We start from the raw sequence: 72,089 nt of genomic DNA, 5'->3' as shown, positions 1-72,089 counted from the left end.
CAGTTGACAAACACGGCCATTGTGGATGTTGTTAGTTGAGAGTCTATAATGAATGCCTACTCTTTGTTGTGTCTTAACCACGATTTTAAAACAAAATTTATGTGCTTTCTTTCCATTTATATTATAATCATATAATATTGCATTTACAAACTTGTAAGCAATGTCAGTTTCTCATCTTATAGTCAATGGAATTGAGGTTTAGAGAAATTAAATTAATTGAAATAAGATATAAATAGGAGGTCAGAAATCAAACACAGATTATTTTGTGCCCAGGGACCAAGATCATTCTTTTACACTGTACTCTAAAATTTAATGTACAAAAATAAATTTACTAATAATAGGAAAGAACATGGAAAACAAAATGGATGAGAACTGAAATATGCTTAAGCTAAAACTCTGTTTTCTGTTAATCCACACTTTTCCTTCTCTTGATGCTATTTCTGTCTTCAACATGACTAAACAGTCTCAGGTGGATGCCGAGATGCACATGCTTAAAGTTTTACCTTTAAGACTTGAGGGATTGGAATTCTTCCCATAAATTGTAGGCAAATATCAAGACTCTAAAATTGACCCTCTGTATTATCTTTCATAGTCCCTAATTGAATAATATATTCAACAAATGAGAATCAGTGACAAAGTAAACAACAGGCTTACAAGTTCTAAGTACCAAACTCATATGGTTTTGCAGGACAATGGTTATTCTTTTAGACACTTGTGATACTCCGAGATGCAATTTCTAGTATAACCACTGTTGGCTATTTAATTTGGATAGTCTAGAGTTCTGTTATAAAACAAAACACTTCCGGCAATTGTCAAGACATAAAAAGGTTCATGCTATGCTCTCCAGGGTATGGGTTTTCCAGAGTTAATGAGGAAGTGTGAACTTCTTGGTTTGTTGTTCTGACACAGCTGAGGGAAAAATCTTGTCATACAATTGGTGGGCACTCGGCCAGCAGGCCACTTCTGAATAAAAGCACTTAGCATTGTGCCACAACATATGAAAAATAGCTTATAAGACACCAATCTGGGACTTGTTGATCTAAATAAACAGAGGATGTGATATTGTTTGGTTACATTCCAACTTAAAAATAGATGTTTCTGTTTTGGGCAATAGGATAACACCTAAAAATAGTCTTGAGGATGGTGGTCTCTGATTGTATCACTTTTCCTCAGGGACATCAGATAGAACTGCATCACATAAAATAAGGCATTTAAAACATAAGCTCTCACAATAGAGTGTTGTCAGCCTTGAAATACTCTTGCTTATGGGCCTTTGGAAAGGTATTATTTTCAGCCAACTCAAGTACTTACTGAAATGAGAGTAAATAAAAAGAAAACATTCTGGAGGCACCTGACAAAGAAAAGTGTGCAAAATTTGAACATAATTAGGTGCCAACTCTCATTTCTGCTCTGTGCAGAAATATTACAAGTAAGCACAACGTTAGTCAAGAATGATCACTTTCCCACTTAGAAAAGAAGTGGCCTTGTTAATCACCTATGCTCCAGAATAAAATATAAATTTAAAACAAGATATTTAAAGAAATAATTATTTAAACCTTTGGGGGGAAAAAAGAAGTGGCAGTATTTTTTTTTTTTAATTTATTTATTTATTTTTTTCAGTGGGTTTTGTCATACATTGACATGAATCAGCAATAGATTTACACCTATTCCCCATCCCGATCCCCCCTCCCCCCTCCCTCTTCACCTGATCCCTCTGGGTCTTCCCAGTGCACCAGGCCCGAGCACTTGTCTCATGCATCCCACCTGGGCTGGTGACCTGTTTCACCATAGATAATATACATGCTGTTCTTTCACAACATCCCACCCTCACCTTCTCCCACAGAGTTCAAAAGTCTGTTCTGTACTTCTGTGTCTCTTTTTCTGTTTTGCATATAGGGTTGTCGTTACCATCTTTCTAAATTCCATATATATGTGTTAGTATGCTGTAATGTTCTTTATCTTTCTGGCTTACTTCACTCTGTATAATGGGCTCCAGTTTTATCCATCTCATTAGAACTGATTCAAATGAATTCTTTTTAACGGCTGAGTAAAATTCCATGGTGTATATGTACCACAGCTTCCTTATCCATTCATCTGCTGATGGGCATCTAGGTTGCTTCCATGTCCTGGCTATTATAAACAGTGCTGCGATGAACATTGGGGTGCACGTGTCTCTTTCAGATCTGGTTTCCTCAGTGTGTATGCCCAGAAGTGGGATTGCTGGGTCATATGGCAGTTCTATTTCCAGTTTTTTAAGAAATCTCCACACTGTTCTCCATAGCGGCTGTACTAGTTTGCATTCCCACCAAAAGTGTAAGAGGGTTCCCTTTTCTTCACACCCTCTTCAGCATTTATTGCTTGTAGACTTTTGGATAGCAGCCATCCTGACTGGCGTGTAATGGTACCTCATTGTGGTTTTGATTTGCATTTCTCTGATAATGAGTGATGTTGAGCATCTTTTCATGTGTTTGTTAGCCATCTGTATGTCTTCTTTGGAGAAATGTCTGTTTAGTTCTTTGGCCCATTTTTTGATTGGGTCATTTATTTTTCTGGAATTGAGCTTCAAGAGTTGCTTGTATATTTTTGAGATTAATCCTTTGTCTGTTTCTTCATTTGCTATTATTTTCTCCCAATCTGAGGGCTGTCTTTTCACCTTACTTATAGTTTCCTTTGTAGTGCAAAAGCTTTTAAGTTTCATTAGGTCCCATTTGTTTAGTTTTGCTTTTATTTCCAGTATTCTAGGAGGTGGGTCATAGAGGATCTTGCTGTGATTTATGTCGGAGAGTGTTTTGCCTATGTTCTCCTCTAGGAGTTTTATAGTTTCTGGTCTTACATTTAGATCTTTAATCCATTTTGAGTTTATTTTTGTGTATGGTGTTAGAAAGTGTTCTAGTTTCATTCTTTTACAAGTGGTTGACCAGCTTTCCCAGCACCACTTGTTAAAGAGGTTGTCTTTTTTCCATTGTGTATCCTTGCCTCCTTTGTCAAAGATAAGGTGCCCATAGGTTCGTGGATTTATCTCTGGGCTTTCTATTCTGTTCCATTGATCTATATTTCTGTCTTTGTGCCAGTACCATACTGTCTTGATGACTGTGGCTTTGTAGTAGAGTCTGAAGTCAGGCAGGTTGATTCCTCCAGTTCCATTCTTCTTTCTCAAGATTACTTTGGCTATTCGAGGTTTTTTGTATTTCCATACAAATTGTGAAATTCTTTGTTCTAGTTCTGTGAAAAATACCGTTGGTAGCTTGATAGGGATTGCATTGAATCTATAATTGCTTTGGGTAGAATAGCCATTTTGACAATATTGATTCTTCCAATCCATGAGCATGGTATGTTTCTCCATCTGTTTGTGTCCTCTTTGATCTCTTTCATCAGTGTTTTATAGTTTTCTATGTATAGGTCTTTTGTTTCTTTAGGTAGATATATTCCTAAGTATTTTAATCTTTTTGTTGCAACGGTGAATGGTATTGTTTCCTTAATTTCTATTTCTATTTTTTCATTGTTAGTATATAGGAATGCAAGGGATTTTTGTGTGTTAATTTTATATCCTGCAACTTTACTATATTCATTGATTAGCTCTAGTAATTTTCTGGAAGAGTCTTTAGGGTTTTCTATGTAGAGGATCATGTCGTCTGCAAACAGTGAGAGTTTCACTTCTTCTTTTCCTATCTGGATTCCTTTTACTTCTTTTTCTGCTCTGATTGCTGTGGCCAAAACTTCCAACACTATGTTGAATAGTAGTGGTGAGAGTGGGCACCCTTGTCTTGTTCCTGATTTCAGGGGAAATGCTTTCAATTTTTCACCATTGAGGGTGATACTTGCTGTGGGTTTGTCATATATAGCTTTTATTATGTTGAGGAATGTTCCTTCTATTCCTGCTTTCTGGAGAGTTTTAATCATGAATGGGTGTTGAATTTTGTCAAAGGCTTTCTCTGCATCTATTGAGATAATCATATTGTTTTTATCTTTCAATTTGTTAATGTGGTGTATTACATTGATTGATTTGCGGATATTAAAGAATCCTTGCATTCCTGGGATAAAGCCCACTTGGTCGTGGTGTATGATTTTTTTAATATGTTGTTGGATTCTGTTTGCTAGAATTTTGTTAAGGATTTTTGCATCTATGTTCATCAGTGATATTGGCCTGTAGTTTTCTTTTTTTGTGGCATCTTTGTCTGGCTTTGGAATTAGGGTGATGGTGGCCTCATAGAATGAGTTTGGAAGTTTACCTTCCTCTGCAATTTTCTGGAAGAGTTTGAGTAAGATAGGTGTTAGCTCTTCTCTAAATTTTTGGTAGAATTCACCTGTGAAGCCATCTGGTCCTGGGCTTTTGTTTGCTGGTAGATTTTTGATTACAGTTTCGATTTCCTTGTTTGTGATGGGTCTGTTAAGATCTTCTATTTCTTCCTTGTTCAGTTTTGGAAGGTTATACTTTTCTAAGAATTTGTCCATTTTATCCAAGTTGTCCATTTTATTGGCATAGAGCTGCTGGTAGTAGTCTCTTATGATCCTTTGTATTTCAGTGTTGTCTGTTGTGATCTCTCCATTTTCATTTCTAATTTTGTTAATTTGGTTAAGAAGTGGCAGTTTTTAAAAGGGATTTTACACAAGGAATACACTTTTTGGAAATGACAAGGGAACTGTTACTACCAGAATTTTGTTACAAATCACTTAAATCCTATCTAGTAATTTTCCGTAGGAAGTCAAAACAACAAATAGGGTGTGAAAAACAGAAACTTACCAATTAATTAACAAACACTTTTTCTTATACGTAAGAGATACATACAACAGACCAGTTGTTTGAGTGGTCATCCTAGAAATAGTAATGGTTTTGGAAACACATTAGTCCTTTGGGGATGTGGAGGAGGATTTTACAAAGGTGAGAACAGGTAGGTGAACCTTAGTGGGTAAATGGAAATTTTCCAGACAGAAAAGGGAGATGGACACTTCAGTCCAAATCTCTGCAAGAGTTGAGTCTTCAGAATACGAGATCCGGGTCATGCTTTGTGTGACTGTGGTACAAAGTTGTGGATTAGGGATGAAGAAGTATGTTGAAAAGATTAGTTGATAATATACATGTTTCGATGCTGTTCTCTCGAAACATCCCACCCTTGCCTTCTCCCACAGAGTCCAAAATTCTGTTCTGTACATCTGTGTCTCTTTTTCTGTTTTGCATATAGGGTTATCGTTACCATCTTTCTAAATTCCATATATATACATGCATGAGACAAGTGCTCGGGCCTGGTGCACTGGGAAGACCCAGAGGAATCGGGTGGAGAGGGAGGTGGGAGAGGGGATAGGGATGGGGAATACATGTAAATCCATGGCTGATTCATGTCAATGTATGACAAAAACCACTACAATATTGTAAAGTAATTAGCTTCCAACTAATAAAAATAAATGAAAAAAAAATTAGTTGAGGTTTACTTCCCTGTTAAAAGTGAAAGCAAATTCGATCTCAAGAACCTTTAACTGAAAGATAAGAAAATCTAGGGTAGATAAACACTGGCCTATGTGATTGAAAATCTAGTGTTAGATAGCGGGTGCTTCCTGTTTCTCCTTGATTCCTGGCCTTTCTTCATCAGCCAGGGCTGTTTCTCATCTGCTTTGCTCAGCTCTGCTTCTTCTCCACTGGGCCAATGCTTCACTACATGCTCTTCTTATCCTGAGTGGGCTTTCTACCCCATGTCCTTCCTGTTTCAAGTCTGGAAAAAAAGGAGGGCGAAGCTCCCTCTGGCCACTTCTGAGCTTGACTTGAAATTCCTTCTGGCTAGGTTGTTGGTTTGGCCAGTCACCCCTTCCTGACCCCACAGTGCTCAGGACCATGTACAAGAGTTTGGTTCTCCTGCACTCCCACAGTTCGGGGACAAGCGGTGGGGGGTGCTCCACTGGAAGAGCGCAGTGAGTGTGGGTCACGGCAATTATGAAACAACAAAGATGCTCTCTAGTCTGTCCCTTTGGCCACCTAATGTATGAACCCGTCATTCTTAAATTCCTTATTCCTAGTCGCCAAGCCCAAGCTCATACTGCTTGCCTCCCAACAGGAAAACCAATTGAGAGACAGCGTGTGGGGACAAGGGATAGTGATTTTGTTTGGAAAGCCACCAGATGGAGAAGATGGTGAACTGGAGCCGCAAAGAACCATCTTCCCTGGGTTTGGGTGCTAATTTCTTTTGTAAAACAAAGTAGCAGAGGTGAGGAGGTAAAGTAATCAAGGTGATAGTGTGTGTTTTAGTTGTTCATTGTGTCCCATTCTTTGCGAACCCATGGACTGTAGCCCACCAGGCTTCTCTGTCCATGGAATTCTCCAGGCAAGAATACTGGAGTGGGTTTCCATTCCCTTCTCCGGGGGATCATTCTGACTCAGGGATTGAACCTGGATCTCCTGCATTACAGGCAGATGCAAATATTTCCTGGTTCTGGCCAGACTCTAGGAGGGAATGTGTTAATTTCTTCTTTCCTGCAGCCATTCACAGGAGGGCCTGGTCAGGATGTTTCCTGTGAACTTAAAGGTATTCTAGTTTAACACTCAGGCATGCGAAGCAGGGTCCTAGAGATGAAGACAGACCATTGTGCACACTTTCAGCAACTGGCAACATCAGTTTAGTGATTAACTTATAGCAAAAATAATAGAACACAAAGGTTAAAGCAAAAGAAACAAATACGGAGCCCGATTTGTTCTTCCTTGTTACATATCTGGTCTAAGTCTCCACCTCTATTTAACATCAATTCATCCATCAGGTCTAGATGTAGTTCCTCGCAGTCCAGGAAGCCGAAAGAAAGTGTTTAACTTCTTTCAATAGCTCACCATATGCAAGACACAATTATAGAGAATAAAAATATTTGCAATAAAATTTCTATTGGATGGGACACATGGGAAATAAAATACAGTGGCCAAGAGTCCACGCCACATATAATAATTGGCTCAAAAAGTAGCAGCATTTTTTGCCTTGTTTTTTCTGGTGCTAGAAAGAGTTCTTTTGTCAGCAGATCTGAATTCATTGTCCTGGTTTTGTTCCTCTGGACGGTTTCTCTTATTTTTTTGTCCTGAGTGGTTATACTCAGACATGTAGGGTGTATCCCATCCCTTCCTGTTGTGATAGGATTAGGAATTTGGGATATGTTTTAGTGATTGCAGTTGCAACCTATTGTGTTCCAATGTTGATGGGACAACTTTCTTAAAATTCAACTGGGTTTTCAATCGTGTGTTCCGGACGGTTCTGTGGTCTAGATCTAAAAACCAGATGTCTCCTCAAGCCAGCATTTGCATTAGAACAAGACCTCACATTTTTCTCCTGTTGCCCTCTGACCACTGTGCTCTGTCCATCTGCTTTATCCAAGTTATTGAAGTTGAATCCAGCCTCTGTATCCCAATACAGAATTAAATCTCAGAGTTTTGGGTGAAATAGAAAAGGATAGCTTTGTTGCTTTGCCAGGCAAAAGGGGCCACAGTTGGCTAATGTCTTCAAAACTGTGTGTCCCAACCTGGAGGGGGTAGTGAGGAGTTATATAGTAATGCGTCAAAGAGGGAGCAATCAATTCATGGACAATCTTCTGACTGGTTGGTGGTGAGGCAACTGAGATGTAGCATCATCAAACTTTTGCATCTGATCCATCTCAGGTATATGTGTTTGTGCGTAGTATATAGTTAACTGGTCTCACCTGGTGAAGATTTCAGTATCTGCAAAACAGCTCAAAGATATTGTTGTGTGTATCTCTTGAGGGGGAACCAGGACCCTGCCCCGAGGCTTCACTACTGTCTCTTGACTGCTTCTCCTTTTTCTCTGCATCCTCTTCCTTCCCTGAATGCAACTATTTGAATCTCTCCAGGAAAGGCCCTGGAGGCTAAATGAAGTCTATTTCCTGTAATCAAGAAATGAGGGACACAGAAAGGCTTTTGTGTCCAGGAGCCTTACAAGGTCCTGCTCAGTTTTATTTTCTAAACTTTGCTTCTCCTTGGGGCAATTTAACGCATTAATATTGACAGGGGCAGTTAGACAACTTTGACTCTAGTTCCCAGGTACACGAGTGTGGCATCTTTGAGGTCAAGTTATCCTTCTTTACTAAACGTAAAAGTGTTAGTTGTTCAGTCATGTCCAACCTTTGTGACCCATGGACTATAGCCTGCCAGGAGCCTCTGTCCATGGGGATTCTCCAGGCAAGAATACTGGAGTGGGTTGCCATGCATTCCTCTAGGCGATCTTCCCAACCCAGGGATTGAACCCAGGTCTCCCATACTGCAGGCAGATTCTTTACTGTCTGAGCCACCAGGAATCCTCCTAAAATATAGCCACCCCGGATGGGACAAGAACCCACAACCCTTAGCTTAGGAGGCCAATGCCTTATCTGTTAGGCATTATCCATTCTTTTCTAAGTAGTTTAAAATAAGAGCTTCTTTGGAGGAGCCTGATGAAAATGGCTTCCCACAGGTTTTATTTAATATTATTTCCTGCGATTTTTCTCACATCACTGCTTTTCTTGGCAATAGTTTTAGTTTGGAGGAGAGAATTTAGCTTTCTAATCTTTCAGATTTTTCAGTGACCTTGAATGGGTTTCAGGCAAGAAAGGTATTTCTTAGCTAAGCCACAGTCTTTTTCCTGACTGCATGCAGATGAACCAATTCCAACATAAGCCAGTCTTTTTTATTATAAAGCTTACAGAGAACTATAAGAACAAGGATCATGCTCCAAAATCCTACATTTTTCATATCAAGACGAGGAATGCTGTTGTATTATTAAGTATAAGTTCCGAAAACCAAGCTAAAACAGATGCAAATTTATCTATTTCTAACCTTTGTAACCAAATTACAAATATTACTGTGCCCCCAACACATAGGTGTGAGAGCCCTCCTCTCTCTTTAATTATGAACTTGGTGTCTGTCATTTATAATGTTCCTTTCTTAGGGCCAGTTTTTTTTATCTCCCATTGGCAAGTGAGAGAAAACACAATCCAAAGTATTTAACAACAAAAGGAGAGCATTGACTCGCAGCTGAAAAATCCAGGGCCTGTGAAACTGTGTAACCTAGACTGAGACTTGAATCTATGGTCTTTTAACTGAGATCACATACCTGATCTCAATATTGAATGAAACTCAGGTCCTTGATGTCTCAGCTCAGAAAGAATTCAGTGAGATACAAAGTGATAGGTTGTTGTTTTTCAATTGCTTAGTTATGTCCAACTCTTTGTGACCGCATGGACTGCAGCACACCAGGCTTCCCTGTTCTTCCGTGTCTCCCAGAGTTTGCTCAAACTCATGTCCATTGAGTGGATGATGCCATCCAACCGTTTCATCCTCTGTCATCCCCTTCTCCTCCTGCCCTAAATCTTTCCCAGCATCAGGGTCTTTCCCAGTGAGTCAGCTCTTCACATCAGGTGGCCAAAGTATTGGAGCTTCAGCTTCAGCACCAGTCCTCACAATGAATATTCAGGGTTGATTTCCTTTAGGATTGAGTGGTTTGGTCTCCTTGTAGTCCAACGGTCTCTCAACAGTCTTCTCCAACACCACAGTTCAAAACCATCAATTCTTCAGCACTCAGCTTTCTTTGTAGTCCAACTCTCACACCCACACATGACTACTGGAAAAACCATAGCTTTGACTATACAGACCTTTGTCAACAAGGTAATGTCTCTGCCTTTTAATACACTGTCTAGGTTGTTCATAACTTTTCTTCCAAAGAGCAAGAGTCTTCTAATTTCATGGCTGCAGTCACCATCTGCAGTGATTTTGGAGTCCAAGAAAATGAAATGGCACTATTTCCACATTTTCCCCAGCTATTTGCCATAAAGTGGTAAGAGCGGATGCCATGATGTTAGTTTTTTGAATTTTGAATTTTTAGTGAGCTTTTTCAATCTCCTCTTTCACCTTCAAGGGGCTCTTTAGATCCTCTTCACTTCCTGCCATTAAAGTGGTATCATCTGCATATCTGAGGTTGTTGATATTTCTCCCAGCAGTATTGATTCCAGCTTGTGCTTCATCCAGCCTGGCATTTCACATGATATACTCTGAGTATAAGTTAAATAAGCAGGGTGACAATATACAGCCTTGACACACTCCTTTCCCAATTTGGAACCAGTCCATTGTTACTTTTTCACTTCTTCCTGTTGCCTATTGTCCTGCATACAGGTTTCTCAGGAGGCAGGTAATGTGGTCTGGTATTCCCATCTCATTAAGAATATTCCACAATTTGTTATGATCCACACAGTCAAAGTCTTTAGAGTAGTCTATGATACAGAAGTAAATGTTTTTTTTGGAATTACTTTGATTTTTCTATGACCCAGCTTATGTTGGCAATTTGATCTCTGGTTTCTCTGTCTTTTCTAAATCTACCTTGTACATCTGGAAGTTCTAAGTTCGTATACTGCTGAAGCCTAGCTTGAAAGATTTTGAGCATAATCTTGCTGGCATGTGAAATGAGTGCAATTGTATGGTGACTTGAACATTCTTAGTCATTGCTTTTCTTTGGGATTGGAAAGAAAACTGACCTTTTCCAGTCCTGTGGCCACTGCTGAGTTTTCCAAATTTGCTGGCGTATTGAATGCAGCACTTTAACAGTATCACCTTTAAGGATTTGAAATAGCTCAGCTAGAATTCCATCACCTCCACTAGCTTTATTTGTAGTAATGCTTCCTAGGCCCACTTGACTTTACACTTCAGCGTGTCTGACTCTAGGTGAGTGACCACACTATCGTGGTTATTGGCCAGGGTTCTTGGCCTTCCCCAATCAATAGAAGTTGATCAGAGGCCAGACAACAAATTCAGGCAAGGCTCTACTGGGTCCTGTGATGCAGAAGGGGGTAGTGAGAACAAGTAATAGGTGCTCTTGCTCACTCCCTGTGGAGGGATGGGCTGGTTCCTTATATGGGGTGATGGTAGGCATGGATCCAGGGGTCAGTCTGGGGGGGTGGCTTAGGTGGTTTACTCACCCCTGGTGGTGTTGAATGCAGGGGGGCGTGTGCAGATGATTGTCTGATTCTGAGTCACATGCTCCTATTCTTAAAAAGTGGCTGTACTGAGTGAGAAGGGGTTGATTTCCTAAAGAGTCCAGAGTATTGCTACCAGAGAGACAGGAAACACAGAGTTTTCATTGCAGAGTGGGCTATAATCCATGGAGGCCTTGAAAATCTGGACGTATTTTACAGGAATGGAGTCTCACTAGATTTCTAGAAGTAGGCAACTGCTACGAACCAGTGGATCTCTAACTCTTTAGTTCTGAAGACAAATATTTTGTGATTTTATTTTCTTCATTCTAGCATTGTGCCTGCAATGTAGTAGTTAGTTGTTAAAAAAAAATCATCAGGTTGTTGAAAAACATTATCTGTTTTAAAAAGATAGTCATGATCTCAGAGGGAGAGCAGTGAGTGGTCCTAGAGAGAGATCTTAGTTCCCTGCTCAGGAATTAAGCCTGGGTAACCTGGATGAAAACCAAGAGTCCTGGCCACCAGACCACCTGGGGCTAGAGGCTGGAAGCACAATGGCCCTGGCTCTTGCCCCGGTTTGAAAGCAAGAATGTTTCAAGGAGACAAAACCTGTAAAAACAGGCACAAAGTTTATTATTAGAGACATAGAACAGTGTATGGGATAGCACATAGGATAACTTATCCAACTCAGAAGCAGGGTAGAGATACACACACACACAGAAATGCGGGTGTCCTCCTTATCTTCGACAAAGGAGGCAAGAATAAACAGTGGAAAAAAGACAACCTCTTTAACAAGTGGTGCTGGGAAAACTGGTCAACCACTTGTAAAAGAATGAAACTAGAACACCTTCTAACACCATACACAAAAATAAACTCAAAATGGATTAAAGATCTAAATGTAAGGCCAGAAACTATAAAACTCCTAGAGGAGAACATAGGCAAAACACTCTCCGACATAAATCATAGCAGGATCCTCTATGACCCACCTTGCAGAATATTGGAAATAAAAGCAAAAATAAACAAATGGGACCCAATTAAACTTAAAAGCTTTTGCACAACAAAGGAAACTATAAGCAAGGTGAAAAGACAGCCCTCAGATTGGGAGAAAATAATAGCAAACGAAGCAACAAACAAAGGATTGATCTCAAAAATATACAAGCAACTCCTGAAGCTCAATTCCAGAAAAATAAATGACCCAACCAAAAAATGGGCCAAAGAACTAAACAGACATTTCTCCAAAGAAGACGTACAGATGGCTAACAAACACATGAAAAGATGCTCAACATCACTCAGTATCAGAGAAATGCAAATCAAAACCACAATGAGGTACCATTACACGCCAGTCAGGATGGCTGCTATCCAAAAGTCTACAAGCAATAAATGCTGGAGAGGGTGTGAAGAAAAGGGAACCCTCTTACACTGTTGGTGGGAATGCAAACTAGTACAGCCGCTATGGAGAACAGTGTGGAGATTTCTTAAAAAACTGGAAATAGAGCTGCCATATGACCCAGCAATCCCACTTCTGGGCATACACACTGAGGAAACCAGATCTGAAAGAGACACGTACATCCCATTGTTCATCGCAACACTATTTATAATAGCCAGGACATGGAAGCAACTTAGATGCCCATCAGCAGATGAATGGATAAGGAAGCTGTGGTACATATACACCATGGAATATTACTCAGCCATTAAAAAGAACTCATTTGAATCAGTTCTAATGAGATGGATGAAACTGGAGTCCATTATACAGAGTGAAGTAAGCCAGAAAGGTAAAGAACATTACAGCATACTAATACATATATATGGAATTTAGAAAGATGGTAATGATAACCCTATATGCAAAACAGAAAAAGAGACACAGATGTACAGAACAGACTTTTGGACTCTGTGGGAGAAGGCGAGGGTGGGATGTTTCGAGAGAACAGCATCGAAACGTGTATATTGTCTAGGGTGAAACAGATCACCAGCCCAGATTGGATGCATGAGACAAGTGCTCGGGCCTGGTGCACTGGGAAGACCCAGAGGGATCAGGTGGAGAGGGAGGTGGGAGGGGGGATCGGGATGGGGAACACATGTAAATCCATGGCTGATTCATGTCAATGTATGACAAAACCCACTGCAATATTGTAAAGTAATTAGCCTCCAACTAATAAAAATAAATGGAAAAAAAAAAAAAGAAAGAAAGAAATGCGGGTGTTCTGAGTGAGGAGGAGCGCCGTAAAGGGGTGATGTAAATCACTTGTATAGAACAGTCCTTCTAGGTCTTCGTTTACTTTTGGCTAATTATCCTGTTACTTCCTTCACACCTGACTTGTCCATGGATCCTCCCCAAGATGCATGTGCAGCTTTTTTCTAAGATGGATCCCTCTGCAGAGGCCTATGGGTGCATGCCCACACTTATTATGGGGTGGGGCCCCCTCCCTTTTTGACCCCCAAAAAACCTTCCTGTGCAAGTGCAGACAGGGAAGTCTTCCTTGACCTCAGTAGTGGGCACGTTATCTCTTTGTTTCTGCGGAACTCAGCTCTTATCACGAGCTTTGCCCTTGGAGTCTGGGTGAGAACAAAGCTTGAATTTTATTCCACTTGACAAATACCAGGGGTCCAACCCAGAGGCCCACTGCCTCCTCCCTCAGTCAGATACTGTGTAGGTATAGAGAAGTGGGGTGGGTGGGGGCAGGCAGTTGTGCCAGAATGATGGACTTGTTTGGACAGAAAATAGTGATGGAAAGAGGACAAAACGTTTAAGGGCAGAGGAAGAAGTGATGATAAAGGAGATTGACAAACAGCAGTAAAAGTGGATAAGGAGACTGGAGTAAATGTTTGTCTTGTGACTTCGTTAGAGCAGGACATGGACTAGTACTCTCAGGAAAATTGAATGTTTATATGATGAAGTCATTTTTAAATGCACTCTTGGTTGTGCATGACTCTGAACAAATAAATGAGAAATGGAATTTTTTTATAGGAAGGAAATAGGTTTGGATTAGCAATAAAACACAAGAGCACATAATTTTATTTGAAAATAAAAACAACTTTAAAGACAGGAACTGAGTAAAAGTAATCTGTTCTTATTTGGGGGAAAGTTCTATGAAGATTAGACAATTTGTCATCACAGGATGCCCATATGAGTCTAATGTTCAGAACATACTGTAACATGAACATTTGACATTACAAATAACATTTGGGAACACTCTGATTTTGTCATTTACTTTTGTTTCCTAATAAGAAACACATGTATCATAAAGAAATTTGCTATTCTTCTGTTATTTCTGATTTTAGAATTCATCTCTTTGAATTAGATCCTGCATATTGATGTAACCAGGGCCACCACCTAAATAGAGAACCTCAATGAAATTCAGGTTTTGTGGTCTGTCCTGCAGCTTCTCAGGAAGATGGTATGAAGTCATGTCATATGTTTTATGGCCTAATTCTTAGGCATATAGTGAGGTATGTTCTCATGGTTTGACTATAATTACAGACATGCAAGAGCAAATCATGTCATTGTTGGTTCAGGAATTTCAGCCATAAAATTGGCACTTGTTAAGTATCAGTTATAAAATTCAAAGCATTGCACAGATATTAGCAGTATTGTTCTCAGAGCATCAGCATATATACATAACAATTACTACTATATTTTAAATCTTGTTACTAAGATAATGTCTACCTTGGTGATAATATTTTTTCTACCATTTGTTCTTTTTGCCAAGGTATTATAAGTCATCATCTCACAGAACTTTTATTTTTGAGTAAATTTTTAAAAAAGCAAACAGCATATTAAAAAAGCATACCATGATAAAAACACAATTCAAAGAAAAGGAAAACTACTAGAGACCATCCATGAGCAGGGATAATGCTAGTAAGACATTTCAGTGCCAAGACATCAGAATAATTATGATGACTCTCAGGTTTTTCTTCATATAAGATTTCCAAGTCATTCTTATAACACACAGATCAAACTAAAACTCCAATGCAATGAAGACAAAACTCAAAAAGTGAACAGTTCGTAAAGCAAAAGAAATCAACAAAATTTGAACTCTCATCAGCTTGACTTCTGAGATTTAAAAAGTCATTAACATTTATACTCTTTTATAAATCTTTGGAAAAATAATAAAAATGGGAACCCTGCATTAATACAAGTGATATAAATGACTCAAAGTCAAACTCAGATGGGATTCTATGATTAAGCATTAACACTAAAATAAACTAAGCATAGAATAGTCCAGAAAAAACTCATAAAGCCACATCCTCTTGGCCTCTTCCTCCAAAATTGGAGACAGAAAAAAGGGAACAAAGTAAGAAGGGAGGATCTATTATATGTGAATTAGAGGAAACAAGAAAATATAGCAGAACTGCAAAGGAAACATAACAGTTGGGTCTTTGGAAAAAAGTTGGAAAGTTAAATTTCTGCCAACAGTTATCGAGAAACACTAATTTTTCAAGAGAAAGGAATAATACAACAGCATAAGAGAATGAAATTATAAGACATTACTGTGTATTGTTCAATGCTAATGCATTTGAAATTTTCTGTGAAACAAATGATTTTGTGGAAAATAATAAACATCTGAAAGTATAGCAAGAAATAGGAAATGAAAAAATACATATTAAAAAATTATTTCCATGTAAAACTCTAAATAGAAACAGATGACATTACAAATTTACAAGGAACAAATTCAACATTTTCATGCCAAATCTTGTAGTTAGGAGTATAAAAAAAGATGGAAAGTTACCCAATTCAGCCTTCAAAGGTACTAGTGTTCTGAAAGCAGAGGGCAATCATTCTATGATTGTAAAAAGTGAAAATTCAAAATAAAACTCTAGCAGATTGCATGAAACAGACTATTAAAAATATGACACTTTTCAAGTCATTTTATTCCGTGAGAGATATAAATATTAGAAACATGTAGTGTGATACATTTGTATGCCCAGGAAGAAGAAAAGACACCCAGTTCAGAAGAGCTTAAAATATATATTTGATCATATTCAGTGCTTCCTACTGTCAAAGCTCTTGGAAAATTAGAACTAGAAAAATCCTCTGATTCCAGTCTCTTTCTTGTGTCCACATAAAACACCTACTTTTGTGGTTCTGCCCTGTACTCTGTTGTCACTAGTCCGTATTTCAGACATCCCACAGTGCCTTTATATTTTATTTTTCTGGTTCAGTTTCTCTATTACACCCCAGGATGACCATTGTTTGATTAATATAGGCCTTCAATCCATTTCTCCTACTACTATATTATTTTCCACCTTCCCTACCATCACTTACCTTGTGGTCTGAGTGTAGTTTGCAGGTGACTTATCACACTCATTCCCTTGTAAGAGATTCATCTGTTTTATTTCTCCCTTACTCTCTTGTAATAATTGCCTACCCTAACCTCAATTAATCCAACTACCTAGCTACACCGTACTTACAACCCAATAGCTAATTATAGAAAAAGTGTAACTAATTTCACTCTAAGTTAACCATGAGCCCCCAAACACATTCAGCTCCGCCTGATACCGCTACTCAATTTCCCAAACTCACCTGGGACGTTGCTGGCCTAGATCTTCTTTCCTCAAAGTTAACCCACCTCCTCTGGCAAGCTTCACTCTCAAAGGATGGTTTAGCTTTATAATTCATGGATTAATTAGATGCAGGATAGCAAAACCTCTTCTTGACTCATCTAAAAATATAAAAACGTTGCCATGTTGTACTTATGATGCTGCATCCTGCTCACTAAAATGGGAGATTGGAAAAAAATAAATAAAATGGGAGATAGATCCCTCTTCAATGAGGTCAACTCCTCCACCTTTACTTTGCCACTTTAACACACAGTCTAACACTTTTCTTAATTCTACTTGTTAAGATGCCTCTGGTCTAATCACAGATGAACCCTTCTGTTCACCTGAATTCTATCCCTTGGTCCTTCTTAAGGACTCATCCATTAGCCCCCACCATGTATCAAGGTTTCTCCTCTACACTTGCTTTATGCTGACTGGTATACTCAGATTCTCAAAGTGTTTCCTAACCATCTGGGTTCAAAGTGCAAACACAATCGCAACAAAAACAATAAAACTTTGACCCCATGTTAATTGAGTTTCCTGTACTCTTCTTACCAACTCTATGAATCATTATCCTCACTCACTGTCATCATGTTACTACTTCCCCTTCATTTTTTTGTCTTCCCGAAAAAGATTTTTTAATATAATATTTTTTGAGAAGGCAATGCATGACAAGGTAAAAAATTCAAGCAGTGTCAAACATCAAACAGTTCAAAGTGATCTCCAATATATAGGTTTCTCTTTCTTGAAGTGATTTTTCTGCTTGATTTTTGCACAAATTGTAGCACCCTGTACCTTTTCTCTTAATAATTGATCACTGAAGTATCTCATGGGAATGACACAGCTATGCCTCATTCCTTTGAATAACTATGCAGCTTGCTGTCACACAAATGTTGCTCTGAAAGCCTTCATAATTATATTTCTATGGTTTGTGTTTCTAGAATAAACTTTTAAAAGTGAGATTGTCAAATGTAAGGGTGTGTTCACTTACAGTTTTGATAGATGGTTTGAAATTGTCTTCCAGAGGATTGTACCAACTAGTGTCCACACCAACACAGAATAAGAATGGATGTTTTACAAGCCCTTGCTAATACAATGGATTAGAGGACTTTTCCTTTTCACTGAAAGTACTAATTGAAAACTTGATATCCAAACACATTAAAAAAAACAAACTAACAAAAACCCAGACTGGAGAATAGCTGCTTTATAGTCTTGTGTCAGTTTCTGCTGTATATCAAAGTAAATCAGCCACATGCATACATATATCCCCTCTTTTTTGGATTTCCTTCCCACTTAGGCCACCACAGACCACTGAATAGAGTTCCATGTTCTATACAGTAGGTTCTCATTAGCTATTTATTTTATACATAGTATATATGCTGTATTGGAGGAGGGCAGAGCAATCTCCTCCAGTATTCTTGCCTAGAGAATTCCATGGACAGCGGAGCCTGGTGGGCTACAGTCCATAGGATTGCAAAGAGTTGAACACGGCTGAAGCAACTGAACCTACACGTATCTGCTGTATATATGCCAATCCCAATCTCCCAGTTCTTCTCTCTCATGCTTCTCTCTCATGCTTCTCCCTCTTTTCCCCCTTGGTGTCCATACATTTATTCTCTACATCTGTGTCTCTACTTGGTTTGCAAAAACTAACTTTATTGTGGCTTAATTAATACATAAAGAAATTCACATATTTAAGGTGTATATTTCCATCGGTTTGGACATATGCAAACAGCCACGATACCATCACCATAATCAAGGTAACAAACATGTCCAGCTCCTCCCAAAGTCTCCTTGTATCCCTTTGTGTATGTGTGTGTGTATGGTAATAACACTGGACATCAGATCTAGTCACTTAAACAAATTTTGAAGTACACAAATCTATGGTGTTAACTACAGGCCCCATATTGTACAGCAGATGGAGTTGTCCAATGTGCGAAAAGTTTAAGTGATGCAGTTAAAATGTAAATTCTAATCTACATTCATTTTGTCATGATTGAGGTTGATCATCAAAACTGTAAATGTTTTGCAGTTTTTTAACCTCTAAATTCATGTCTTTACACAGATTTCGGTTGTTGATAATCTTCCCATTGATTTGTGTGGGCAGTACATTTTTTAAGAAAATAAGCTGTTGGCATGATTTTCCTTTTCTTTGTATAGTTTGATAGGTATATGTATTGTGAAATGGTAACATCAAATTCTCTCTCTAGATGGTTCTGAACCTCACTTACCAGGGACTTCTTTCTGCTTTGTTGTCTCTCACACTGATCATTTTTAAAATATTATTTACTGATTCATAATAGTATCTTTTAGAGCTATGCTAAATTCATGTTAAATCAGTAAATTTTAGATGTATTGTGGATCTAATAGTGTATATAATACCAAATGATCAAACAGAAATAGAGAAATAGGCTTACGTAGTTAAATGTCTTAAATGTATAAATAACAGAAAGAAAATATTCTTTACAGTTGTACCAACTAATGACTATTCTATCATTGAAAATATGCTTTCATAGAAATAAAAAATCAAGCAAGGCAGAAGAAAATGTCTTCAAAATCTAGGGTCCACCAAGAGACAAGTGTTTTTACCATTTTAAGATTCAGTGAAGGACTGATCCTTTGACCTTGTCTGTATCCTGTCTAACAAACTATTTCTTCTCCATCCATGCTGTTTTAGTTAATCTTGACCAGTTGCAAAGTATTGATTTTCTGGGTAAAGAAATGAGCTGTTTTGCTCTGTAAACACTTTCTGTGAGTCCTTGGACACATGAGGAGATGAATGAACAAATGAAAGATCTTTCTTAACACTGCTAGTTTACCAAGAGCAAACAGAAGATGAAAGCGTCTTTGTTTTGATTTCCACCTTTTCTTCACAGGAAATGCCCAGCCATGACTGTTCATTGTTTATAAAAGTCTCAAGGAGTTAGTCTTTTTCAGAGCTGATGATGGCTTTTTGAAAGGGAAATGTGAGGAAAGAAAAAAAAAAAAAGGAATGTAGCTAAGAGGCAGAAATACTGTGTTTGGAATATATTGTTGGATTTAAATGTATAAATCTCCAATACCATTCTATTCTTCCTTGGCACAAATTTGGGCAATATTGACCTCATCAATTTTTGCCATCATTACTGCCTGCTCTGTTTGTTTTTCACTAGGTTTTCCTCCAATGCTAAGAAATATATTAAACTGACATTATATATATTTTAATTTCTTCACCTTCAATCCTTTGATACAACCCCCAGCTGTAATTCTGCTTTTTTTTTTTTTTAAATCAATATTCTGTATCATCATAGGAACACTAGGCATTGAGTTGTTTTTGGTTCAACAAGTATTTATCAAGGATAAACTTTAAATGCAAAAGTGATGGCACTCTTGCATGCCACGTTAAGGCATTTGGACTGTATTCTGTAGATTAATGGAGACTTGTAGGTAGTTAAGCAGTGGAGTAAAATAATGAATCTCTAAGTATTCTGATAAGAGTGTAGATAATGTTTTTTGAGAGGACTGTTAGGAAGTGACCGTAAGTGACACCATTAGGTCTTTTAAAAGGAAAGAGTCAGGAAACATTTACAATACAAATGTTGCAGGGTTCAGTGGTTGGTTGTCTGGGGCCGCAAGGGAGGAAACTTTTGTTTGCCTGTCTTGAAAGAGGAGGTGGGCATTGCAGCAAGGCAGGATGTAGAGAGAGGAAGAGGAGGAGCAGGTTTTGAGGAGATAAGGTGGTTCAACTTTGAGCACAGTGACTTTGACGTGCTTCCAGGGCTTGAGTCCGGGTGGAAATGTGCAGCAGTAATGTGGTTACAGGGAGAAATACGGGTTAGAAAATCGGTCTGGGGGTCATGAGCACTTAGGTGAAATGTCAAGTTTTAGAGTCATGATGAAAATGCGTTCTCATGCATCTTGTCCACTTTTTCTCTGTGTTCGATTTTGTGTCTTACTTAGGAAGACTTTAAACCAGTGTCATTTCCCCCTCATGTAGATAAATACGAAGTCTGTAATGATATCCAGAGATCTTTGTTTTTCAATTTTATGCCTTCCTCCATTTCCAAATGGACAAGTACCAAGCACATTTATTTATTTGATAAATAGCTTTTGTTACGCCTTTAATTTCTAAGTTTCAAGGAAATAAACTGCAGTAATGCCAAGATTTCAAAAGGCATTAAGCAAAGTCAACATAAACACTCCAGGCCAACATTAGAAGGGTAACGTTATAAAACAAACATGGTTTTATTTTGTTAATTGACAACTCTAGCATTCTCTTACTTTGTGTGTTTTATACCCAAGGAAACCTTTATAAAATTTTACATTTTCTGGGATCTTAAAGTGCAATAGAATAAATACTGAGATAATGCTAAAGAATTAGGACTACTAGTGCATTTTAATATGAATTTTGAAATGTAGAATAAGAGTAAGGTATACTACTCACAAGCAAAATTTGTGATAAGTATAGAATCCCCTTTTAATGTTAAAAGCATGGCTATTCACTGAATAAATTTGTGAATATATATATATATATACACAACAAATTGAGAATTCAAAAAAGAAAAGTTGTATTATTGTTATACTTTCTTATATAACTTATTAAAAGTACTTAAATATTTTCTATTAATAGTAATAGACACTGAAATCACAAGTTATGTAATATTTTTGTTTTTACAAATATTATATGATATAACTCATATGTGGAATCTGAAAAATAACAAGTGAACTCATTTACAAAATAAAAATAGACCCATAGACGCAGGAACCAAACTTAAGGTTACCAAGGGGGAAGCGGGGGTTAAATTGAGACCAGGGAGTTAACAGAAGCACACTACTGTATACGAAATAAACAAAAAGGATTTATTGTATAGAACAGGGAACCTTATTCAATATCTGCTAATAAACAAAAATGGAATGTTTTTATTGCTCTAGATGGGGAAACAGAAGTCATTAGGAAACATCTGGTCTCTGAAGAAGCAGAAATCCCACAGAAAATCTCAGTTGACCTATTTCATAACTATTTCTTTAAAAAAAATTTGAAACTACCATAATCCTTGGGAAATGGCCCAGTAAAAGTGTAGCTTTCGATTTTCAAGAATGCCTGAGAACATTTATTGTTTGCTGATGACCAAATTAAAGTGGCAGTCAACCTTTAAAAGATGGCAGGATGGTGCAGCTTTCTATTCCAAGATGATGTAAGGGCCAAGACTGTAGGAGTCTCAGAAACATTTGCAGAAAGAACTTGTCCTTGGATGTCTTTGGAACTTTCAGTCTTTTATACTCCCCTCACTCCATTGAGAATCAGCATTTGAATTTGTATCTTTTTTCTGATCTTTGCTGCCCTCTAGTGATTCATATTACACTTCTTTTCCTGCTTAAATTTAGTTAATCCATATCTAATTAATATTCTAATTATTGTGCTGAACTAAATATTTATGAGTAGACAGTTTTCCAGTGTTTAGGTAAAACATCAACCTTGCCTTAAGGTTAGTTCCAGTGTTCTCCATGTGTAAGTTGACTCATCATAACCGACAAGATAATTCAAAAGAGAAGTTATATTCCAAGTTATTAAAATTGTAGCAGTGAAAGTGTAATTTGGCATGCTATTTTGGATATAGGAGCACTCTAAAAGTACTTAATGGAATCATACAAAATTTTCACATCTTATGACGAGTAATGCCATATCACATACAATTAGTATCTAAGAAAGTAATGGGAAAATATAAATTAAAATAAATGTAAGCATTTTTACAAAGATACTAGTAACTAATATAATTAACAACACAAAATTAGAAATTAAGAGCATATCGTATGTCCAAAATTGAGAAATTCTTATAGAAGTGTGTGTGTGTGTGTGTGTGTGTGTGTGTGTGTGTGTATACATATATATGTATGTGTGTATGTATATATGGAGAAGGGCACGGCAGCCCACTCCAGTACTCTTGCCTGGAGAATCCCATGGACAGAGAAGCCTTGTGGGCTACAGTCCATGGGGTCTCAAAGAGTAGGACATGACTGAAACGACTTAGCATGCATGTATGTATGTATGCAAATATACATGTATATAGGCATATGTATATGTATTCTTTATCAACTGAGCTATCAGAGAAACCCATATAGATATACAGATACATGTAATAAAGTTGGGTCATCATGTTGCCTTTTAAAATTGAAAGTATACAGATTGTATAATTGTATGATACTCTCAACCTTATTGAACGAGGAATTCAAAGTATAAAATACAGTAGTTACTATATAAAAGTGCAGAACAATAAATTAAGAAAGAATTTTACCACTTATAAATGAAAAGCAAATTTATGTCTGTGTGTGTCAACTGATTTGTTTCACTGCATGAATGAATAATATGCATGAAAAATAAAGGAAGTGGCATGTCCATGCATGATAGGGTTTAGCGAAATACTGTCACATATTTCCATTTCATTCTGCTTGGACCACAGCTGAGGTATACAGATTTAGACCACTGGGCTGAATAGCCACCTGGCTAGTATGAAAAATTCATGGCATCAGGCAAAATTTCAATATTACTACATTTCTAACGGTGAAAAATAAAGAGCCCACCTTCGTCCACATGAATACTCCCAGTTGGTAACATCTATACCACGATGCCTATAATGAAATGAAAAAGGATGGGGGAAAGTTCATTGTTAGTGATTTCTAAAACCTTTAATTTGCTCTACTCTAAACATTTTTATACTTAAATTCAGAAGTCATTATTGAGTTCATAACACCTACTGCTGCTGCTGCTGCTAAGTCACTTCACTTGTGTCCGACTCTGTGAGACCCCATAGACAAAAGCCCACCAAACTCCCCCGTCCCTGGGATTCTCCATGCAAGAACACTGGAGTGGGTTGCCATTTCCTTCTCCAATGCATGAAAGTGAAAAGTGAAAGGGAAGTCGCTCAGCCGTGTCCAACTCTTAGCGACTCCATGGACTGCAGCCTACCAGGCTCCTCTGTCCATGGGATTTTCCAGGCAAGAGTACTGGAGTGGGTTGCCATTGCCTTCTCCACGTAACACCTACTAACTCTTCATAAGATACTAAAGCCACAGGGATGAATCAGTTCAGTTCAGTTGCTCAGTTGTGTCCGACTCTTCGCGACCCCATGGACCACAGCATGACAGGCCTCCCTGTCCATCACCAACTCCCGGAGTTTACTCAGACTCATCTCCATTAAGTCGGTGATGCCATCCGACCATCTCATCCTCTGTTGTCTCCTCTCCTCCTGCCTTCAATCTTTCCTAGCATCAGGATCTTTTCAAATGAGCCAGCTCGTCACACCAGGTGGCCAAAGTATTGGAGTTTCAGCTTCAACATCAGTCCTTTCAATGAACACTCAGGACTGATGTCCTTTAGGATGGACTGGTTGGATCTCCTTGGAGTCCCCTGGACTCCAAGAAGACAACAGTCTTCTCCACCACCACAGTTCAAAAGCATCAATTCTTTGGCACTAGCTTTCTTTATAGTCTAACTCTCACATCCATACATGACTACTGGCAAAACCATAGCCTTGATGGGATGGACCTTTGTTGTCAAAGTAATGTCAAGGATGAATAGAACCATCCTGTTTTATTTTTGATCCTCACACGTTCACTCTTCTAGTTTTCCCACTGGAGATGCTTGTCTACATACCACTCATTCACTGCCTCTTTCTCTTTCCTCCTGGGGTGGGCATTTTCTCTAGTCGTGTCCTTACCTTCCTATTTCCATATCTGTGTGTGTGCTTGCTGCATTGCTTCAGTCAAGTCCGACTCTGTGTGACCCTATGGACTGTCACCGACTGGCTCCTCTGTCCATGGGATTCTCCAGGCAAGAACACTGGAGTGGGTTAGCCTTGCCCCTCCTCCAGGGGATCTTCCCAACCCAGGGATGGAACTTGCATCTCTTATGTCTCCTGCATTGGCAGGTGAGCTTTGTACCACTAGCACCACCTGGGAAGCCCATTTCCATATCTACCTTGGTACAAACCTCAATGATCTCCACGAAGACATCTCTACACTAAGCCTCCCCAGTCCTGACAGCTTTCTTAGTTCCCATTAGGCAGTCATTGTACATGAGCACTTGGTCCTTTCACTGTCAACACCTCTTAATATGATAAAGAAAATGTGGTATATATACATGAAATAGAATACTATGCAGCCATAAAAAAGAATGAAATAATGCCATTTGCAGCAACGTGGACAAACCTAGAGAAAGTGAGTTTTAGAAGTAAATTTTCTTGATCAAGCTCACAAAGTAATTGGGAATGGAATGTGGGTTAAAAATCATATTGTCTGACTACCAATGAGTCCAGTATATTTGCTACCACACCAAACACCTCAATCCTCTCTTATACAATTTTATCCAAAATTATCTTCTGCCACAAAGGCATGAAACCATAGGGTCATTTAAACTTTCTCCTTATTTGCTCCAAAGTCTAGTCATTTTGTTCTGTCCCATTGACCTTCTGATTCTTCTTTGCAATAGCATCTGTATCTGCCCCTTTCTTTTATGATGCTAATGATGATGATCTGCTTAGCAATTTTTATTGGTGCTAACATAATTTTTAGTTATGATAAAAGGAAGAAGTTATGAAAGAGAAAATTCACTATTTTTTTAAAAGCACATTCCATAACTTCTTGTTTAGTTGTTCACAAGAAGATTATATCTTTTAAAGATCTAAACATAATGAATACTACTTACTGTCGCTGTCTTTGTTTGGGCTTCCATAACAATAGCGATAAAACAACATTCATTCATTCATTCATTCATTCAAGGAGTTCTACAAAGTTTATAATAAAAAATAGTGGATCATATCTACATTTCTTTCTCACACTTGAGTTCAGTCCCAAGAAGTAGTTTTGAATATTTTATCTGTTACTTCTGAGATTTACCTCCATGTCTCTAAAAAGGTGTATATTAAAACTATTATTTGCGATTCTCCATCTTTTAAAGTTAACAACTTTTTATATGTTCCTTTGAAAGATAAAACTTTATTTCTTTAAAATGTTAACTTTCTTTACTTTTCATCTCTTTCTAATCACGTCAATGTAATTATATGACATTTTGGTAAAATAAACATTCAATATTTTCATTATTGCATTTATATGAATAGTATTCACACCTGAGTCACATAAGGGCATTGTGTTTACTTCTTTCTTGGGCAACTTTTTTTTGTCTTGGGAATTAGTAATGGTTTTATTTTGGCTTAAGTTTTCTTTACACCTATTGCCATGTTTCATCTACAGACACTTGGAGAGAAGGTTAACTCCTCCTTCAACTGATTAAAAAGATTATCTGTCCATTTTGCTTCATTCTGGGGGGCTTCATCCCTGGACCTCTTTTGCATAACCCTGATCTAGATTCTCTAGAACTGCTGTCATTGTGGGAGTTTTGTGCACTTCTGTCCTTTATTAGACTTTCCCTCAGAATTCCAAGTTTTCTGCTTCTTGATTATTCTTTCATTTTAATGAAGTTCATGTTTCTGTAGTTTCTTGAGAATTGTGTGGGAGATGATTTTTTAAAGAACTTGTCGATATAAAACAGCTTTTGTCCTACCTTTCTTCTCTGGCTGAAAGTTTGTCTGGTTTCAAAATCTAGACAGAAAGTTATTTTATATAGAATATCAGAGGCATGAGTCCTTTTTCTTTCAGCTTCAAAGTTGCTGTTCAGAAGTCTGATATCATTATGATTGCCTGTTTCCTCTGAATCTCACTTTCCTGAAGTTTTACTGTATTGTGCTTCGCCATGAAAAGCTTTCTCCATTTTGGTAGATACTGATTTCTCCTTTTAATCTATCAATCCAGACACTTAAGCCCTGGGTGTTTTCTTAATTCTTCTTGTATAATTGTCTTTATTTCAACTTCTTTGTGCTTTACTGGGACTCTATTATTTGCCTGTCTGAACTTTAGAGTTCTACTTATAAATTATACTTAAAAGTTATACTTATTCTTATCTTTTTCCCATTTTGCTTTTTGGTTATACCTTTTGGAAGATTCCCTCATCTTATATTTCTATCTTTTTATTTTATTTTGTCTCTGCTACTGTATTTTTAATTTCTAAGAGTTCTATTATTTGAATGCCTTAGGAGAGGATAAGATTGTTGGATGGCATCACTGATTCAATGGACATGAACTTTGGGTGAATTCTGAGTCAGTGAGGGACAGGGAAGCCTGGTGTGCTGCACTCTGCAAAGTCAGTTTCTTTGCTTTGCAAAGAGTTGGACACAACCAAGGGACTGAACAACAACAATTCCCTTTTTAATATAACATTTTCAGTGTTCTCATTTTATGGATATCTTGCATACTTTTATCACTTTAAGGCTGTTTCTTATAGGGTGTCTCTCATCCCTTGCACTGCTCTGGTTCTTCTGTATTGCTTTTCTCTTTGTCCTAGGAATTTCTAGTTAGTGGCACCAATTTCCTGATCCTTGTGATTCAGTTCAGTTCAGTTCAGTTCAGTCGCTCAGTCATGTCTGACTCTTTGCAACCCCATGAATTGCAGCATGCCAGGCCTCCCTGTCCATCACCAACTCCTGGAGTTTACTCAAACTCATGCCCATCGAGTCGGTGATGCCATCCAGCCATCTCATCCTCTGTTGTCCCCCTCTCCTCCTGCCCCCAATCCCTCCCAGCATCAGGGTCTTTTCCAATGAGTCAGCTCTTCCCATGAGGTGGCCAAAGTATCAGAGTTTCAGCTTCAGCATCAGTCCTTCCAATGAACACCCAGGACTGATCTCCATTAGGATGGACTGGTTGGATCTCCTTGGCAGTCCAAGGGACTCTCAAGAGTCTTCTCCAACACCACAGTTCAAAAGCATCAATTCTTTGGTTCTCAGCTTTCTTCACAGTCCAACTCTCACATCCATACATGACCACTGGAAAAACCACAGCCTTGACCAGATGGACCTTTGTTGGCAAAGTAATGTCTCTGCTTTTTAATATGCTGTCTAGGTTGGTCATAAGTTTTCTTCCAAGGAGTAAGCGTCTTTTAATTTCATGGCTGCAGTCACCATCTGCAGTGATTTTGGAGCCCCCAAAAATAAAGACAGCCACTGTTTCCACTGTCTTCCCATTTATTTCCCGTGAAGTGATGGGACCAGATGCCTTGTGACTAGAGTCCTAGAAATAGATTAGAAGCTTTGCATGCAATTTCATGTCTTACTGACTGGTGGAATTTCCTGTAATATCTTTAGGAATCTTATTGCTTTTATTGTCACTACTTCTGCTGAATTTCTTTTTTTCTTTCTTGAACCATGAAATTCCAAAGAGATGAACCCCTTAGTGAGGGAGGGCCATTGGCTAAAGTTGCGGAAAAAGTATTTTATGGGTTCTCACTGCTCACTCTGTAGGCTTTCCAGGAATTCCGATTTCCGTATGGTCTCCCACCCTTGACTGTATCTGGTATCTCTGGTTCCAAGTCTCTCTAGAGAATAAATTTCAGTTTTCTGTTGGGTCAGGACAATGTTAGGACCCAGCTTTTCTCATTTAATTTTAGAGGGAATGTAAAGGTTTAAATGGTTCTTATGAAAATTTTCAACTCAACTTGGTACCATTTGTCTGTTCTCTAATTCAGCCTTCAGAAAAGCATGGTGCCTCTACCTCACAGGTTTTCCCTGGACTCCAGAGTGTGAAGTCATGAGCATCTTGACTCCACACCCTTGTATCTTGCAGACATTATCTTTTTTCCTCTTCTAGTCTTCGTTTTCTGCTTCATATCTTTCTTTTTTTTTTTCTTTTGCATCTCAATTCTGTTGTCCCCATTTTTAATTTTTCTTTTGTAGAGTTATACACTTAAAGATCCCTACACTGAATTTTTGTGGAATTGTATGAAGAAATGAGAGTTAATTCTGTATGATTCACCTAAATTCAGCTCCTTTCTTTTTATCCCAGTGCCATAATCTTAGATCACACAGTAATCACTTCTTGCTGGAATAATAAAATTGAGTCCTGACTAACTGGTTTTCTTCCTTAAAGTTCTTTTTTTCGACTAGCATGTCTGAATAACTGTAACCAAAGACAGTTCTGAGATAGCACTCTGATTGTATCACTTGTCTGCTCAGAAAACTAGATTTTTCAAATGTCAAAAAAAGTGATTTTCCAACTGATAGTTTACAGTGACCTCCGAAGAAGTTTTAGCTTCAGGACCAGGGACCAATCTTTATCACTCAAGAGCTTCTGTGTAGCAGAGTTTTATTAAAGGTATAAAAAGGGACAGAGAACGATTCTGACATAGACATGAGAAGGGGGACAGAGAGTGTCCCCCTCACTAGTCTAAGCAAGGGAGTTATATACTTTTTAAATTGGTTATTACAATAAATCAAAAGAATGTCTCAAGGTTGTAAAGATCTTACTAGACCCACTCCTACAATTTACACTTTAAGATAACAGGATTAGTCAAAAGGTTTTTAAGAAGGAGAAACAGTCCTTAAGCAGGATACATTGTTGTTATATAATCCTTCAGTTCAGTTCAGTCACTTAATCATGTCCAACTCTTTGTGATCTCATGGACTGCAGTAGGCCAGGCCTCTGTGTCCATCACCAACTCCCGGAGTTTACTCAAACTCATCTCCATTGAGTCAGTGATGCCATCCAATCATCTCATCCTCTGTCATCCCCTTCTCCTCCTGCCCCCAGTCCCTCCTAGTATCAGGGTCTTTTCCAATGAGTCAGCTCTTTGCATCAGTTGGCCAAAGTATTGGAGTTTCAGCTTCAGCATCAGTCCTTCCAATGAACACCCAGGACTGATCTCCTTTAGGATGGACTGGCTGGATCTCCTTGGAGTCCAAGGGACTCTCAAGAGTCTTCTCCAACACCACAGTTCAAAAGCATCAATTCTTCGGTGCTCAGCTTTTCTTTCTATATAATCCTTAGTACAGAGTTTAAACTGAGTTGCTTGTTGTGTAACCATCAGTTCCCGGCTTAAAGAAAAAAACGTTTCATGTGACTAAGACTAAGGAATGTAGAAAAAAAAAAGAGAGACAGTTGTCGTTTCCTCTTCCTTGAGAATTCCAGATGCCTATCTCCTCCTCGAGAAGCCCAAACCCATCTCTCTTCCTTGGGGACCTTGGACATCTTATCAAATTGCCTAGGAGCTGACTCTCTCACAACACATACATGAAAGTGCAATCATTAAAGGCTCAGCTGTGTCCAACTCTTTGTGATCCCATAGACTGCAGCGTGCCAGGCTTCTCTGTCCATGGGATTTCCCAGGTAAGACTTCTAGAGTGGATTGCCATTTCCTTCTCCAGGGGATCTTCTAGGTCTCTTGCACTGCAGGCAGATTCTTTACAATCTGAATCATCAGGGAGGCTTATCTTCTACCATGCTTCTATATAAACATTTTCCACATGTAAATAACTTTACTTTTTGTCTTTGAAAAATGTACATCTCTTGCCCCACTGTTTCAAGAAAAACCTATCTTTCCTCTTCCTTTAATGTCACTTATGCTTCTCATTTCCTCCAAGAAGTCTTCTCTGATTCTACCAGCAGAAAAAAATCTTTATGCCAGTTTTATGCTCTATTCCTTTTAGTACAGCATATGTTAACAGTTTTCATAATTTTATCTTTCTCTATTAGACTCTAAATTGCCTCAACAACAAAGATCAGAACATATTTATTATGTATATCCCTTTAAGTAAATATTGAGCACCTACTGTGTGACACATCCTATACTGAATGTCCTTCAGTCTTTCTTTTAGCAAAGACAGACAAAGGTATGTAGGCAGTAGTTTCAGAAAGAGGGGAGGCTGAGAATGGGATCCCCATGGCCAGCTGGATTTCAGAAGTTAGACTTGAGTTTCTAGAGGGTGAATGAAGATGTCTCATTAGAAGTCTTACAGAAAGGGAAAATGAGATAAGGATCCAATTCTATGTGTGGTATCCGCAAGAAGGTTATGAATAAGGACATGTTCTTCTTGTTAATCAAGTAATGAGGGGTCAGAGCTGCACCACAGCCAGAATGGCTTGAGAGAGTTAGTGATGTTGAATATCTTTTCATGTGCCTATTTGTTATCTATTTGGAGAATGGTCTATTTAGACCTAGTCATTTTTTATTGTTTTTATCATTATTATTTTTTAATATTGAGCTGTATGAGCCCTTTTATACTTTGGTTGCATTCTTTGCAAATATTTTCTCCTATTCTGCAAAATGTATTTTTGTTTTGTTTATGGTTTCCTTTGCTGTGCAAAATATTTTAAGTTTAATTAGGTCCCGTTTGTTTATTTTTGTTTTTATTTCCATTATGAGATGGATCCAAAAATATTTTGCTGTGATTTATACCAAAGAGTGCTCTGCTCATGTCTTCCTTTAGGAATTTTATAGTGTCTCGTCTTACATTTAGGTCTTTAATCCATTTTGAATTTATTTTTGTGTATGGCATTAGATAATATTCTGATTTCAATGAGATATCACTTCACACACTGTTCAGAATAACCATCATCAAAAAGTCTACAAATAATAAATGCTAGAGAGAGTCTGGAGCAAAGGGAACCCTCCTACTCTATTGGAGGGAATGTAAATTGTTGCAATCACTATGGAGAACAGTATGAAGAGTACTTGAAAAACTAAAAATAGAGCTACCATACAATCTTGCAATCATATTCCTGGGCATATATCTGAAGAAAACCATAAATCTGTAAAGATACACAAATCCTAATGTTCATAGGGTCTCTCTGGTGGCTCAGACATAAAGAATCAGCAAGCAGTGCAAGAGACCCAGATTCCAATTCTGGGTCAGGAAGTTCCCCTGGATAAGGAAATGGCTACCCACTCCAGTATTCTCGACTGGAAAATCCCATGGACAAAGACCGACAGGCTACAGTCCATGGGGTCTCAAAGAGTCAGACATGACTGAGCAACTAAGCATGCATGCATACACATCTTAATGTTCATAGAAGCACTATTTAAAATAGCCAGAGAATGGAAGCAACTGAAGTGTCCATTGACAGAGGAATAAAGAAGATGTCATACACATATAGAATGAAATATTATTCATTAACTATGTGAAAGAATGAAATACTGCCACTTGCAGCAACATGGGTGGGCCTGGAGAATATCATATGAAGTGAAGTAAGTCAGACAGAGAAGGACAAATATCACATGATATCATTTATAAGTGGAATCTTTTACAAATGATACAAATGAACTTATTCACAAACAGAAACAGACTCACAGGCATAGAAAACAAATTTATGGTTACCAAAGGGAAAAAGAGAGGAGGGATAAATTAGGAGTTTAGGATTAACATATATACACTGCTATATATAAAACAGATAAGCTACAAAATCCTACTGTAGAGTGTAGGAACTATACTCAGTATTTTGCAAACTATAAAGGAAAAGAATCTGAAAAAGAATAGATATATCTAAATCTCTTTGCTGTTCACCTGAAAAAAACACAACATTGTAAATCAATTATACTTCAGTACAAAAAGAATGACTTGATATAGAATTGAGTTTCTGAATGGAATTTTATATTCTTTGTCTCAGGTGGGGTGGGTCCCCACGTGCTCTAGCATTTGCAGCATGGAGCTGCTGTGAATTAATGAAACACTTGGAGCTGTGAAAGACGAGAGTCCTCTAAATTTCACAGAAAATTTTTGACTCCAGGATGTGAATATCACCGTCATGCCAAGGAAGAGTTCTTTCTAAATTCTTCCCCTAATGATTTTCAAGGGAAAATTTCACATGACTCAGAAGGTTATTTTTCTTCTTGTTACCTTTTAAATTAAATATAAATCTTCCAGCCTTTGTTCCTTTTTCCTAATCATAATAGTCTTGCTTTATTTATTTTAATTATGAAGAGCTTTAGATTTTTCTTATTAGACCTCATGCTGTCTATGATTTTGTAAGGTTGTAGCCTTTTATGATGGAGAAGGCAATGGCACCCCACTCCAGTACTCTTGCCTAGAAAATCCCATGGACCGAGGAGCCTGGTGGGCTGCAGTCCACGGGGTCACGAAGAGTCAGACATGACTGAGCGACTTCACTTTCACTTTTCACTTTCATGTATTGGAGAAGGAAATGGCAACCCACTCCAATGTTCTTGCCTGGAGAATTCTAGGGACGGGGAAGCCTGGTGGGCTTTTGTCTATTGGGTCACACAGAGTCGGGCACAACTGAAGCGACTTAGCAGCAGCAGCAGCTTTTTATGAAAAACTCTACCCATCTAGAAATTTTTGGAGTGTACGGACCATATTTAGTCATACTTGATATTGCAATTAGCATATTGGAAATGCTAAACTGAAGAATAGTGGGGAAATAGTACTTTTAGCATCTAAATATATGGGTTTGTGTATCAACAATTCTATATGACTTTGGCCAACTCCTTAAATTCTTATGGTCTCGATCTCAGTTTTCTCCTTTGTTAATGCAACGTAGTTTTTTTTGTTTTTTGTTTTTTTGGCAAATAGATGATTGTGAGAATTAAATAAGATGTATGTGAAAATACTTTGTGACCACTAAAGCACTTTAACTACAGAGATCTTAGGTATTAATGAAAATGAATAAATGTAAGAAGGCCCTCTGGCTGACTCCTGTAAGCTATTTTCCTTCTCTAACTGTACAGAAGACATTTTCCTGCTTTATTAATGATGATGTCATATGAGACAATGATTAAGAAGGTTTAAAGACTATCCTTTCCACAAAATTTCCTATTATCTCCCTGACAATATGCCTAAATACTCTTATTTTCAATTTTGCCTAAGTTTTGAGTCTTCAGTAGGCACCTGTTACCATAAAAGAGCATCACGGAGGAGGTGAGTTAATAATGCATAAACAGCCATTTATATACTTCTATAGAATAATACAGCAGCAGAGAGTATCACTTAAGGAAAAAAGTCCTAAGAAAGATAGGAGAATAAAAAGATCTTTGCATCTCCAGAGTAAAAATGCATTGTGACTCTGGCAATAAAGAAAAAGTGGTATTTTAAACACATACATTGCTTTTACTCACCGCTTTGCTTACTTTCCTTCCCAACTTCAATTTAATGGGTAACTAGGCATTCTCCCTCTCATGATAGTTTTATTGCATTGATTGCCCTAGATTTATACACGTTAAAGTCCCTTTGAACACGTGGGAAGAATGGCTACATGCTGCCTGTGAATCCTTGGCAAGCCTCGGAAGGACTATTTGTGTTAATAGTAGATCTTTTCCTAGTTTTGCCCTGTAATAATGTGCAGTAATGGTTAAACCATTTCTTAATGACTTAAACAAAGAAAAGTTTACCAAAATTGACCAAGTCGAAATAAACATGGATGAATTTCATGCTTCTATTTAATTCACTATTTATGCTACGTAATTTACTACTTTTGAGAGATATGGAAAAGTCCCCAGCTTTCAATACTTTCTGAGAGGTGCAAGGAACAAAATCGTAGTCATTCTTAGATTCTGACCTGCTCCCTTGCTCACTCTGTTAATAAGCACTCCCTGAAGGAATCATGTAGTATATATTCTCTTTAGCATGTAGTTAACTTTAATATACAAGTCAATTCTCATTTATTAAACACTGGTTAAATGCAAAACACTCTGCTTGGAACAATCTGTTTGGACAAATGTGTGGATGTGTATGGGAAGTGGGTATGGGTAGGAGAATGTGTAGATTTCTTTTTAAAAAATTTTTTGAGTACATACCATGTGCTTGACATTTTACTCAGTACCTAGGCTATAAAGTGAAAAAGAAAATCTCTTCTCTCATGCAGCTCGCATTATAGTGGAGAGACAGACAATAATCAAGAAAGTAAGTACAGTAGGATGGGTGGTGTGAATGCTATCAGTATAAAGAAAGCAGGCAAGGATTGCTCAGAGAGAGGTTTGCAACCCCTAATACAGTGGACAAGGAATGCTGCTCTGAGAAGGTGACATAGGATTAAGATCCTAAGAGGTGAAGGAACATGAGGACATGTGAAGGAAGACCATTGCAGGCAGAGTGGACAACAGGGCAAAGGCCCTGAGGTCAGAGCATGTCCTTGATTCATAGTTTAGCAAAAGGGCCAATGCAGCTGAAGGAGAGCTGGAGAGAAGAAGAATAACAGAAATGACATCAAAAAGAAAAGAAGAGAGCATATGTTGTACATCCTTTAGACCAGCAGCCCCCAGCATTTTGGGCACCAGTGATGGGTTTCCTGGAAGGCTAATTTTCCAAGGGCAGGGTCGGTGGGGTGATGGTTCAGGCAGTGATGAGAGTGATGGAGAGTGGTAGATGAAGTCCACCACATCAGTCTCTGCTTACCTCCTGCTGTGGGGTCCAGCGCTTAACAGGCACCAGACAAGTACCAGACAAGTACCAGACAACTAAGGTTGAGGACCCTTGCCTTAGATGACGGCAACTATAACTTTCATTCACCCGATAAGGAAATTCATTGGAAGTTTTAAGCAGAAGAGTTACATAATATGATTAATTTTTCATAAGAGAAATAAAACGAGAGCTTGTGGATGCTTTTTTTCCCATTGATTCACTGAAATGTTTTTTCAAGGCTCAAGAAGAAAAAGGTATAGAAGGATAGGATTACTTAAGCAGCTCTAAAAAATTCAGTCAAGACTTGATTTGGCTCTCAAGGTGAAGGTGGTGAGGCATGGTTAAATTTTGTAATAGGTAAGGATACATCTTACTGGATTTCTGGAGGAAATAGATGTAGAGTGTGAAAGAGGGATATTAAGAGTAACTCCAGGCTTTGGGTTCTGAGCAACTGTAAGAAAGGTGTTTCCATTAACAGCGAGGAAGAAGAAATGGGTGTCTCAAGCTTTAGGAGGAAGATCCAAGGAACAGTTTGAGGGTGATGGAATGGTGATTGGACTTCCCAGTGCCTGTAGGGTAGGAGGTTGGAGGAGTGAAGCTGGGGTCGAGGAGAGAGGTCTGAGCTAGAATTCTATTAGAAATACAGTATTTGGGGATTGTATATTTATGTGATATTTAAGAGTGGATGATATAACCAAAGGAAGGGGCATACTTTTGTCTATTTCTTTCATTTAAGGCTTTCCAACGTCAAGAGTTTGGGGAAGTAGAGAAAGTAGGAGGAGAGACTGTGATAGAGAAATCAGTGTGGGGGAGGAAGAGGCCTGTGGTATCCAGGGAGAGAGGTGGGGTCATCAGGGAAAATGCAGACTGAGTATGGAGCCTGGGTTGAGCAATGAAGAGCACTTGGTAGCATTTTCAAGAGCAATATTGATGGATAGGATAAAAGTCTTATTGTCATGAGTTCAGGAGAGGACAAGAGATGAATGAAGAAGGTAGAAGTAAAAGCATGTTTTTATGCTGATGAAAATCATCCAAAAGAAGGGAAACATCATGAAGCAAGGAGAGGAGAATGGTGGGAGCCACATCCTTGAGTTAGTTTGGGATCCAGGATCTCACACACAAGTAGGATTTAGCATTCACAAGGAGTGTGCAAATCTCAGCTGTCAAAATAGGGTAGGGGGGATGGAGGGTTAGACACACCCAGGTGAAGTTAGTTGGGAAAATATGGAGGTGGGAGCTTAGGGGAATTGTCTTCTGTTTGCTTCTGTTTTCCTAGCATCATGGAATTTAAAATTACAGTAAGTCCCCTACATGTGAACCTTCAAGCTGCAAACTTTCAAAGACGTGAATGTGCATTCCGTCAAAGTCAGGCATGAGTGAAACTGCAGCTTGTCCTCTATCTCTTATTGCTGATGATGTGTCTGTTCTAGCATCTCCCACCTCCTCTCCCTCCTCCAGTCAGTAACTTTTCTCATCTGTTCACTCAGTGCCAGCCCCATATGCTAGCTCTTGTACTGTGCGTGCATGCATGCTAAGCTGCTTCAGCTGTTTCTAACTCTTTGCAGCCCACCAGGTTCCTCTCTCCATGAGGATTCTCCAGACAAGAATACTCGAGTGGATTGCCATGACCTCCTCCCAGGGATCTTCCAGACCCAGGGATTGAACCTGCATCTCTTACATCTCCTGCATTGGCAGCTGGGTTCGTTACCCCTCGCGCCACCTGGGAAGCTCCTGTTGTTCTGTGTTGTTGTTGTTCAGTCACCCAGTTTTGTCCAGATCTTTGTGACCCCATGGACCACAGGGCTTCCCATCTCTCACCGTCTCCTGGAGTTTGTCCAAGTTCATGATCATTCCATCACTGATGCCATTCAGTTCTCTCATCCTCTGAGACCCTCTTCTCCTTCTGCCCTCGATCTTTCCCATCATCATGAGTCATCTGTTTGCATCAGATGACCAAAATACTGGAGTTTTAACCTCACATTACAGTATGACAAAGATCTGTTTAGCCAAGGTTATCGTCTCCCCATCATAGTGGTCACATATGGTTGTGAGAGCTGTATTGTAAAGGAGGCAGAACACAAAGAATCGATGCCTTCAAACTGTGGTGCTGGAGAAGACTATTGAAAGTCCCTTGGACGGGACCAATGAAGTTGTCTTGCACATGTTCTCAGTCCAATACCGATTCTTTATATGGGATTCTGACTATCACCCATCAAACTCACATTCAGAGAACTGAAACAAGAGGATTTTTGAAATGAGTCAATAGACCATGTGGTGAGAGGAAATGGGACAGAAAAGTATTGAGCAGAAGCCACGGGACAAAATAAACCATAGACGGCCAGGTATCCTAAAACAGCAGGAGAGCAGAGATGTTGGAAGTAGCTTGTTGAAAGAAATGTAAGAGCAGTGGATTTGGAGCTGCTGAATCACCAAAATGGTGAAACACTAGACTCTCCAGCCATATCTGCAACATGACTGTGGGTTCATAGCTGCGCAGACACCTCACTGGTGGCTCCAAGCAGCTCAAGGTAGACACCCAACAGCTCAGGATAATTTCAGAGACACTGAGGAGGGTCTCACTCCCCACCTGACTCTGGGCGTCTGCCTCACTCTGTCTCCCAAGTGCAGGTGCCACCAACCACCAGCTTCCTGCATCTAAACCCATGGACTTACTCCTCCTTCCTCTTTCTCCATCCCATCCACCCACCAGTGCTCACTGGACAGAAGAGTGAAACAGACCCCTTCTCCTCTTCTCCACTGATGGTCCTTTAAGCCACATGAATTCCCCACCAGACCCAACAATGGGGTTCTCTGCTTCTATTGTTACCCAACACCATTCTGATTCTTTTTCCCTTTGGCAGCCATGTGATCTTAATGAAAAAGTAAGTTTCATTTTTTTTTTTACTCATTAAAAATAGCTCCAAGCTTTTTTTAATCACATAGAGTAAAACCAATCACATAGAATAAAATCCTGACTCTTTGCTGTCACAGCAGAGTCCCACCCGGCTCACTCTGTGACCTCTTCCTAGTCTCTCTGACTTGCCAAGAATATTTCTGCCCCCAGGTCTTTACATGCTCTGTCCTTTTATATGGATGATTCTTCCTGCTCATTTTATACCTTTAATTTTTAATTTAAGATTAAAAGGAGATTCCTTCACTTACACTGAATTTCAAGTGACTACCCGTTGGCACATCATCCACTTTAAATCTCCGGTACAGCCCTGATATTCTTTGTGGATGGTTCTTTTGTGACTTTCTCTTTTTTCAAATTGTGTTTATTTTTGGCTGCTCATTGACAGAAAGCCAGTTCCAGGGAGGTGGCATCCTTGTGTGTCTTCATCATCCTTATACTTCTAGCACCCAGAGCAGAAATGCAGAAACTATGCAGCTGAACTGCTAAGCAATCTTTCTTGTTCTAACACATTGCATTCCCTGCAACACTTCCCTCTAAACCATCTTACATATTTTTTTCATGAGACCTGGTCCTGTGACATGAGAATATTTCTTCACTTTTCCATTTTCCCTTTATACATATAATAAATTTCCTGTAACTGAGGGAAGCTGGGTTGCCCCTGTGTCTTGCATCTTTAAGTTCCCTAAATACACTGTACTTTCTCTGACCCAGGAGTTCTTGCATGAACAGATTTGTCCACCTGACTCACTGTCCCCAAATGCTTTTTGCATGTGTCTTCACTCAGCTGAGATGTTCCTTTCTGTGACTCAATGCTGGAGCCCTCCTCAGATGCGGTTTAGGGGCTACAGCTGTGATCCCTCATGACGCACTATTTGTTGTTCATTGTTCAGCTGTGTCCAACTCTTCGTGACCCCATGGACTGCAGCATGCCAGGCTTCTCTGTCCTTCCCCATCTCCCGGAGCTTGCTCAAACTCACGTTCATTGAGTCGGTGATGCCATCCAACCATCTCATCCTCTGTCTAGGTTGGTCATAGCTTTACTTCCAAGGAGCAAGTGTCTTTTAACTTCATGGCTGCAGTCACCACCTGCACAAGAAAATAGTCTGTCACTGTTTCCATTGTTTTCCCATTTATTTGCCATGAAGTGATGGGACCAGATGCCATGATCTTAGTTTTTTGAACATTGAGTTTTAAGCCAATTTTTAAAATTCTCGTCTTTAATCTTCATCAACAGGCTCTTTAGTTCCTCTTCACTTTCTGCCATAAGGATAGGGTCATCTGAATATCTGAGGTTATTGATGTTTCTCCCGGCAATCTGGATTCCAGTTTGTGCTTCATCCAGCCCGGCATTTCATATGACATACTCTGCATATAAGTTAAAAAAGCAGAATGACAATATACAGCCTTGACGTACTCCTTTCCCGATTTGAAACCAGTCTGTTGTTCCATGTCCAGTTCTAACTGTTGCTTCTTGACCACATAAAGATTTTTCAGGAGGCAGGTAAGGTGGTCTGGTTTTCCCATCTCTTTCAGAATTTTCCACAGTTTTTTGTGATTCACACAGTCGAAAGCTTTAGCATAGTCAATGAAGCAGGAATATATGTTTATCTGGAATTCTCTTGCTTTTTCAATGATCCAACAGATATTGGCAATTTGATCTCTAGTTCCTCTGCCTTTTCTAAATGCAGCTTGGATATCTGGAAGTTCACATGGTTCACATACCGTTGAAGCCTAGCTTGGAGAATTTTGAGCATTACTTTACTAGCATGTGAGATGAGTGCAATTGTGCCATAGTCTGAACATTCTTTTTGACATTGCCTTTCTTTGGGATTGGAATGAGAATTCACCTTTTCCAGTCTTGTGGCCACTGCTGAGCTTTCCAAATATGTTGGCATACTGAGTGCAGCACTTTCACAGGATCACCTTTCAGTTTTTGAAATAACTCAGCTGGAATTTTATCACTTCTACTAACTTTGTTCGTAGTGATGCTTCCTAAGGCCCACTTGACTTCAGACTCCAGAATGTCTGTGGTCACACCATAGTGATTTTCTGGGTCATTAAGATCTCTTTTGTATATTTCTTTTGTGTATTCTTGACTCCTCTTAATATCTTCTGCTTCTGTTAGGTCCATACCGTTTCTGTCATTTATTAAGCCTATCTTTGCATGAAAAAGTTCCCTTGGTATCTCTAATTTTCTTGAAGAGATCTCTCATCTTTCCCATTCTACTTTTTTCCTCCATTTCTTTGCACTGATCACCGAGGAAAGCTTCCTTATCTTTCTTTGCTATTCTTTGGAACTCTGCATTCACATGGATCTATCTTTCCTTTTCTACTTTGCCTTTCACTTGTCTTCTTTTCTCAGATATTTGTAAGTCCTCTTCAAGCAATCATTTTGCCTTTTTGTATTTCTTTTTCTTGGGGATGGTTTTGATGCACTATGGGACCCTACACTGGACACTTCATGTTGCCATTGCATCGTGTTGCTACCTGTCTTGTTTGTTTCATTTTCTGCCAGGTAGGCAAAAAAAGGGTACATTGCTTTATAGACTTTGCACTGCAATTTCCATTTTCATCCCTCTGAAGAAAACACGCCTGTTGTCTCTAGAGCTTTGCTATCTGTCAGGTTGAAGGAGACCCAAGACTAGTGGCTTCTTCCTGAAGACTTGAGAAGAGCAATGGGAATCCCACGTGGAAAAGCAAGAGTGCCCTCAGGAGACTGGCCAGAGCCATTCTCCACTGATCATATTTCCCATCATATACTGTGCATGCGTGCTCAGCTTCTCAGTTGTGTCTGGCTCTTTGAGACCCATGGACTGTAGCCCACCGGGCTCCTCTGTCCATGGGATTTCCCAGGCAAGAATGCTGAAGTGGATTGCCATTTCCTCCTGCAGAGGATCTTCCTGACCCAGGGATGGAATCAGTGTCTCCTTTGGCTCTTGGACTGGCTGGTGGATTCTTTACCACTGTGTCACCTGGGAAGCCCTGGGGTGCATTAAAGCACTCAGAGCCTGAGCAGGCCAAAGTCTGTCTCCAGATGGAAAGCACTGAAGTTGATGGAAGGCAGGGTGGAAACCAAGCTACAGGAAAGCACCACTGTAGGAAGAGTGTGTGACAGCGTCATACGGCAGCTCCAAGTCTCCCACCCACCCCACACATGATACAAACAACAACATTCACTATGATGACTCTTATCTAGCAGACAAAATGCAGGGTTGATCATTGATACAACTACCAGATAATCTTAACCAAGTTAACACCAACACCACCAATACTACTTGTTTGCACCTCTAAGGAGTAGGGTTCATGCTTCATATTACTGATTATTTCCAAAGTATATAAAATGACCCAGAGTTCCTAGCTCCCATGGTTTACTTCTCATCCTCTGGTCCTGGAAGGCTTTGAGGAGCTTCTGTGGCCAAGCACATGAGGCAATCTTTCTCCTGGAGGAAACCTGACCTTTGGTTGAGATCTAATAATGAGTTACTTTTTTATTTTCTTTAAGTGCCCAGCTCTTTCATCTTTGGTCCTATTTTCTCCAGTTTCTATGGAGGATGTGAAGCTGCGCTGATCAACCCCAAAGCTTCTGCCCACGGAATTCTCTGGGATCCAACTACTGCCTCCATTGGGCTTCTGATTATAGTCAATACCTGAATTTCCGGTTCTCATTCTTACCTCTGCTGCATGGGAATTCCATTTTACCTTGTTTTACTGCCCTGAAGGCTTCCCTCGTGGCTCAGCTGGTAAAGAATCTGTCCACAATGCGGGAGACCTGGGTTCAATCCCTGGGTTAGGAAGATCCCCTGGAGAAGGGAAAGGCTACCCACTCCAGTATTCTGGCCTGGAGAATTCCATGGACTGTGAGTCCATGGGGTCACAAAGAGTCAGACACAACTTTCACTTTCAACTTTCAAACTGCCCTGAAGCCGAAAAACAGTAAAAGAGCTAGTCACTCAGTCGTGTCCGACTCTTTGCGACCCCATGGACTATATAGCCTGCCAGGCTCCTCTGTCCATGGGATTCTCCAGGCAAGAATACTGGAGTGGGATCCCCTCTTCAGAGGATCTTCCATATTCGGGGATTGAACCCAGGTCCCCTGCATTGCAGACAGATTCTTTGCCATCTGAGCCACCAGGAAAGCCCACCCTGAAGCTGAATGTCATTTAAAAAACAGACTCACAGACATAGAGAACAGACAAGGGGGAGGGGGATAGGGGAGGATGGACTAGGAATCTGGGATTAGCAGATGAAAACTATTATATATACAATGGATAAACAACAAGCTCCTACTGTATATCAGAGAGAACTATATTCAATATCCTGTGATAAACCATAATGAAATAAAGACTGTGAGAAGGAATATATACACATATATAACTTGAATCACTGTGCTGTCCATGGAAGCTACAGAATGTTGTAAATCAACTATACGTCAATCAAAATAAGTTTCATAAATAAAAGATGGCTTGGTTGTAAGTCAATGAGAAGTCTCCTCAGAACAACTTAAATAGAAATCATTTTAAGTTTTTCCCCAAATAGTAAGAATCCTGGAGATTTTAAGTGCCTAAGCCTGTGGCAGGGCTCAGGGGATGAGGACCAGTGTTTCTGGACCTTTCCATTAGAGCTGCAGGATGACTGCCTCAGCTCTGAAACCAAGGCAAGAAAGATTAAGGTGTTTAAAAATAGTCATTGCTTGACTTGGTTGCTCCATGTTATCTGTATGGTTACTTTTCAGTTTGGAAGTTAACTGCATAAAACATTAATGCAAAGTGAATATGTAGTTTTTAAAAGAAGTTTTATTAGATAGCTGCTTGCATATGGACTCATTGTTTCTTTAATATAATTATGTACAGCAAACTCTCATTTATAGGTTAGATAGGTAAATTATTGCTTTCATTTAGTCTCTAAGTTTTGATTTTTTCAGCCCTGCAATGTGTCATAAAAATTCCTTTCTAAGGGTAAGAGTATAATTAGTGTAAGAACAATTTGTCTTAATGACAAACTGACATCAGTTCAGATGAAAAATCTGAGAGACATCTCAGAAAAATTTATGTCTCTTTTGGTTAAAAACATCAATCCTGACACAAACTCAATCTTGGCTCACTCACCATTCTTCCCGCTAATTAATTTACTGGATTTATGAAGAGCTTTCCCTTCTGCTAGCTTGATTTCCTTTCCTAGCTTTGTGGTTGTCATAGTTCATATTCGTCCACCTGAAGGTATCAAGCCTGGTCAGGTTTGATTTGGTTAGAACATCATTTCCTGTTTTTCTCTACTTACACAAATATTGATAACTGGAAATTAATGAAGGGTTAATGTACTTCCATGCAGCTCTGAACTCATAGTCAAAGACCCCTACATTCTAACTGATTGATTGTTCCCCAAGGCAAAGCGGATTTGGATCATAGACTTAGTTTTTAGACTTCTGGTTTGCATTTTCTTCTTTTCTTTCCTATTAAATCTGCTTATAATAGCAAACGTCACAGCTGCACATACATGTTAATAAAAATCTTGCAAGGCAGAATGCAGGGCGTGCTAAATGGGGATTGAGTTCCTCTGTAGGTAAAAGCAATTATGCTTTATATTCTTTAAAGGGAAGGAATGCTATTTGATTTAGTGACCTACTTAGATGAACCGGAGGACCGATTCCTGGCATTTCACGACTGACTTGAAGAGGGCAGGGATTCTAGAAGTTTCCGATAAACAGAGTGAGGCTAAGGAGTGTTGAGTCAGTGAGAACAGGCAGAGCCCAAGTGGGAATGAGTAGGCAGGGACATACTAGACTTTCTAAATCAGAAACAAAAGGCTGGGCTCTAACTGCAGACGCCAACGCATCACGCTTGAAGGCCAGACAGCCCAAAGCATCAGATGTTAGGGGTTAAGTTCACATAGGCCACCCTGCAGTGGAGCCCACATGCGATCCTGCCCATCATCGTGGATTCTGGCTTCCACAGAATGGGATGCTTGTGAACATCTCAGAGTTTATACAGACGTGGCTTCGTCCATCAGTGAATGATGGCTGTGCTGTTCAGGGGATGTCCCAACACACAGGCATCTCTAAGAGGCAGAATATTTGGCTCCTCTTTTTACAGTGTTGCTCTAAACTTTTATCTCCTGGGAGCATTCAGTTCTTAGGAGCAGATAACATGGTCCTAATGAGAAAAGCTCCTGCTGTCCTAGAAGTGCCAAATCTGTGGAATTTAGAAAGATGGGTATAACTACAGAGTTGTGGACAACCTACAAATTTCGACTGGCTCTAGCCCCTGCTTACTCTCATCTTTTCAAACACGGCTGCCACCAAGAAGGGTGTGAAGACAGATATCTACATTGTCTATTTATATAGATGAAAGTTTATAATGCTTATAATAGGCTTATAATGCTTATAATAGGCTAAAGATTTAGTTTACAAATTATGCACATGTCAATTCTAGAGTCCTTTAAACATTCCTCACCATGAAGAATGTTTGAGCATTTGAAATATAGAATATTTCACTATAAAATAATAAAAATTGAATGCAATGGTCATGGTGAGTGACACCTTGCTCACCTGCTTTCCCCTTTGTCTTTAGTGTTTTTGGCTACTTGTTAATAATGCCCGAGGGAGGAGGGGAAAGGAAACCACTATGTTTGCTCCTAGGGTATGTATGTAGTAAAATTTATCAGTTGCTACTTAGGTGAACATAAAGCTTGTCACAGAAACCAATTTGCTTTTAGAACGAAAGGGGATCCTACAGCAAGGACTGTATCCTATACAAGATACAATTGTATACTATACAAGTTACAGTTTTTAATATTTTAATATTTTAATATTCATACCCAGAAAAGGCTTAAACTGGTTGTGTTCCTGCCCTTTGGTCCTCCAATGACCTCTTTGGAAATAATCAGCATATACAAATGAATTTCTTATAGAGGATTAGTTCATGGTCTTTAAAATTTTCTCAGGGTACTGAATCCTAGGACTTCATCCAATCTAAGTTCAGTTCAGTTCAGTCGCTCAGTTGTGTCTGACTCTGCGACCCCATGAACCGCAGCATGCCAGGCCTCCCTGTCCATCACCAACTCTCAGAGTTTACCCAAACTCATGTCCATCGAGTCGGTGATGCCATCCAACCATCTCATCCTCTATTGTCCTCTTCTCCTCTTGCCCTCAATCTTTCCCAGCATCAGGGTCTTTTCAAATGAGTCAGCTCTTTGCATCAGGTGGCCAAAGTATTGGAGTTTCAGCTTCAACATCAGTCCTTCCAATGAACACCCAGGACTGATCTCCTTTAGGATGGATTGGTTGGATCTCCTTGCAGTTCAAGGGACTCTCAAGAATCTTCTCCAACATCACAGTTCAAAAGCATCAATGCTTCAGCGTTCAGCTTTCTTTATAATCCAACTCTCACATCCATGACCACTGGAAAAACCATAGCCTTGACTAGATGGACCTTTGTTGGCAAAGTAATGTCTCTGCTTTTTAATATGCTGTCTAGGTTGGTCATAACTTTCCTTCCAAGGAGTAAGCACCTTTTAATTTCATGGCTGCAATCACCATCTGCAGTGATTTTGGAGCCCTGAAAAATAAAGTCTCACTGTTTCCACTGTTTCCCCGTCCATTTGCCAGGAAGTGATGGGACTGGATGCCATGGTCTTAGTTTTCTGAATATTGAGCTTTAAGCCAACTTTTTCACTTTTCTCTTTCACTTTCATCAAGAGGCTTTTTAGTTCTTCTTCACTTTCTGCCATAAGGGTGGTGTCATCTGCATATCTGAGGTTATTGATATTTCTCCCGGCAATCTTGATTCCAGCCTGTGCTTCATGCAGTCCAGCGTTTCTCATGATGTACTCTGCATATAAGTTAAATAAGCAGGGTGACAATATACAGCCTTGACGTACACTTTTCCTATTTGGAACCAGTCTGTTATTCCATGTCCAGTAATAACTGTTGTTTCCTGACCTGCATACAGGTTTCTCAAGAGGCAAGTCAGGTGGTCTGGTATTCCCATCTCTTTCAGAATTTTCCACAGTTTATTGTGATCCACACAGTCAAAGGCTTTGGCATAGTCAATAAAGCAGAAATAGTCAACTACAAATTGGCACTTCCCATCTACCTCTACAGGCTTCCCAGGTGGTGCTAGTGGTAAAGAAGTCACTTGCCAATGCAGGAGATGTAAGAGACCTGGATTTGATCCCTGGGTTGTGAAGATCCCCTGGAGAAGGAAATGGTTACCCACTCCAGTATTCTTGCTGGAGAATCCCATGGTGAGAGGAGCCTGGAGGGCTACAGTCCATAGGGCTGCACAGAGGTGGACACGTTTGAAGCAGCTTAGCAAGCATGCACACATCTACCTTTACAAGAATTAAATCATGTGCTACTGCAGCTGCTGACCTTCAATACCTCCTGAAAGGAGCTCAGGATGGAGAGCAGAAATGAAGCACTCTTTCTTCCCGGTAGGGTAAAAACCGTCAGGACAAGTCTTCAGATAGTTAGATATTTCAGGAGTCAATTTTATGAGCCCAATTCTTGTATCTCCTCATATCTAGAAAAGCAGTAAAATCCTTCATGGTGACAACTATTTCTGGTAACTAGCAGAAGCTTCCGGAAAAATATGTGCTTGATTGCCTGTATGCCCCCTTTGCCAAGATCACATATATACTATCTTTACACTCTGCCTCTTTGGAGCAGTTTCTCAGAGCTGTGTGAGATGCTGTCTCCCAGGCTGCAATTCTCATTTTGTCCCAAATAAAATTCAACTGGCAATTCTCATGTTGTCCATTTTTTTTTAAGTCAACACCAATGATTAGGATTAATACACCAATTGAAATTTTTTGTGGGGGAGATTTTGAAATGACTCCAGGAAGTTTTGTAACTCATTATGGATTTTAACTATCCACAGTACACAAATCCCTTCACTAAATCATCTGTTGAAGGAAAGAAGAAAGGGACAGAAAGAAGGTGGGGGGAGGGAGGAAAGAAAGGAAGAGAAACGGAAAGTAGTCAAGAATCACTCGCGTCGTAAAAGAATCCAAGTACTTTTAAATGTTTAGGGCAGAAAGCATAAAAAATCTGGCTAAATACAGAGATTATGTCTTATCTGGGTGAGACAAAATTGCGGTGATAACTAAGCACTAATATTCCTAAAATGGTGCCTTTTTTGTTTCCAGATGGTGGAAGCCTCCAAATATTTGCTTCTGAGCCACTAGAGGGCAGTCGAGCACCGGGGAGAAAACCGCCTTTAACAAAGACCATTGCCCCCCACTCCCCCTCCCGACACACACCCACTTCCCATCCCCAGATAAATCACACACCATTCAAAGGCCAGGAAAGACAGAAGCCATAGGGAGGATCAGGATGCAAGAAAATTCATTATAGGGGAAAGACGCTTCCCCTTTAAGCATGGAAGTGAGGGATAAAAGGAAGGATTGTTTCAACGTATCTTCAAAGAACTGAGATGGAAATTCTCACATTTTATAGGATTATAGGGACTGCAACATTTACTTGAGAATTATAAGAAACCATGCCCCACCCCCCAATTTGGGAGTGCAAATGACCAACTGCACAAAATGAATATTTGAAAGTCTAAGAAAATGAAAAATAAATTTCTCATTTGTAATCAAAGATTTGCAACCTCCTAGCTCTTATATTCTGAACTCTTTCCTCTGGTATTTTCTGTTATAATAATAAGAACCTAGGTATGAGACTTAGATAATTGGAACTTTCTCTTCATCATACCTTTTGTCTTTTCCTCCTGATGAAGAGTTCAAAGACCGGTTGGTGACTGAGTTCCTACTATTCTATGTTTTGTTTTTTTTTTTTTTTAATTCACTACATAGAACAAGATGAGATTATATATCCTAACAAAAATGCTTTATTTTCCTTTTTGCTCCCTTCCCATGACAATAAATAAGTCATTTTGTTGACTGATATGTTCTACTGTATCATCCTTTAAATTCAGAAATTTCTCAGTTTCTAAATGTATTCTTAGAATCAAAGCATCTGGTTTTTTGGTACAGCATATGCTTATGAGGACTGAGATGGTATTTTGTTCAGGTTTAGAAAGGAATTTGGTAAAAAGACTTGCACTGTTAGGGAGAAATACCAGTTTCTATCATTAGTACTTAGACTGTTTATATGTTTGCACGTTTTATTCACCCATTACTTAAAAATTAAGGTGCTGCTGGACACTATTGAAAAAAATGTGTTGCTAGATTTTTCCAGAATATGTTTCAAATTTATGAAAAAACTAGAGTAGGAAGGAATTTGTCTATACTCATCGCTGCTTTAAGTAATAGCTGTATTCTACAAAATATGTCTGTCAATTGATTTTTTGCTAAATGGAATCATATTTTTTATTTGACTTATATGAAAATTTCAGAGATGCTTTAGCTATATTATTTGTCAGTGATTTCTAACATTTAGCTTTGAGGTTTTTCTGTCTGGAAATCAAACGATCTGAAAACACTCCTACACACCAAACAGTTATTATTTAATAAAAAAAGAACTCTGGAAATTTACTTTCAAAGTGAAAAACCACTTGACAAAAGGAAAAATAATCCCAGTAATCCTAGTTTATCCCTTTTGTAAACTGTAAACTTCCATTCCAAGTTTTCTGGAAACTGTTTCTACTTCTGTATCATACTGACTGAACACATCTTCAGTATTGCTATATATAGCCTTAGTTACATCAGCGTAGCAGCATTCTCATTTCTCCTTTAAAGAATACTTAAGAGCTATATTTTCCAAGAGTTGTGAATAATTTTATGGTTCAATTTCTATTTGAATGTGGGAAATTTCTGAGGGAAAGATATTTTCTGGACTGTTTGTTCAATGACTTTTGACAGATCTCCATTATTTTTCCTTAGTAAGCAGAAACTTACTGTTCAAATAATTTTACAAGCAAAGCAAAGCTGTTGTTCAATACTACCTTTTCTGGGACTAAGACTTTTGGGCTTTGGAACAGTCTTCAAAGTTAATGTATTAGTTTTAGTTTTCTAAAATAAAAACTAGTTGCCTGAGAAAAGGAAGGCAGAATATCAAATCTGTTGGGAAAAATAGAAATGTTTGAGGTCTAGTTATGCACTGTTGCTTGTCCTCCCCAATAGAAGTTGGAATATGTGAACAATGGACATGACAAAGTAATTGAAATATACCAAAGAAATTTAGCAGTCAAATCACATCTTTATTTAGATAAAATTGCTTTCAGTATACAGCTTCTATAGTTTTCAAATGCCAATTATTTATTTTTTTAATGAAACTTATGATTTTATGGACTTAAAATTGTAGTGCAGTAGCTCATGTATTGGAGAAGGAAATGACAGCCCACTCCAGTATTCTTGCCTGGAGAATCCCATGGACAGAGGAGCCTGGTGGGCTATGGTTCATGCGGTCGCAAGAGTCAGACACGACTTAGTGACTAAACCACCACCAGCAGCTCATGCATATACTATATTCAGATCAAAGGTATTAAATATTGAATAGAATCATGATAGTGTTAGAACCAAACCAACTATAACCTAAAGTGTCCTTTCTGCCTTTACCTAGGTGGCCTCAAAGATGCTATGAATGTGTGTGTGTATGTGTTGGAGGTGAGATTCCCTAGAAAATTAACTTAGAGAAAGGTGAGTAATAATATATTTATTCATGTCATCAGTCATTATTTAGAAATTATTTTTACACTGTGCTGTTATTGGGCTTCCCTGGTGGCTCAGCACTAAAGAATCTGCCTGCAATTGCAGGGGAAGCAAGAAACGCAGGTTCGATCCCTGGGTCAGGAAGATCCCTGAGGAAGGCATGGTAATCCACTCCAGTATTCTTGCCTGGAGAATCCTATGGACAGAGGAGCCTGGGGGCTACAGTCCATGGGGTCACAAAGAGTCAGATACAACTGAAGTGACTGAGTATGGACACGTGCACTTATTATCTCCACAATTAAAAATTCTATTGACATATACAATATTGTATTTATGCAATTCAGGGAGTTTTTATTATGCTGACGTGGTACAAACTTTTTGAAATGTATTCATATTATACAAGGAAGAGTTTCTGCTTTTTTAAAAATTTACTTTTAATTGGGGAGAAATTGCTTTACAATGTTGTGTTGATTTCTGCCATACAGCAATGCAAATCGTCTATAACTGTACATGTACCACCTGTCTCTTGAGCCTCCCTCTTCCCCCTCCCCATCCCCACACCTCACTAGGTCATCACAGAGTGTCAGGCTATGTTCCCTGTGTTATGTAGCAACTTCTGACCAGCTCTCTATTTAACTCACGGTAGTATATATATGTTGATGCTACTTACTCCATTCATCCTGTTCTCTCCTTCCCCCACTGTGTCCATGAGAGTTTCAATTTTGTTGGGAATAGGCAATATATACAACCTGAGAGAAAAGACAAGTTAACAGAAATAATCATTATGACTATAGAACTAGGCATTGTCCTCAGGTGCTTGAAAAGTACTGACCTTCTTTAACAACTTCCTAAAGAACTGACATTATCCTCATTGTACAGATGAGTAAACTGAGGAGCTGAGAGATGGATTAAATTATCCAAGATAACACAGCTACCTAGTGGAGAAGCCATAGGTCAAACTTAGACACTGTGTCTCCAGACCTTACCCTCTCCATCACGGGTCACACTCCCCCTCCTTATGTGAATAAATGCCAGGAGGAGTTGTTTTGACCCCTAAGTTCATGGGTTTACATCAAAGTCATAGTAGCAACATTCATATTGGAGTGGTTAAACAGTTGATTCAATATTTGGGTGAATGATTCATCCTGCCTTCATTCATGCCCACCCTTTGCCCATACTTTAATTGGCATTCAATTAAATTAATTGCTCAGTGTTTATGTTTTTAAAAAAATTGAATCTATATTCTCATTTTGTTTAAATTATATATGGAATCTAGAAGAATGGTACAGATGAACCTATTTGCAAGGCAGAAGCAGAGACACAGACAAGAGAGCAAACATAAGGGAAGAAAGGGGTAGAATGAGTTGGGAGATTGGGATTCATGTATTTGCACTACCATGTATAAAATAGATAATTGATGAGAACTTATTGTATATCATCAGGAACTCTATTTGGTGCTCTGTGGTGACCTAAATCAGAAGGAAATACAAAAAAGAGATGATATATGTACATATAACTGACTCACTTTTCTGTAGAGCAGAAACAAACACAATATTGTAAAGCAACTATACCCCAGTTTTAAAAAATAAATAAATTGAATCTAATTTAAAATAATCTCAAACTTCTCACATCTACCATTTTGAAGGACCTAATATAGTCTGGTATTTTAACTAGATAGATTACAAACCCTATTTTTATTGTAGTTATAAAAAGGGGGCAAATTTATTTATTTATTTATTTTTACTTTCACTGATTGTTAGATCATCGAAAAAGCATGACAGTTCCAGAAAAACACCTACTTCTGCTTTATTGACTATGTCGAACCTTTGACTGTGTGGATCACAATAAACTGTGGAAAATTCTTAAAGAGATGGGAATACCAGACCACCTCACTTACCTCCTGAGAAACCCACGTTTAGGTCAAGAAGCAACAGTTAGAACTGGACATGGAACAACAGACTGGTTCCAAATCGGGAAAGGAGTATGTCAAGGCTGTATATTGTCACCCTGCTTATTTAACTTATATGCAGAGTACATCATGAGAAATGCTGGGCTGGATGAAGCACAAGCTGGAATCAAGATGCCGGGAAAGATATCAATAACCTCAGATATGCAGATGACACCTCCCTTAGGGCAGAAAGTGAAGAAGACCTAAAGAGCCTCTTGATGAAAATGAAAGAGGAGAGTGAAAAAGTTGGCTTAAAGCTCAACATTCAGAAAACTAAGATCATGGCATCTGGTCCCATCACTTCATGGCAAATAGATGGGGAAACAATGGAATCAGTGAGAGACTTTATTTTGGGGGGCTCCAAAATCACTGTGGGGGGCTGCAGATGGAGACTGCAGCCATGAAATTAAAAGACGCTTGCTCCTTGGACGAAAAGCTATGACCAACCTAGATAACTTATTAAAAAGCAGAGACATTACTTTTCCAACAAAGTTTCGTCTAGCCAAGCTATGGTTTTTAGTCATGTATGGATGTGACAGTTGGACTATGAAGAAAGCTGAGTGCCGAAGAATTGATGTTTTTGAACTGTGGTGTTGGAAAATGCTCTTGAGTGACAAGGGAGATCCAACTAGTCAATCCTAAAGGAAATCAGTCCTGAATATTCTTTGGAAGGACTGATGCTGAAGCTGAAACTCCAATACTTTGACCACCTGTTGTGAAAAGCTGACTCATTTGAAAAGACCCTGATGCTGGGAAAGATTGAAGGCGGGAGGAGAAGGGGACGACAGAGGATGAGATGGTTGGATGGCATCACCAACTCAATGGACATGAGTTTGAGTAAACTCTGGGAGTTGGTGATGGACAGGCAGGTCTGGCTAAACTGAACTGAATTGACTGAAAAACCCAGAAGAAAAAGTCTTTATTTCTGCAGACCTATTAATCAGAAAGAAAGGTGATAATCCAATTATTTAAATCCCTGACTGTCTAAGAACAGCATGATAGTGGACTTTTTGCTTAATTGAATTTTGGGGATCTCAAAGATCACCACGATGAAATCATTCATTCAAAAACTTCCATCAAAGTATTATTTGGTACAGGTATATAAAGGAAAGTTGGTATAGTTGTTTGTTAGCATATATTGCTTTTATGTAAGTCAAATTTGTGCAGTAATAGCCAATTTACATTGGTTTTATATTGAATAGTGGGATGAGAAATAGGATTAGTACAATCAGATCAGTTCAGTTCAGATCAGTCGCTCAGTCATGTCTGAATCTTTGTGACCCCGTGGACTGCAGCATGCCCGGCCTCCCTACCCATCACCAACTCCTGGAGCTTAATCAAACTCAGGTCCATCGAGTCAGTGATGCCATCCAACAATCTCATCCTCCGTCATCCCTTTCTCCTCCCACCTTCAATCTTTCCCAGCATCAGGGTCTCTTCCGTCACTTCTTCACATCAGGTGGCTAAAGAATTGGAGTTTCAGCTTCAGCATCAGTCTTTCCAACGAATACCCAGGACTGATCTCCTTTAGGATGGACTTGTTGGATCTCCTTGCAGTCCAAGGACTCTCATCAGTCTTTTCCAACACCACAGTTCAAAAGCATCAATACTTTGGTGCTCAGCTTTCTTTATAGTCCAACTCTAACATCCATACATGACTACTGGAAAAGCCACACATTTGAGTACCCAGACCGTTGTTGGCAAAGTAATGCCTCTGTCTTTTAATATGCTGTAGGTTGGTCATAACTTTTCTTTCAAGGAGCAAATGTCTTTTAATTTCAAGGCTGCAATCACCATCTGCAATGATTTTGGAGCCTCCCAAAAATAAAGTCTGTCACTATTTCCACTGTTTCCCCATCTATTTGCCATGAAGTGATGGGACCAGATGCCATGATCTTAGTTTTCTGAATGTTGACCTTTAAGCCAACTTTTTCCACTCTCCTCTTTCACTGTCATCAAGAGACTCTTTAGTTCTTCTTTGCTTTCTGCCTTAAGGGTGGTGTCATCTGCATATCTGAGGTTGTTGATATCTTTCCGGGCAATATTGATTCCAGCTAGTGCTTCATCCAGTCCAGCGTTTTGCATGATGTACTCTGTATATAAGTTAAATAAGCAGGGTGACAATATACAGCCTTGATGTACTCCTTACCCAATTTGAAACCTGTCTTTTGTTCCATGTGCAGTTGTAACTGTTGCTTCCTGACCTGCATACAGATTTCTTAAGGCACAGGTCAGGTGGTCTGGTATTCCTATCTCTTTAAGAATTTTACAAAGTTTGTTGTGATCCACACAGTTGACTGTATGGCTTTGGCATAGTCAATAAAGCAGAAATAGATGTTTTCCTGAAACTCTTGCTTTTTCGATGATCCAGTGGATGTTGGCAATTTGATCTCTGATTCCTTTGCTTTTTCTAAATCCAGCTTGAACATGTGGAAGTTCATGACTCATGTGCCATTGAAGCCTAGATTGGAGAATTTGGAGCATTACTTTACTAGCGTGTGAGATGAGTGCAATTGTGTGGTAGTTTGAGCATTCTTTAGGATTGCCTTTCTTAGGGATTGGAATGAAAACTGACCTTTTCCAGTCCTGTGGCCACTGCTGAGTTTTCCAAATTTGCTGGCATATTGAGTGCAGCACTTTCCCAGCATCATCTTTTAGGATTTGAAATAGCTCAACTGGAATTCCATCACCTCCACTAGCTTTGTTTGTAGTGATGCTTCCTAAGGCCCACTTGTTTTTGCATTCCAGGATATCTGGCCCTAGGTAAGTGACCATACCATCGTGATTATCTGGGTTGTGAAGATGTTTTTTGTATAGTTCTCCTGTGTATTCTTGCCAGCTCTTCTTAATATTTTCTGCTTCTGTTAGGTCCATATCATTTCTGTCCTTTATTATGCCAATCAATGCATGAAATATTCCCTTGGCATCTCTAATTTTCTTGAAGAGATCTCTAGTCTTTTCCATTCTTTTTTTTCCCCTCTATTTCTTTAAACTGATCACTGAGGAAGACTTTCTTATCTCTCCTTGCTATTCTTTGGAACTCTGCATTCAAATGGGTATATCTTTCCTTTTCTCCTTTGCTTTTCGCTTCTCTTCTTTTCACAGCTTTTTGTAAGGGCTCCTCAGACAGTCATTTTACTTTTTTGCTTTTCTTCTTCTTGGGGATGGTCTTGATCCCTGCCTCCTGTACAATGTCATGAACCTCTGTCAATAGTTCTTCAGGTACTCTATCAGGTCTGATCCCTTGAATCTATTTTTCACTTCTACTGTTAATTGTAAGAAATTTGATTTAGGTCATACCTGCGTGGTCTAGTGGTTTTCCCTCCTTTGTTCAATTTAAGTCTGAATTTGGCCCTAGGGTGTTCATGATCTGAGACACAGTCAGCTCCAAGTCTTGTTTTTGCTGACTGTATAGGTCTTCTTCATCTTTGACTGCAAAGAATATAATCAATTTGATTTCAATATTGACCATCTGGTGATGTCCATGTGTAGTCTTCTCTTGTGTTGTTGGAAGAGGGTGTTTGCTATGACCAGTGCATTCTCTTGGCAAAACTCTATTAGCCTTTGCCCTGCTTCATTCTGTACTCCAAGGCCAAATTTGCCAGTTACTCCAGGTACTTCTTGACTTCCTACTTTCGCATTCCAGTCCCCTATAATGAAAAGGACATCTTTTTTGGGTGTAGTTTTAGAAGGCCTTGTAGGTCTTCATAGAACTGTTCAACTTCAGCTTCTTCAGCATTACAGGTTGGACTTGGTATAGACTTGGATTACTGTAATATTGAATGGTTTGCCTTGGAAACGAAAAGAGATCATTCTGTCATTTTTGAGATTGCATCCAAGTACTGCATTTTGAACTCTTTTGTTGTTTATGATGGCTACTTCATTCCTTCTAAGGGATTCTTGCCCTTAGATATAATGGTCATCTGAGTTAAATTCAACCATTCCAGTCCATTTTAGTTTGTTGATTCCTAAAAGGTCGACTTTCACTCTTGCCATCTCCTGTTTGACCACTTCCAATTTGCCCTGATTCATGGACCTAACAATCCAGATTCCTATACAATATAGCTCTTTACAGCACTGGGCGTTTCTTCTATCACCAGTCACAGGTGCAACTGGCTGTTTTTCTTTGTTGTTGTTTTGCCTCCATCTCTTCGTTCTTTCTGAAGTTATTTCTCTACTGATCTCCAGTAGCATACTGGGCACCTACTGACCTGGGGAGTTCATCTGTCAGTGTCCTATCTTTTTGCCTTTTAATACTGTTCTTGTGGTTCTCAAACCAAAAATACTGAAGTGGCTTGCCATTCCCTTCTCCAGTGGACCACATTTTGTCAGAACTCTCCACTATGACCCATCCGTCTTGGGTGGCCCTACACAGCATAGCTTATAGTTTCATTGAGTTAGACAAGGCTATTTTCATGTGATCAGTTGGTTAGTTTTCTGTGATTGTGATTTTCATTGTCTGCCCTCTGATTTAGAAGGATACTAGGCTTATGGAAGCTTCCTGATGGGAGAGACTGACTGAGGGGGAAGCTGGGTTTTGTTCTGATGGGCGGGGCCATGCTCAGTAAATCTTTAATCCAGTTTTCTGTTGATGGGTGGAGCTGTGTTCCCTCCCTGTTATTTACCCAGGCCCAAACTATGGTGGAGGTAATGAAGAAAATGGCGACCTTCTTCAAAAGGCCCCATGCATGTACTGCTACACTCAGTTCCCTCAGCCCTGCAGCCGGCCACCATGGACCCACACCTCCGCCGGAGACTCCTGGACACTCATGGGCAAGTCTGGGTTAGTCTCTTGTGGGGTCACTGCTCCTTTATCCTGGGTCCTGGTGCACACAGATTCTATTTGTGTCCTTTAAGAATCTATTTTCCAGTCCTGTGTATAGTCCTGTGGCAGCTCTATGGTGGGGTTAATGGCGACCTCCTCCACGAGGACTTATGCCATGCCCAGGTCTGCTGCACCCAGAGCCCCTGCCCCTGCCGCAGTCCACTGCTGACCCGCACCTCCACAGGAGACTCTCAGACACAGTTCTGTCTCAGTCTCTGTGGGGTCTCTGGGTCCTGGTGTGCACAAGGTTTGTTTGAGCCCTCTGAGTGTCTCTGTCGGAAATGGGGTTTGATTCTAAATGCGAATTCGCCCCTCCTACCATCTTGCTGGTGCTACTCTGCCCTTGGACGTGGGGTATCTCCTCACGGCTGCTCCAGAGCAGCATAGCTGCCACTCCAATGCCTTGTAGCTGCCGCTCCAGCCAGTACAATCAGATGAAGGTCAGTAAATCACGCCATGGGTAAGGTTTATTTTTTCTTATTCTGTGCCATGAATATTTTACATAAAATTGAATCATTGGAAGGCATTTTCCCTTATCAATTATTTTTATTTATCAAAAATCTATTATTTTTAGCTGATAGGAAGATTAGAAACATATTTTCATTTCAACCATAGAAAGGATATAGCATTATAATTTGCTTTCATCTGCTGTTTGTCCTGACTTTCTGTTATTTTATTTAGCATGTCTGTTGATCTAATTCTTCTGACCTCTAACAGGTATATTTTCCAGGCTTCAGCATATGGATACACAGATGATAAGTACAACACTTAGCCCTGCTCACTGATTTTTTTTCCTTCTCTGTAACTTGAAGTTCTAATTCAAGCTCTCATTGGGGCTGAAAGAGAAGGGAAAACATAACCTCAATATGATGCAAAAAGCATAAATGGTTCATTTTCTTTATCCTTGAAAGCATCTTGACTTCATAAACAATGGAGGAGTTGCTGCCATGAGGCCTGATTCCTCCCTAAGTATATTAGTCATCAAGGTTTGAAGTGGGAGGAGGAGAACAGAAGGGTCTGAAAGTCTCTCCTTGTACAGGGAAAATAAAGGCTTATCTTCCATATGATGCCTCACCTTCCACTCCTCACCCTGAAGACTACCGATGTGACTTCATGAGGGTTTGTTATGGTCTCTCATCCGTTTCCATGGACTGTGGGTACCAGGCATTCTTGGTCCTAATATTCCAGTGATGGTGCTTGCAGGCTCTACAATGTTGTCTACTGAAGCACCTCCACTCCCATCGGGTCCTGTTTCCTTGACTTTTTCTCCAGATGCTAAGAACAAGAATTTGAAAAGTGTGATTGAGTGAAAGGTCCTCCACAAGAATCAGTTGCCAGGGGTCATCACTATGGCTGGCATGACATTCACCTCGGTGACAGACTTCTCTCCTGTCTCCCATTTCCAGATAACTTACACATTTAACAACATATGCAGCGAGCTTCTATTGATATTATTTCTCTACACCAGCCATTCTGCCATATTTCATGTTATTGCATTCTGTTATAATCTTGAATCTCACACACACACAGAATCTCTTTCCATATGCAGCTTGTGTGGAAGGGAGAAGATAGAAAATTAAGCCAAGTTACTAAGGTAATTATCAGTTTTTGAAAGTTCTGTGAAAGACCCAGTTGCTGTAATAGAGAAAAGTTGGTGGTTGGGGCTGGGTGGATCTCCAGGGACGGTCTTTTTTACTGTCTGAGCCTACATCATGAGGATTTAGTGAGTATATGCAATCTATCCAATGTGTACATTTCTATTTTATTATCATTTGGTTGCCTTATAGCTTTCAAGTAAATTCAAACCTTTTGTAAAAGTAGCAGGATAGAAATAATATCTAGCAGAAGTTGCTAGCTGCCAAACTAGTGATGTAGATATAAATGCATCTATAAAATGAAACTTAATTTGTAAATTAGTTTCTACTTCAGTGTAGATAATCTCAATTACATGACCAGCAGGTGCCTGTATCAAAACCCTGCAAGTCCTATATCTAGAGTATTTACGCCTAGGAAAATCCTCTAGGGTTTCCCTGATCTACAGAAAGACAAAGGAAGAGAAGTAAACTCTGAAATGGAGTGCAGGGGATTTGTGCAAGCTCATTCCAAACACCGACAAATATGCCTTTAACAATGGTAAGATTTCAGATGAAGAGCATGTATTGAATGTGCTTTGGGGTCATTAGGTGGAGTCCACGCTGGATAACTTACGGCAGTGCAGTGATTTACCAGCCCTTTTCACTGTCAATTAGAAGATTCCAGAGCACACAAGTTACCACATCTCCCACAGAGGCTGAGAAGTAGAGCAAAGAACACAGACTCAAGCTCCTACCATGTTTGGCTAAGTCATTAATTTCAACTGTATTGCAATCTGAGGTCTGTTATCAAAGGACCAGAGAACCAGGGGAGCAGTAAAAAAAAAAAAAAAAGTAAGAACTAGTTAAAAAGTAGGATTCCTGTGACATGCAGGGGCCTGACTGGATTGAATAGTGCTTGAGAAGTCTTGGCTACTTCTGGGGGAAAAATGACAGAAACATTTTTGGCAGTATGTTATATATAATAAATAGTATTGGATAATAAAATAGCTAACCTTCCAGGAATTTAACAACACATATGCTTCATTTATGCTGCAATGTAAAAGAAAATTTCCAGTGATAGGATTAGGACTCAAATATTTTATTAATCATTAAGAAAATATTATTTATATGGAAGAGTATCTTCATATTAAAGAAACTGGCTGTAAAGGCTTTCTTATTTGTTTTATGGAAATATGTGAAGGTAGAGGATAAAAAACATGTCTTCAGTATGTCTCCTATTCATTTACAGCTTTTCCTTCAAGTCTCTGACTACTGAGTAATGGTTATTATCTCCTTTTTACCCAGGTGATTGAAGATTCTGTTGACATCTGGAAAATAGCATATTTACAAACATCATTTTATTTATTTATTACAATTTTTTTTTATGTGGACCATATTTAAAGTATATCGAATTTGTTACAATATTACTTTTGTTTTATATTTTGTTTTTTTGTTTTTGGTCATGAGGCATGTGGGATCTTAGCTACCCAATCAGGAATGGAAAACCTGCACCCTCTACATTGGAAGGTGAAGTCTTAACTACTGGATCACCAGGCAAGTTCCCAAACATGGTTTTTAAAATATATGATGGTTTATACAAATGGTTCTAAAAGGAATAGTCTTACTATTACTTACATAATGAAATGGATAAGATAATGATTTATAATACCTGTGTAATTGATTTGTTGTTATTCAGTCACCAAGGCATGTTCGACTCTTTGTGATTCCATGGACTGTAGCATGACAGGTTCCCCTCTTCTTCACTATCTCCCAGAGTTTGTGCAAATTCATGTCCAGTGCGCTGGTGATGCTATCCAACCAACTCATCCTCTACTGCCCCTTTTCTTCCTGCTCTCAGCCTTTCTTCAGCATCAGGGTCTTTTCCAATGAGTCAGCTCTTTGTATTAGGTGACCAAAGGATTGGAGCTTCAGCTTCAGATCAGTTCCTCCAGTGACTATTCATTGTTGACTTCTTTAGGATTGCCTGGTTTGATCTCCTTGCAGTCCAAGGGACTCAAAAGAAAAGAATAAAGACAAAGGTAAGTTCATTCACTTGAACACATTTCCTAATGTGTTCAAAATAATCACAAGGAAAGAGGGGTTCTTGATTAAATTACAAAATAAGTAAACTGTGAGTGTTTCTCTGTCATTTATTGCAGCATAACAAAATCATAAACTTATTGGCTCAAAGCAACACATTCCTATCTCATGGTTACTGTGGGTTAGGAACCTGGGGATGGGGAGCTGGGGGTCTCAGGAGGCCAGGATCAAGGTGTCGTGTCAACCAATGTTAAGGTCTCACCTGCAGCCTGAACTGAGGAAGAACCTGCTGCCAAGCTCACTTTTATGAATGTTGATAGGATCCAGTTTCCTGATGATTGTGAGACTGAGGTCTTGAACTCCTGATTGCTCTCATCTGGAGACATCTTTCAGTTCCTTGCAGATTGGGTGTCTTCAACATGCCAAACTTGTCTCATCTCACCAGTGAGAGGTTCTGCTAGCCAGGCAGAAGCCACTATCTAACTTAACCACATACATGGTACCCTGCTATCTGTGACATATACTGTTAGCAAGAAGCAAACTATCTGACCCAGCGTGCTTAACCAGAGGCTATTACATAGGGTTTTATGCCAGGAGGTGAGCAACATCCTGTGGGGCCTTCTTGACAGCTATTTTCTCCAAGTCTAGTATTAACCACTTCTCTTCTTCCTGATTTCTTCAGATGTTGAATCCTTATGAGAAAAACCTTAACCACATAATTCCTATTAAGAAATGAGTAATTCTATGTCTTCTGTTTTTAAAATGCATAATACCTCTTTCACAGTGCATATGAAGTGACTGATAACACATTGAGTGGAAAAGAACCTCAGAGATAATAAAGTAGAAGAGATTGTCAAGATGGCCTGAAAGAAAAATGGAATGCATTTTTATTTTCTACATAAGGCTCAAAAAAAGTATGATTAGTGCCCTGAAAATTGGGTTTTGATTACCCAAGAAGTTTTAAAGTAAGAAAAAAATGACTTTTTTTTTTTTTTCATGCCTTTGAAAGCCCTCATGTGTTTGAGGGCTTCCTTGGTGGCTCAGTTGGTAAAGAATCTGCCTACAATGCAGGAGACTGCCTGCAGTGCAGGAGACCTGGGTTCGATCCCTGGGTCAGGAAGATCCTCTGCAGAAGGAAATGGCAACCTACTCCATTATTCTTGCCTGGAGAAGTCTATGGACAGGGGCGCCTGGTGGGCTATAGTTCATGGAATCACAGAGTCAGACCAACTGAGTGACTAAACTACCACCAAACCACGTCTTTGAATAAAATGTGAACTTATCCTAAAATAATGTGGTTTTGTTTGGTTTGGATTATAATGGAACTTTATGTGAAGGAAACCTAAATAAGTCATCAAAAATTTTTCAACAAATGAAGGTATCAGTTCTGATAGGCCCCGTTTGGTATTTTTTCCTGATGAAATCCAGTGCCTATTTTAAACACATAACTTAAGGGATAGTAATTCTGTGGAGCCCAATATAATAGGGTCAAGTTAAGTAAGTTTCTCATGACTCAGCTTGAGCCCTGAAAATAATTGTTTCTGTGTGGGTTCTGAGTCTTGTGAGGAACTCTAATATGAATTTCTATTTCTAAGCTGAGTTTTGATAATGTTCCATCAGTGGACAATTGGATGTAGTCTTCTAAAAGAGCTATAGGTCATGAGATGATGGGTCTTTTAATTTTTAATTAAGCAGAAAATAAAATTGGTAACAATTTTCAGGGAGGCTGAAATGAGCAGAAAGTATGTTTACACTGATTCTAAATTTATATAGAAAATGGATGGACTGGATTAGTTTGTCTATTGGTTTTATTAAATTAGTATATTTCTTTTTGTTGTAAAACATTGTCAGCATCATGATTTACTGACAAATATTTGCTGAGAATCACTTATGTGAAGGTAACTGCTATGGGTCCCAGAATCTATTTTTACTTAAACAGAATCTAGTTGGCAAATTAGGCTATGAATAATATACACTAGATCTTTATTACATTTTGCATTAAATATACATGCATAATATGTAATAGTAAATCATAAATGCCAAATGAGACGATGTGGTAAGTGACCTTGAACGTGATGATGAGAATGCAAGTAAAGTCACTGTGGACCAAAGAGGCCAAAATCTCATTAATTCCCTGAAAAGCTGTCTGGACACAATCTATATCAAAATAGTCCATTAGAATCACATGGAAAAATAGGAATAGAATTAGCAAGAAGCAGAATCCATCTGTCCTATTTTCCCTGACTGTTCTATAGTCATAGCCTAGAGTTATGGAATATTATTGGAGTGAGTGTTCATTACACAAATGGCATTATAATATGTTGGCTTAAAAACTATCCATCATGAAGAGCCATTTTTAAAACTTAAAGAGTGTCTTTTTGTATGGGGAAGCATTTATTGCTCTAGAAACAACACACATTCTCTTTTGCTGTGAATCAAAGCTGCACAAATAGAAACCAATAATACATCACCAGCTGAATAAGAGGGAGACCATTTGCAGCTTGGTTATATTTTTGCTACACTGTTTAGAGTTTAGAATAAAGATACATGATTAAAGAAGTCTGTGGTGCAGCAGCTTTTACTGACAGAATGTGAATTGATTTTGTGTATACTCTGTGGTCAAATGATATAGGAATCAATGTTTCTTGATTTTGAGAAGCTTTCATATGACCTGGGAACCCAAATACAAACAGAGGAAACAGTACAATCATGCGTAAGGGATAGCCATGTGAGAATATTTCTAGCTTGTTATGACAAATATCACAAGGACATGGGTGATCTTCCAAAAGCAAGAAACAGGAAGCCTTTCAGGAAAGCATCCAAATTGGGTCCTTTTGCCACCAAATCATTTAAAATTACATCAACTGCTTACTATGTTCTTTATGCTTGCAAAAAAGTTCCTACTATCCTATTCTATTTTAATGACATTAATTCAACATTTGCACAGCAACTTTATCATAAATAACATTTAAATTTTATCTGAATCTCATAAGAATAATTTGAAGTAGGTATGTATTTTTGATCATCATCAATTTAAAAAACAATAAATAATTAAAGCAAAAGTTGAGTAAGTTATTTTTAACTTCCTTTTTTCAAAAGAAAAATTCTGTTTGGTTTTATCTTTCTTTTTTCATTTCTGGAAGGAAATCTGCTTACATTTGTTATTTCAAAGTGGTTGTGCTGGTTAGAAATTATTGTTTGCGAGGTTGTTCCCCAAGGTTGGCTTTTCTTTCCCACTCAACTTTTGGCTCATCAGAGCATGTTGGATGGGCTTACTTGACTGGAAGGTGTTGATGAGTGAACCTTAATCACCTCATTAGCTTCTAGTCAAGTGTGGTTTGCTTGGGAGGTAAGTAGCCACTGTCAGCTCCCTGTCAGAATAAGAGAGAAGAAATTACAGCTGTTTACCTAGTGCTATTCTGGACCCAATGGGGAGAGTAAAAATAAATGTTCTCATTTTAAATTGCCTCAGGAGAAAGCCCAAAGCATTACCAACCTGACATTTTATTTTCATGAAGTCATGGCTATTAAAATCACAGGTCCCCGCCAAGGGTGATTCAGTAGTTTATATGGGTTTTTCATAAAAATAATGTCAAAAATTATTATTATGAAACTTCAAGAGTGACTCAATATACTTTGATACACTTAATAATGCTATTGATATTATAAAAAGATGAAAAGCATTGTTTTTATATGAAAATAGCAAAATAATGTGTAAAACCTGGTCAAGCAACAATTAAAAGGGAAATACAGTTTATTCTTATGCCTTTTGAGTTTCATAGGTAAAGAAAGAATTGATGCATATTTGTGATTATTATAAAAATATGTCTATGATAATGAGATGAAAATGAAGAAACAGAAGGTTAAGTTCACGCTCAGCATCAGGGCTCATGCTGAAATACTTTGAATGCTCCTGAAATAATTCAATAGAATCATGACATGGATATTATGTATGACTAAATGAAAATAAATATTTCATCTGAGGAGAAGTAAAATATACACAAGTAGTGAATTTTATCTTTTTTTTTTTTTTTACAACAAATTTGTGCCTTCTTGACATCAACTGTTTTGTTAGTGGAAGCGAAACCATATGTTTGATTTCAGGAATTTTGAGTACCATTTCTATTGCATGTTTCTTGTTTTATGGGAGTATTTTTTTTTCCTACATCTCAAATTTATGTTTTGTTTCTGAGTAGGTAACACTCTTCCACTTTGCCAATTAATCTACTGAGCCATAAAAAGAATGAAATAATGCCACTTGCAGCAACATGGTTAGACCTAGAGATTGTCATACTAAGTGAAGTCAGGCAGAGAAAGACAAATATGATATGACTTATTTGCAGAATCTTAATAAAGATACATATGAACTTTTATACAAGGCAAAAGTAGACTCACAGACATAGAAAACAAACTTACGGTTACTTAAAGGGAAGGGGAGGCAGAGGGATGAATCAGGAGTTTGGGATTAACATATATATATTGAACGTGAATTGAAGTTGCTCAGTCATGTGTGACTCTTTGCGACCCCATGGACTGTAGCCTACCAGGTTCCTCTGTCCATGGGATCTTCCAGGCAAGAGTACTGGAGTGGGTTGCCATTTCCTTCTCCAGGGGATCTTCCCAACCCAGGGATCAAACCCGGGTCTCCTGCATCGCAGACAGACGCTTTACCATCTGAGCCACCAGGGAAGCCCATATATATATATATTACTACATGTGAAATAGATAACCAACAAGCATCTGCTATACTGTATAAGTAACTGTGCTTAATATTTTTTGATAGCCTATAGGGAAAATAATCTGAAAAAAAAATGTATGTGTATAACTGAATCATTTTGCTATACACCTGAAACTAACACAACGCTGTATATCAACTATACATTAATCAAAAAAAAAAAAACAACCCAAAACTGATTAGTTGCTTAGCTGAAGTTGTCTGCTCCTTAAGCCATAACTTTGTATCTGTAAGAGATTCCCAAGATTTGAGCCCTTGGGGTCCCCACGTTTGAAAATTGTCTTTCCACTGTGCACCCTGACCTCAGTGCTCTTCTTCAGAAGGATAATGTCCACCGATGGGAGGAATCTGGCAGATAGAATAATGGAATGTGGTTTCAGAGCTTGTTATAAACTACCAAACTGTGCCCAGAGCGAAAGCCAAGTTTTCCACAGATGAAAGGTAATTCATTCTTGGCTCTCATCCCACTTCCCCTCAGGAAAAAACTGCCAATTGAGCTGTTTTGGTTTAAAACAGGATGTCAGGCTAATTTTATCTTTTTTTTCTCATGCGACTTCTTTGCCCAGCTCAGCAATCTGATGTTCCTATTCAGGTGGAAGACTGCAGTTCAGAGTGAGGAGATGATGGGCTTATCAAAAGGACAGAACATTCACTTGGGAACGTGGGAAAAGTCATTCTAATCTAGTTCTTCAACACTTCTTGTTTTCTCCCATAGGAATAAAACATTCTATCACAGCATATGGCCTTCAAGAATAAAGAATACATTTTTCATCCTCTCATGCTTCTTAAGTGTAGACTGATGACTGGGTTCTAGTCATTGAGGTTTAAAAGGAAGTGGCCCATGGCAGCTTTTTGGAGCATTTTCTCGGAAACACGGGAGGGGACTTTTTGCCCTGTGTCTCCCTTTTTCCATCCTGTGGTTCAAAATGAGGGGTTCAGGGCAGGCTACCCAAGAATGTGTCACTAGGGTGTGTGGCTATTTCAAGCTGACTACAATTGGAGCCCTGGAGTCTCAGGAAGAGTTTTTTGCCTCCTTCTTAACTGCCTGAAAGAATTTAGACAAGGGCTCTCTACCAGGAAGAGAGCTATTACCAGAGACAACTTCTTATATTAGAAAGATCTACCTGCATGGCAGGGCAAACATCTGTTTACCAAATATCTGCTGTTTTCATCTTCCTGTAAATTGTTTTCCTCCCCTTTGAAGTCCTAGACTCCTACTCCCTTCTCCTCATCTTGGTGGTGGTTTAGTTATTAAATTGTGTCCAACTCTTGCAACGCCATGGACTGTAGCCCACCAAGCTCCTCTGTCCATGCATTCTCCAGAGAAGAATACTGGAGTGTTTAGCCATTTCCTTCTCCAGGGGATCTTCCAGGCCTGGGGATTGAACCCAGGTCTCCTGCACTGCAGGCAGATTCTTTACCAACTAAGACACCAGGGAAACCCCTCAACTTAGGATGGTGTATAAACCTCTGTTTTCTGAGTGGCTGGGAATTTCCAATCTTTGTGGGACTTCAGTTTTTACATAATTAAATTTGTCTTTGTCCTCTTCATACACCTTATGTCAATTTACTTGTTAGGCCAGCAAATAACCTAAAGGGAAGAGGAGAAATTTCTCCTTTCCCAACAGGGACATGGACGTGTGTGCTGGTGCTCCATCTTGACTGTGGTCCTGAGGGCCACAGTCAGAATTAAAGGAAGATAGAGTGTAAGAACTGTGTGTGTCTGAGGTCCTTGTGAAGCTGTTTTGTTGGCTTTGTGGGACAACCAAGAACTTTGTAGGCTGCTTTGCCTGCCCTGAAACGGAAAATTCCACAAGAGGGATAATTAAACTTCTGACTTGTTAGAGTTCGTGTAGTTTGAATTTTCTGTTATTCACAGGTGAAACTAATACTTTAGAATTATATTGTTTTAAAAATTGGGTTTAAAACTTTTGCTTTAAAGTAATTAATACTTTAAAACAGTTTGCTTTCTATTTGTGTGTTCCAGTTGGGTCAGGGATAATTAAATTAAGCATATCATAAATGCTCATTGACTTTTTAGAATTGCCGTTTGAAAGCCTACTATAAAGACATTATGGATCTTTAAGAAATGTTCCTGTAATACATGTATTTTTAATGGCAGATATTTATTCAAATATGACATAAATCTAGCTTCTGTGTAGTAGTTTAATATAATCATACCTGCCTGACAATGGTCCCCACAAAATTTCTATCAATAGGAATTTAAATAATGCTATTTAATTCAATCAAACTTTTTTTTTACTTACAGTAGGGATTTTTATTTGGAATCCTTAAATTCTCTAATGTGGATATCAACATTTATACTAGCAGTGGGAAAATAAAAGTTTTAAATAGTTTGCATGAATTATAAACCAGAAAGAATTGCATTTTAGTATGTTAGATTCAGTAATTTAGTTTTAACTAACAAGTACTGTGTTCAAGAAACAGAAGTGTGTGTATGGAATGAATATTTGTGTCCTAAAATTCATGTGTTGATGCTTATCATTACTCCAACATGGTGGGTTTTGGAAATGAGAACTTTGGGAAGAATTTAGCCATATTAGATCTTGATGGTGGGGCCTTCTGGGTGGGATTAGTGGCATTATACAAAGAGGAAGGGAGGAAAGGCCATATGAGGTCTCTGCAAGCAGGTGGCCATTGGAAAGCAGGAAGAAGGTCCTCACCAGAACTCAACCATGCTGGACCCTGATCTCAGACTTCTAGCCTCCAGAACTGTGTGAGAGAAAATTCTGTTGCTTAAGTCAACCAGTTAATGTCATTTGTTACAGCAATCTGAGCAGACTAAGGCAGGGGTTATTTGATAATAACCTATGAAATTACTACAGGATTTTGGGAATGGTGAGTCATCTCAGCAGAACCTCTGTCTTTGCTCTGGCATTTTTTGTTAGCAACTGGTAGTCTACACTACTTGCTGAATTTTTCTCTTGCCAGGATTTTGCAGGCAGTCATTAGATTGTATATAGTTCCATTACTGCCAAATACTCCTGTTTAGAAGACCTTCTCAGGTATTGACTTTTCTGTGATACCTGGATGACTGTGTGCTGAATTTCATTTCTCTAAACATTTTTCAAAGTTCTTTTGTCTGTAACTTTAGGCATTAAGGATGACTGCTTCTTCAGCCAGCCCCTTCCAGCCCTCCTGGGATGTCTCTGACCTATATTCCTCTTTCCCCAGACTTTCTCCTAACTTTGCAGAATCCCCTGGAAATCAGTAGAAAGGAATCCATGTTGCTCCCACATCCTTAACAATGTTCTTTATTTAAAAACTCAGTAGAGGGTACTTCCCTGGTGGTCCAGTGGCTAAGACTTGGCATTCCCAATGCAGGGGGCCCAGGTTCGATCTCTGATGGGGGAATTAAATGCCATGTGCTACAACCAAGAGTTCGCATGCCACAACTAAAAGATCTACCCTTCACAACTAAGCTCCAGTGCAGCCAAATAAATTGAAAAATAAAAGTAAGTACTGAAAAAAACAAAAGTTCCATAGAAATGCATGAGAATGATTGAGTTTTTAATAAGCATTTATGCTACAAACTCCAGTTGATTGTATAATAGGAAAGAAATGTGATGATACCATAAGTGACCATGTTCCTAATACTGCTTCATTATAATATTTTATTCATTGGATCATTTTACCTGGAGTATCTTTAAACTTTAATACATAGAAAATATTAGAAAATAAGCTGATCGCACCAATCTTATTTTCTCAAAATTACAGGTCATTGTTACAATTTGATGACACTTGTATTTTGCAGACTTTTTCTTCTAAATGGTAGCAAACCACCAAAGATTTATATTATATGAATGGATAATGACAAAGAGAATTCAGTTGGTCTCTCGATAGTATTCTTATTTGACCACAATATCAAGATGCCATTAACAAGAAGCACTATTCAAACTTGCACATGCTTGACTGATGGTATTAATTTAGGCACAGATTCACTTTTGAAAAGATAGCCTGTTATAGGAGCTCTGTTACCCTACTGTGATTTTTGACAACTCTTAAGCTAAAGAAACCAACCAAATATGATTGTGTTACATTTATATAAGTATATTTACAGGAGGCCAGCTGGAACATCAGTTTCCTTATCTGTTTTTCTTTTGGTGAAATGCTTTCTGACAAACTCTTACATGGGCTCCTACGTAAGGACTTTTACAATATTCTGCAGCTCTTGGACATGGATCTCTCAATATGAGAATGGTCTGACTTGTGTATTTATATGTCTTGAAAGCAAACAGAACTAGACTAATGTTTTATGAGTATTTTACACAGGAAAGTTTGAGTTCTTTGCAGATTCAGATTAATCATTTTTATATTAAAACAGTTTCATGTGAAACAGTGTTTTATTTATTTATTTATTTTTTAATTAATTAATTAATTTATTTTTTCAGTGGGTTTTGTCATACATTGACACGAGCCAGCAATAGATTTACACGTATTCCCCATTCCGACCCCCCCTCCTGCCTCCCTCTCCACCCGATTCCTCTGGGTCTTCCCAGTGCACCAGGCCCGAGCACTTGTCTCATGCATCCCACCTGGGCTGGTGATCTGTTTCACCATAGATAATATACATGCTGTTCTTTCGCAACATCCCACCCTCATCTTCTCCCACAGAGTTCAAAAGCCTGTTCTGTACTTCTGTGTCTCTTTTTCTGTTTTGCATATAGGGTTATCATTACCATCTTTCTAAATTCCATATATATGTGTTAGTATGCTGTAATGTTCTTTATCTTTCTGGCTTACTTCACTCTGTATAATGGGCTCCAGTTTCCTCCATCTCATTAGAACTGATTCAAATGAATTCTTTTTAACGGCTGAGTAATATTCCATGGTGTATATGTACCACAGCTTCCTTATCCATTCATCTGCTGATGGGCATCTAGGTTGCTTCCATGTCCTGGCTATTATAAACAGTGCTGCGATGAACATTGGGGTGCATGTGTCTCTTTCAGATCTGGTTTCCTCGGTGTGTATGTCCAGGAGTGGGATTGCTGGGTCATATGGCAGTTCTATTTCCAGTTTTTTAAGAAATCTCCACACTATTCTCCATAGCGGCTGTACTAGTTTGCATTCCCACCAACAGTGTAAGAGGGTTCCCTTTTCTCCACACCCTCTCCAGCATTTATTGCTTGTAGACTTTTGGATAGCAGCCATCCTGACTGGCGTGTAATGGTACCTCATTGTGGTTTTGATTTGCATTTCTCTGATAATGAGTGATGTTGAGCATCTTTTCATGTGTTTGTTAGCCATCTGTATGTCTTCTTTGGAGAAATGTCTGTTTAGTTCTTTGGCCCATTTTTTGATTGGGTCATTTATTTTTCTGGAATTGAGCTTCAAGAGTTGCTTGTATATTTTTGAGATTAATCCTTTGTCTGTTTCTTCATTTGCTATTATTTTCTCCCAATCTGAGGGCTGTCTTTTCACCTTACTTATAGTTTCCTTTGTTGTGCAAAAGCTTTTAAGTTTCATTAGGTCCCATTTGTTTAGTTTTGCTTTTATTTCCAATATTCTGAAACAGTGTTTTAAATAAAGCTTTTGTGCTTATGACTTTTATCCGTCAGCACAAGACAGCTGGACTTGAAATAGTATGAGACAAAGATTTCTGAATCAATTCTGGACACTCCTGCAAATCTGACCTTAAAGAAAAAAAAAAAAGGTACATGGTAAGAAGTAGGACAAAATCCTTTTATAGACAGAACGACAGAACTACGTTTAATAGCTCAGTGTCTACATGTCTTTGTGTTTATGAAGTAAAAATCGAGAAAAGTGTATTCCACTGAACTTTCAGTTGCTTATAAAAATAAGTTCCTACAAATATCTGAGTTTAGTATTATTTCTAAAAGTTATGGTTATCTGATAACACATCAGTTCAGTTCAGTCGGTCAGTCATGTCCAACTCTTTGTAACCCCATGGACTGCAGCACACCAGGCCTCCCTGTCCATCACCAACTCATGGAGTTTACTAAAACTCATGTCCATTGAGTTGGTGATGCCATCCAACTATCTCATCCTCTGTCGTCCCCTTCTCCTCCTGCCTTCAGTCTTTCCCAGCAGCAGGGTCTTTTCAAATGAGTCAGCTCTTTGCATTAGGCGGCCAAAGTATTGGAGTTTCAGCTTCACCATCATTCCTTCCAAAGAATACTAAGAACTGATCTCCTTTAGGATGGACTGATTGGATCTCCTTGCAGTCCAAGGGACACTAAAGAGTCTTCTCCAACACCACAGTTCAAAAGCATCAATTCTTTGGCACTCAGATTTCTTTGTAGTACAACTCTCAGATCCATACATGATTACTGGAAAAACCATAGCCTTGACTAGATGGATCTTAGTTGGCAAAGTAATGTCTCTGCTTTTTAATATGCTGTCTAGATTGGTCATAACTTTCCCTCTAAGGAGCAAGTATCTTTCAATTTCATGGCTGCAATCACCAGCTGCAGGGATTTTGGAGACCCCAAAAATAAAGTCTGACACTGTTTCCACTATATCCCCACCTATATGTCATGAAGTGATGGGACCAGATGCCATTACCTTAGTTTTCTGAATGTTGAGCTTTAAGCCAACTTTTTCACTCCCCTCTTTCACTTTCATCGAGAGGCTCTTTAGTCCTTCTTCACTTTCTGCCATAAGGGTGGTGTCATCTGTATATTTGAGGTTATTGATATTTCTCCTTGCAATCTTGATTCCAGCTTGTGCTTCTTCCAGCCCAGCATTTCTCATGATGTACTCTGCATATAAGTTAAATAAGAAGGGTGACAATATACAGCCTTGATGCACTCCTTTTCCTATTTGGAACCAGTCTGTTCTATGTCCAGTTCTAACTGTTGCTTCCTGACCTGCATACAGGTTTCTCAAAAAGTAGGTCAGGTGGTCAGGTATTTCCATCTCTTTCAGAATTTTCCACAATTTATTGTGATCCACACAGTCAAAAGCTTTGGTATTGCCAATAAAGCAGAAATATATGTTTTTCTGGAACTCTCTTGCTTTTTCGATGATCCAGCAGATGTTGGCAATTTGATCTCTGGTTCCTCTGCCTTTTCTAAAACCAGCTTGAACATCTGAAATTCACGGTTCACGTATTGCTGAAGCCTGGCTTGGAGAATTTTGGACATTACTTTACTAGCGTGTGAGATGAGTGCAATTGTAAGGTAGTTCAAGCATTCTTTGGCATTGCCTTTCTTTGGGATTGGAATGAAAACTGACCTTTTCCAGTCCTGTGGCCACTGCTGAGTTTTCCGTATTTGCTGACATATTGAGTGCAGCACTTTCACAGCCTCATCTTTCAGGATTTGAAATAGCTCAACTGGAATTCCATCACCTCCACTAGCTTTGTTTGTAGTGATGCTTTCTAAGGCCCACTTGACTTCACATTCCAGGATGTCTGGCTCTCGGTGAGTGATCAAACCATTGTGATTATCTGGGTCGTGAAGATCTTTTTTGTGCAGTTCTTCTGTGTATTCTTGGCACCTCTTCTTAATATCTTCTGCTTCTGTTAGGTCCATACCATTTCTGTCCTTTATTGAGTCTATTTTTGCATGAAATATTCCCTTGGTATCTTTAATTTTCTTGAAGAAATCTCCGGTCTTTCCCATTCTGTTGTTTTCCTCTATTTCTTTGAACTGATCTCTGAGGAAGGCTTTCTTATCTCTCCTTGCTACTCTTTGGAACTCTGCATTCAAATGGGTTTATCTTTCCTTTTCTCCTTTGCTTTTGGCTTCCCTTCTTTTCACAGCTATTTATAAGGCCTCCTCAGACAGC

General features: G+C 38.9%; 1 long non-coding RNA gene across 1 annotated transcript; it reads left to right on the top strand.

Annotated features, from left to right (window-relative positions):
• The first annotated feature begins 48,278 nt into the window (after nt 1-48,278).
• LOC122693305 lies at nt 48,279-55,790 on the top strand. The gene is made up of 3 exons (XR_006340857.1): nt 48,279-48,309; nt 49,103-49,179; nt 55,769-55,790. It is a non-coding gene; the product is annotated as an uncharacterized LOC122693305 (long non-coding RNA).
• The last annotated feature ends 16,299 nt before the right edge of the window (nt 55,791-72,089 follow it).

The sequence above is a fragment of the Cervus elaphus genome, chromosome 5, assembly GCF_910594005.1.
Source record: "Cervus elaphus chromosome 5, mCerEla1.1, whole genome shotgun sequence".
Taxonomy (NCBI): Eukaryota; Metazoa; Chordata; class Mammalia; order Artiodactyla; family Cervidae; genus Cervus; species Cervus elaphus.
The sequence above is the reverse complement of the archived record's forward strand: the minus strand, read 5'-3'. Positions and strand labels throughout refer to the sequence as shown.